Source organism: Cricetulus griseus, chromosome 2, assembly GCF_003668045.3.
Source record: "Cricetulus griseus strain 17A/GY chromosome 2, alternate assembly CriGri-PICRH-1.0, whole genome shotgun sequence".
In the NCBI taxonomy this organism is placed as follows: domain Eukaryota; kingdom Metazoa; phylum Chordata; class Mammalia; order Rodentia; family Cricetidae; genus Cricetulus; species Cricetulus griseus.
Window position 1 is genome coordinate 119,750,658 of NC_048595.1, and position 72,089 is coordinate 119,822,746.

Genomic DNA, 72,089 nt, shown 5'->3' on the forward strand with positions numbered 1-72,089 from the left:
CACAAACTTGTGCTCTGTAATTATAAGGTGGGCTATCCTAGGAAGAAAGGAAACTTTTAGTTCTGCTGAGTAATTGAAAAGGGAAAAAATGTCTCCACTCCTGGGAGCTCGTTCTTGTGTCACATGGTCATCTCTTACCCAGAATCTCCAACATAGTTGGAAAGCACCACTTTCCACTACAGTCTCTTCAGGGCTTGGGGATTCTGGATTTTGTGTGGTTAATAAGGCACCTGGAGTCAGCAGTTTGGGAGTCAAGTCTTGAGTAGGAATTTGTCATAGAAGCTGCTGGTTACTGTTTCCTCCAGAACCTTGCTTTTCTTTCCCTCTTGCACTCTCGAAGAGTCATCTTTAAGTCTTAATAAGAAGTTTTAATTGGAAATGTATTCTTGTATAGTCTTACTTTACCAAATCCTAACGGTACCCAAGAGGGTGTCTTGAGAAGTCTTCCTCTTATTCTGTGCCCTGACATCCCATCTCAGAGTCCTCTAAGAAACCAATGCTTCCAGGTGGAGTCAAACAACTCAGAAACCAAGAAAATGCCGAGAATGCCTGAAACCCTTATTATTGTTTAGTGTTTGCCTTATCCTTTAGGCTTCTCTGCTCCTGGGGTTGTCTAGGGTGGGGCTGAAGGAAGATACCATTGCTCTCTGTTTGGAAAAGGGTCTCAGCCTCAGCTCCATGCCAGTTCCCAGCTTTTAAAAGGTTTTGTCACCTCATCCCAAAACCTCTGGGCGCTCTTCTGGACTGAGATTTGCAGGTAGACCGTAGATCCAGACCCACAATTTGTCTTCATATGAAGATACATTTGTATTCATGTTTAGACACACTGTGCATATATTTAACACACTCATCAGGAAACTTTCCCAGAATTATTTGAGCACGACTTCTTCATTATGCAAAAGTTATTTTTATTTCCTATGTAACTCCTTGCTGTCCGTTTCAAGTCTATGAAATACTGTATGACTTCTTCCTGGAGAGGGTATTGCTCTGGAGTGAATGAAGAATGGCAGCAGAAAAAAGAGAAATAAAGGCAGGTTCTTAGGGGAAAGAAAAAAGGAAGGGACGTTTGGGAGTCTCGAGAACATCTTCATTTTGCCTTTTAACTCTCCGCCTTTCAGATTAGAGTTCCGACCTGCTCCCCCCCCCGCCGCCCCGCCCGCCCGCTCTCAATTATCTGTAGTTTCTTTTCTGCGAAGCTGCCACCTCCACTAGCTGAACTGCAGCTCCATCCTGAGCTCTTTTCCTTTCGTCTTTTTTTCCCCTCAGTTTCTCCCCGCAATCTTTATAAATCTCCCTTGGAGGAGGAGCGTCCGAGCGGGTGGAAGTCTGAAGACAATGCAACCTGAGAATTTCTGTCAGTCTCTGCATATGCTCCTAAGTGCTTTAATCCCAATTAGGGGCGGCTGACACACGGTCCTATTCATTCCCATCAGCTCTTGAATACATTTGCCTAGAAATGAACTTCACAAATAGAGGCGCTCCTAAATGTGCCCAATAGCAAGGAAAATCGAATTGAGCGCGGGCTCCTCGGGCAGAGGCCGGCAGAGAAGCGTGAATGTGGAGGTGCCCCAAGACATTGCAATTCAGCAGCACGCTCGCTGACTTTTCTTTGCACCATGTCAACCGAAAGAACCAAGAAATAAGTTGGGGAACTCCGGTTAAAAGGCAACTTGAGAGGGACTCTGAATACTTTTATTGAGTCGTTTCCAATGGCAGACTTAAAAAAATACCCCCTTCCCCAAAAACCCAAAACAAAACAAAATAAAAAAGCACCACAAAACCCACCAGCGGTGTCCGGGCTGCGTCCTTGGCTACAAGTTTGAAGACTCCCGGCCTCCGCGCACCCACCGTCGGCGCAATTAAGAGGGAAAAAGCCCTGATGCGGGCGCGTCATCTGGTGGCTTTCCCAGAGCCCGTCGCAGCCTCCCTATTCAGAGCCGGCCTTAATGTCCCACCCGCGCCTCGGGGGCAGAGCAGCTGGTCTACCCTGACCTGGCCGCCCGGCCGCCACAGACACCCGCAGGGGGCGCATCCCGGGCCAGCGCAGTCCCGAAGGCGGCCGCTGAACCCGCGGCTTCCGCCGGCCTGCGGCCTCCCGGGCTCTGCCGGTCTCAGGTAGGGGCTGTGCAGCGCAGTAACAAGGACCTGGCAGTTGTTCTGTGACTCCTGAGCCCGTGCGGGCCAGACAGCTCAGCCTCCTACGGGACCCCGAGACCGAGGCCTTTGCCTAGCGGAGAACGATCGCCTCCTAAAACGTGATCCGAGACGAACCACCGCGAACCACCGCGCTCGGCCCGGAAGGCTTAGGGAGGCTCTTTACTGCATGGAGGAGCACGGCAGGTCGTGCGAGCTAAGCGGCTAGAGCCGGGCGGGGCTGCGGGCCAGGCGGAGGCGCTCGCTTTTCCCGCCCGCTGAGGCTCTCTGTGAGCCAGCCTCCCTAGGCAACCTGTTACCGCCGCGGGAGCCGAGTGCCATTCGTACTGGGCAGGCTGCAGGACCGCCCCAAACCACGCTCTTCTTGCACCTCCGTGTAGGAGGGATTTCGCTTTAACAGGGCCTCTGGACGCCCATTTTAAGTCGATAAAAAAGCCGAGTGGAATGTTTTGATTGAGTCTCGACATTGTCTTTGAATAAGGCTGAGACCATGTAATTAATGTGTCTTTTTAATAAGGGACAATACGGCCGTTCAAGCTATTTAATTTCATTTAATTTTCCATCCCATTTGCTGCACAGCCCGCTTTTACTTTTAACACCCAGCCTTTCACGGCCCATCTTGCTCCACTGGGCACATTAGATTGGTTTCACCCTTGCTTTTTAGGGGAGGAAAAATAAAAGAAAATGTGTTCCTTTTCTCCTTTGTGGACAATTTATTTCACTTGGGGAACTGCAACTCTGAGCCACAGGACAGAATAAAACTCGGCGAGCTGGTGTGAATGCCTCTGGCGCAGCGTCTTTCTTCTCGCAGAGCTGGGAACCAGTCACAATTGGCTATATTAATAAATAACTTTCCTCACAGTCGGCCTTTACATGGTCCTATTGATAAAATTGTTCGCGTGTCGTTCACGCTTTTTCACTGGTTAAGAAGGGCTAGGGAGGCGCCCCGAACCCAGGCCTTGAGCTCACCCCCTTCTCGCTCGCTCTCAGTGCTGGTAAGTTAAACTGGGTGTCATTCGGAGTCGCCAGGCCAGAGGTTAGAGGGACATGTTCATGGCTTAAAATTTATTGCCCTGGACTCATCGGAGAGACTTCCTCAGTCCCCTCCTCCCCCCTCCCCCGGTTTTGCCATTCATAGGCCCTGGGATCAAAGGCTCCCTTCTATCTCTAGAGGGTAGCCTTTTTACCCCCAGAGAAGCCATTGGAAGGTTGAGCGTGAAACTGAGAGTTTGCCATCTTAGAAAACAGTTCTGGACAAGCGCACAGTCACATAGTTATGGCTGCTCAAAGCCCATCAAGAGAGAGGCTCTCCGGTGTCCCAAGCAGGTGAAATTCCATAGGCCATAGAGGGGACAGACACCAAGTCTGCCTTCTTTGTTTGCTTAGACTTGAGACCTTTGACCTGGACTGGCTTTCTCATTGCTGCAGTTTTGTGACTTTCTTAGTGCCACTTTGCCAACAAACTGGGGTGAATAGCGAAAAGAGGCAAGGGTCCGGTTACACCCAGCAGTCCCACTTTACAGATCTGAAGATCGAGGCAACAAGTAATTCACGGAAGGGAAGGTGTTTTGGGTCTTGAGTTAGTTTTCTGGTACTGTCTACGGTTGTGAATACAAGTTTCCAACAGAGAGCAGCTTAGGAAGTCACTTTTAGGGCCCTCCCTCTTCGAGTACCTGAACACCCTGCTAGCCAGAGCCACTCCTGATCCGGGAGGCACAACTGCCTCTTCTTGGCCAAAGCTACATGAAGGAACCAGTGAGCGTGTTGCCCAGGGTCCTCTGTTCTGTTTTCTGTGATGGGCTGGGGGTGGGAGTGAGGACACAACATCATTGGAGTCACTGCAGGAGTTTCCTGGTGGCTTCAGTGGTGGCAACGTGGGATTTGGGAAAAGGTGCCTGGAGTCGACCCAAATGCCTGCTATTGACTTGCCTCGGGACCTTGTTGAGAGACTGCGATGTTTTTATTGTTGGTTTGTTTGCTTTGATAAAATAAGCAAAAATCCAGTCTTTTGGTTCTGGAGAAGTTAGTGTCAGGACTTCCTCTTCGTTTTAAACTTAAAAGCAAAACAAGGTTTGAATTGATGAGTTGCCTGTGTGTGTGTGTGTGTGTGTGTGTGTGTGTGTGTGTGTGTGTGTGTGTGATTAACAACCCTGCAGAGAACTCCCTTCTCTTCATTGCTGTAGCTTGATCCACACAGCACATCTACGAAGATCTTGGCTCTGTAGCTGCTCCCTACCCTCAGAGAAAGTGTGGGGCCTGAGTGCGACCCGATCCGGAGCAGTGATGACCAGCTGGCTTCGCTCTCTCAAATTGTTCCGGTGGTTTCATATTTTGGGGGCAAATCGGGATAGAGGGAACAACTAAAGCGGTTCTAAATGGTGGACTGGCCTGAACCCAATCGCTGAAATGGTACTATGGTCGTTAGTTAAAAAGTGTAGGTATTTTCTGGTGTTTCCCCATCAAGTACCTGCCTAACTTCTGTATGGCACACGCCAGAAATCAATAGAAGTTAACAAGTCCTCCAAACAGTCTCCAACTCTTTGTTTAATCTCCTTTACAATAAAGCCAAGGGGAGAGAATTAAGAATCTTTGAAGTAGACCAAGGCTCAAAGGAATCAGCCAAGTAGACTTAAAGTAGTCACTTATTTCCCAAAACTGGTTTGTCGGCGAACAATAAAAGGAAGTAAAATTTATGGAGAAATTATACAGTGGATTTGTCACTTAAAATATCGTAACTGTCTCGGGGACAATACCCCATGCTGAGGATTAATGGTCCCGCCGGACCTTTGATTCCCCAGCGTCTTTTCTTCGCCCTTGACAAATTGGATTTTTAGGAATGGGAAGGTCGCCTGGACCATTGTGTGCTAGCCATTCAGAGGCCTCGATTATGCAGGGGGCTGAGGGAACCACTCCATGTGACCCTCTCGGGTGGGACTCTGCAGCTGCTTCACAGCGCAACTCTCTCACCAAACTCCGCGCCCTTGCGCTGGTGGTGCCAAAAGGCGCCCGCCCGGATTGAAAAGGCGCAGTGCATGCCCGCCTGCGTCACTCGGCGGGCAGAAGACGCACGTCGGGGTGCGGCTCCTTCATCGCATGAGGCTGCTCCTGGTTCTGCCACTCGCTCCTCCTCGTGGAGGACCCCGCGAGCCCCAGCGCCTGCCTGGCGGCGGTGGCAACAATGCACGGAACTTCCCGCACTCCGGCCACCAGCGTGAACGCTGACTGCTGCATCCCTGCTGGCTTGCGCCTGGGGCCCGTGCCTGGCACCTTCAAGCTGGGCAAGTACCTGTCAGATCGCAGGGAACCAGGGCCCAAGAAAAAGGTACTGGGCCATTCTGGATCTCCGTCCCTTGCCGTTCTCCTACCATTGCCGGGATCCAGGAAAGGGATGGAAAAAAAAAGCGGAGAAAAGGGGTACCTGTTAATTCTGCAGAGTAGAATTATCCGACTATCCTTAGAATGTCTCATAACTGAGCCGTGGGGAGGGCTGAAGGGAGGGCAGAGCTGAGCCGCCACAGACTCTAGTTCGTTGCGCCAGGGTCTGTAGGTTTGGAGGCCTGTGGGAACTGATAGTTTCCCCAGCTCTCTGCGGGTGTCCTCGGCGAGGTGATGACGGTTCCTAAGTCCCACATCGACCCTTGCTTCTCTTGGCAAATGTATCCCTTTCCCTGGAGGTATAAGATGGAAAGGACCCCCCCTCCCCGCCTCCCGCGGTTCTGTTTACTAGTTTGAGGCTTACATTTTGTTTTAAACAAGTTAATCCCATTTCACATAGTGGATAATTCTTGTTGAGGCTCTTAGTTGTTGGACTATACCAAGCCCCCATTTGCTTGTAGGTTTGGGTAGGAAATGGGGAGCGGATGAGCCAGGTGGTGAATAATTTTGATGCCATTTGAGAGGTAGTGGAGCCCCACCCTCGAGGGGACACCCAGTTGGGACCCTCAGAGTCTGAGATCCCAGCCGAGAGGTGCCAGGGAAAACTCTCCAGCGGTAATACGCACCCCCCCCCCCGCTGTCTTGATTCTTTACTAGAGAGGGGTTTTAAAGGCTCTTGCCAGGGGAGGGTGGGGGATGCCTTAGCAGTCAAGGACTGGCAGACAGCAACCGGGAAATTAAGTCAAAGACTTGTTTAAAAAGGGAAGACCTTGGTTTTAGCAGCCGCCTAGAGCTTTCTTGTAAGAAGTGCTATCTTCCGAGTCTAAGGAACAGGACCTGCACCTTCCTTCTGGTGCTGGCAAACCTCCCGCCTCTCCTTCTGGTCACCCGGTTTTGTAGCTAACCACGCCTCTCTCTTTAAAAGCGATTTAATTGCTTTTAAATGGTCTGCTAGCTGCAGGCAAAATTTCTCTGTGCTGGCTTTGTTCTGAGCATTTCACCGCGGAGTTCACTTGCACCTAGGAGCAGCAGTACTAGAAAATGAAAGGTTGAGAAACAGGGTAGGAGCACTGCACCGGGCTTCACAGGCCGGGCTTGGACCCCAGAATTGCACGTGGGGAGAGGTGGGGAGTGTTTTGCAGCCGGATGCATCTCGGAGCTCAGAAAAAATGCCTTTTCTGGGTGGTGTTTCTCAGGTGTGTGGTGGTGGCCACGGTCGATGATGGGCCAGTTTATCACTCAGTGTCCCTTATTTCCCCATCCTCTAAACTGAGTCCCTAAGGAATTATTCTCCCAGAAGCTCATAGAGGTTGGGTCAAAGAGGATACAATCATTTTCCTGAGTTGCGTGGGATGGAGGGTAATCTTTCCTCTGGGCTGTGAGACTGGCTGTGGCATGTGGGGGAAATGACCACTGCTTGTATTGCAGGTGCGCATGGTGAGAGGGGAGCTGGTGGACGAGTCGGGGGACTCCCCTCTGGAGTGGATAGGGTTAATCCGGGCAGCCAGGAACGCCCAGGAACAGACTCTGGAAGCTATTGCAGACTTGCCAGGAGGACAGGTACTGTCAGTGCCCTCATCCTAGTCAATTCCAGTTCCCTCCGCGAATGAGCCTCCCTAAGGCAGCCAGACATTTTATAAGCAAAGAACTTTGAAAGGCAAGAGTTCTCTCTTTAAACATGCCAATGAGCCTGCAAGGAAGATACTTTTGTGTCATTTGAAGAATGAAAGATGAGATTCAAAGTTATCTAGTAGCTTCTCCAGGGCCACAATGTCAGCATTTGAACCTTTATTCTCAAGCACCAGGAAATAGCAGAGAATATTGTTGTTGTTGTTGCTATTATTGTTGTTGTTATTATTATTATTGCATCCTAGATCTTCTATAGAGCATTGCGAGATGTCCAGCCAGGGGAAGAGCTGACTGTGTGGTATTCTAACTCCTTGGCTCAGTGGTTTGACATCCCCACAACAGCGACCCCAACTCATGATGAGAAAGGTACTACCTCTGAGATGGTCTCCCCAACAGTGAGGGTGAGCAAGAGTAGAGTCCAACTCTTCTCTTGGGTAGTGGGAGGTGATGCTAGACCCAGTGAGCCTTTCTGCTCAGCTCTGTGGAAACTGAATTCATGCTCTTTACACAGAGACAGAGGGAACTGCTTCGTTAAAACCATTAGCAAATGGTAACAAAACTGGGTAATAGCCTGGTCCTCTATGGCAGAGGACTACTCCTCATGAACTTCATGGTTTCTTTCTTTCCCATTGCACGGCCCAAATGACAAGTATTTACTTAATGAAGAACCAGTAAAGAAGACTTAATATGCTACAACAGTTTCATCTTGAGTGCTAGACACCAAGGCTTAAATCTAGAATACTTTTTAAAAGGTTCCAAGGTGCTCTTTCTCTGTTAGTTTTTCAGGAGAGCAATGTCTTTGGCAGCATTTTAGAAGCATAATGGTACTTACAGCTGGTCCCTTGGCAGGTATTAAAGTCCTTCCTTAAAATGTTATTTCTTCATTTCCCCTTACTAAATCTACTTAAAACGAATCTGGGATGTATCCCAGTTTCTTCTCAGATTTATTTGATTCCTTCCAAGCCAACAGCCAATTCATGCAAATTAAGGGGCAGCAACTAAAGAGGAACACATTTCAAACCCTCCACACAGCGCTGAAGGTCATTTCCTGTGGGAAGAAGGCTGGGAGGTGCTAAAATAGTAAAGGTCTTGAGAGTCCCTCTCATCCTTCATAAAGCTTCCCCTGGCCTTTCCCCCTCCCCTTCTAATTGTTTTGGCTTGTTCATAATTTCTCCCAAGAAGCTATTTATTTATGGACTACAAAAAAGTGTTCCAAAATAGTTTAACACAATCTCCTCCGGAAACAGGTAAATATTGATAAAAGTGTGGTAATTAGGACATACTTCATGAGCTGGACTAGTTATTTAGAGAAATGAGTCATTTCACTTCAAAGTACTGCTGCCTTCCATAAATCAATCAATCTGTTTTAAAATAGATTTGCATGACCAGTATTCATAGGAATTATCCTATCTTAGTTTGTTCCTTGAGCCACGTTTTTAGAATCTTTTGTTAAGTTCTTCCAGTAAGAAGTAGAGCTAGCTGTTTCCTAGGGGAACTCTCAAAGTAGCCACTCTATAATAAATCGTGCCAGCCACTTCTGCACAGAACATTTTTCCATAGGGACAACCAAACAGAGAAAAGCTACTTGTTTAACCCATGTATTTTATTACAGCCAACTGGTTTTCATAAATGCCGTATGGCAACTGATAACAAAAAAATCCATCATTTTACTGCTGGGGAAGCCTACTTTGAACCTGACATTTCTAGAGGGGGCATGTCTAAAATCTTTAAAGTTACATGAGGGGGAGGAGCAAAGTCATTTATGAAAGGTGTTTGACTCACTTGGCAACAGTTGAACCTTAGGGTCTGCAGAACCTGTTGATAAAGATAAGCGGGGAAAATCGATGTGTGGAATAACACACACACACACACACACACACACACACACACACGCACGCACGCACGCACGCACACACACACACACACACACACACACACACACACGTGTCTTAACTTTTGGGAAGAGAAAGAAATATGTAGGGGGTCACATCTCTTTTACAATATGGCTAGCTTCGGTTATTTTCAATTTTATAGAAAGATTGAGCTACTGCCCCTTCATTTAAGAACCAAGAGTACTTGGCTTTGCATTGGCAGAGTCATTCTGGAACAGATTGAAATCTCTTGAAGAGCTGCTGTAGCAAAGGACTTTAGAAACTCCAAGAAAACCAAGGGGTCACCTTCCTCTTTTTCCAGGAGTTGTTTTACATAGATGTTTCACACGACAGCAGGAATATTGATGGTCTTGTGTAGGTCTTCGATAAACAACTGGAATAGAGTATTATAACCAAATTCTCTGTCCCCGATTTCTCCCAGCTCTCCTTTGCCCTCTATTGGAATAAACTGCTCCCCTCCTTTGAGACAGTCTTGCTATATAGTCCTGACTGGCCTGGAACTATGTTGACCAAGCTGGCCTCAAACTCACAAAGATCTGAGTTCTGCTTTCCAAGTACCGGGATTAAAGGTGTGTGGCACCATGACAAGCTCTGTAGTAATGTTTTAAAGTGGGAGAGGGGTGCACATAAAGAGGGAGAATATAACTTTTTTAGTGAATCCCCCTCCCCCAAGACAGGGTTTCTTTGTGTAGCTTTGGAGCCTGTCCTGGAACTAGCTCTTGTAGATCAGACTGGTCTAGAACTCACGGAAATCTGCCTGCCTCTGCCTCCCAAGTGCTGGGATTAAAGGCTTGGCTTTCTAGTGAACCTTAAGAGACCTACAGTGTACTCTGTTATTTCCTTGAGGCCCAATCAACTTCTTTCTCACATATTTAGTATTATCAGTCAATCAGTTAAAAACATTTTGCATTTATATGCACAGCAGTACATAGAAATTAGTTCCAAGCACCTTGTTAGTAGGTATCTCATGCAGCCCTCTCTGGATTGTGTTCAAAGACTCTAGCAAGTCAAGACAATTACAATATAAGAGACACAAAGAATTGAAACCATGCAAGCACACCACTTGAGGCAGGGAACTCTGCACTTTTAAATGCAGAGTACCTTTCTCGTTTTTCTTTATTTATTAAATGAACTATATCTCTCCCAAGTACTTTTCCAAGCTTGTATCTGCGCACCTATCTAGGAGTTAATTAACTTCCAGGTAGAACTGATATGACAATGCTATACCATCCTTCTCAGAATATAATCACTGGTCATAGAATATTAGGAGGTAGGGCTTTTTTTTTTTTCTTCAGTCCAATTCGACGAAGTTAAAAAGGGAAATAAGGATGCAAATAGTTTTGAAGGATAACAAGTCACAATCCTTATGTGGGGATTCATTTGGTCACGCTCCAGGAAAACCTCGGGCAAGTGTTTAAGTCTGGGAGGAGCAGAAAGGGCGGAGAGCCCACACAAAAGACATTGTTATATGAAAAGGAATGATTACATATGGCCCATACATACAGGATATTGTCTCGCCTGGTAATGAGGCGCTCACGACTATTAGATTGGCCTTTGTTCAGTTTATCCAAACTCCTTGACATACGCCACCTATTCTGTAAACGCCAACAGATGGGCGCAGGCAAAGCACAGCCTCAACACTTGATTTAAGGCAACAGCTGCTCTCTGCTCTTCCCGGTCAGCCCTCCTGAGCCGTGCTCTTCCAAAGGAGATTTACTACGAGGGCTAGCAGGAAGTCTTCATTGGAAAGGCTCAGGTCACCTGTCCTGCTGTTTGAGTAGGATGGAGGTGACAAGGGTTGGCCATTTACACGCTTTGGGAGGGTCTACACATCTTGACAGGGTTTCCCGAACTTTATCTCTCGGCCCTAAGACCTTTACTCGCGCCCCCGCCCCTCGATTGTGCCACATTGTGGGTCAAAACCTGGGCTTTGCCCGGTGCCCTGGCGCTTTCCTCCTGTCGCCTTTTCTTCTCACAGCGTTACTGTCCCATTCTCTTGCCCAGGGGAGGAGCGCTACATCTGCTGGTACTGCTGGAGGACATTTAGATACCCCAACAGTCTCAAGGCACACCTGCGTTTCCACTGCGTGCTCAGCGGCGGCGGGGGCCGCGCATTTCTGCATCAGGAGCACTCGGCCAGGTCCGGCGGTGGCCCGGCGGCAGAAGGCCTTGGCCTCCCTCCGAAACCCACTGCTCCGGACTTGACCTTACCGGTCCAGGCAGGCGCTTTGCGGCCCCAAGCACAGGCCACTCAACTCGCCCAGGCCTTCGGGGCGCGGGAGAACATCAAGCGCGAGGTTTCCTTGGCACCCTCGGCCACTTCACCGTCCCCGGGCAAGTGGGGAACTCCAAGGAAGGGCAAGGAGCAGCCAGATCGCGCCCTGGATGCGAGCGGGGTGCCCCGCGCACACAGTCACTTCCTGGGCATCGTGGGCGGCTCCGGAGCTGGCGGCGGCGGCGGCAGCGGCGGCAGTGGCGGCCTGGCTTTCTATCCCGGCGTACGATCCGCTTTCAAACCCGCTGGCCTGGCCCGGGCAGCTTCACAGGGCGACCCCTATCGGGATGAGGGCGGCGGCAAGGGACCCGGGCTGGCATTGGGTCGGCTGCTGGGCGGGGCCGGGCGGCGGGCGCCCCGGCAGTGGGGAGAGCCCAGCTGGCCACCACCACCATCACCACCACGCTCATCACCACCATCACCATCCCAAGTGCCTGCTCGCGGGGGACCCGCCGCCACCGGGTCTGGCGTGTCCCGGGGCCCTGCGAGCCTTTCCCCTGCTGGCAGGCCACACGGAGGAGGTGTCCGCCTTCAAGCACGTGGAGCGCGCCCCGCCCGCCGCTGCCGCGCTGCCTGCTGCGCGCTACGCTGCTCTCCCCGCACCCGGGCTCCCCCTGGAGCGTTGCGCTCTGCCGCCCCTCGACGCCGCCAGCGGGCTCAAAGCCTACTCCAGCGGCGAGTGCAGTCCCCTGCCCGCTGTCATGCCGGCCTTCACGGTGTACAGCGGTGATCTGCTCTACGGCCCCCCTGCCGCCTACTACCCGCTCAAGCTGCACTTGGGCGGGCTGCTCAAATACCCGGAGTCCATCTCCTATTTGAGCGGGTCCGCGGCGGCGGCGGCAGCGGCGATCGGCCCGGCCGAGCTGGGCTCCCTGGCCAGTATCGACCGCGAGATCGCCATGCACACGCAGCAGCTGTCCGAGATGGCGGTCGGGAAAGGTCGCGCCCGCCTGGAATCGGGGACTCTGCCTCCGGCCGTAGTGGCTGCGGCTGGCAGCGGCGGCGGGGGCGCAGTGGGCAAGCCCAAGACGGGACACTTGTGCCTCTACTGCGGCAAATTGTACTCGCGCAAGTACGGGCTGAAGATCCACATGCGGACGCACACCGGCTACAAGCCGCTCAAGTGCAAAGTGTGCTTGCGGCCCTTTGGCGACCCCAGCAATCTCAACAAGCACATCCGACTGCACGCGGAGGGCAACACACCCTATCGCTGCGAATTCTGCGGCAAGGTGTTGGTGCGCCGCCGGGACCTGGAGCGTCACGTCAAGTCCCGCCACCCAGGCCAGAGCCTGATCGCCAAGGCGGGCGACGGTCCGGGCGCCGAGCCGGGCTATGCCCTGGAGCCTGGGGATCCCAAGAGCGAGGACAGTGATGTGGACGTCTGCTTCACCGACGACCAGAGCGACCCCGAGGCTGGGGGCCAAAGCCAGCGCGACTCCTAACGCTTCCGAGCAAGGGGGAGGGGCGTGGGCAGAGTTGAATAAAGTGGTGACAAGGACTTGGTTGGTTATTTTGCGGAGGGTGTCGGAGTGAGCCCCTGCAGTTCTTCAGTGGGGCAACGTTTAAGGGTGGGTTGAAAAGCAGCCACCGAGCAACCCATAGGATGTGGGTCTCCACAATTCAGACCTCTAGACTGTGGCACGGCCTCTCTCCCTGCAGGCACTATGGCATTAGGGTTCAGCATCACGTCAATTCAAATATCTCACTGCCCTCAAAGGTGATGATTTTGGCCGCCACGCATTCTTAAAACGTTCTTTTCTGTGGAGGAAATCGTGCCTTTTGAAAAGATGTTTCTCGTGAATCTTCTGTTAACGTTTCGCTGAGTAGGCAAAAACAGTAGAGGTGACACCCGCATACTTGTTTCCGTTTATTATATCCGTTCTCCGGTCAAAGGCCACTTCTTGCCACGTTGAGTATACTGTGGTAGTGGATGTACAAATTGGTCAAGTTGCAATTATTTATGAGAGCATAATGATGTAAATGTAAAATAACGCATGAATCTAAGAGCACGCAATATATAAAATTTTAAAGAATATCCTACTTGGTAGAGTCCACAAATGTGTATGTTGTTCTATAATGAGTGATGTACAGTGGCTACAGTACTTTGCTCTTGTTTCCATTTTGTGCAATCTTTAAGAATAATAAAGATACAAATGAGAGTTCAATTGCTTGACAACTTCAGGGGACCCTTCCAAGAAGTAGTCTAGTTCAAAGACCACCTTTGGGGAGTCTTCACAACAAGAGAAGTCACAGAAGATTTGTATTATTCACAGAATTAATGTTACTCAGGGCTGTGCAGAGATCAGGAAAACCCCACCGACTTCTAAAACCATTGTTCATCATGCTACATGTTTTTATGTTCATTTCGAGGACCTTTAAGGATAAGCAAACAACACCAAAAAGAAAAAAATTCCTTACCTATATTTCCTTGTCACAAAGAATCATGGGCCTAGAGTCAGCATTTCTTGTTGTCTACCATTTTGACAGAGCTTACCTTGGGGATATAAGAGGATATTTGCTCCACATCTTTTATGAGTCGTGCATTTTAGTATTAATTCAGCAAACACCAGAGGTTGCTGGAGGTGAGACAGTCTCCCTCCGCTTTGTACTTCTCCCAGTGAAGTAGTGTTGTCAGTTTTGGTCCCATTTTATGGAGGAGAAAATGTAATTGATCACAGTGTATAGACAATAATAAAGACAGCAAAATTGTTAGCAGTGACTGTATTTGCTATTCTTAAAAGCTGATATTAGATATACATTCTAGGATGCCCCCCCCCCAAAAGGCAGGAACACTGAAGGCCCAGGTCTGCAACAGAGATTTTCTCAGAGGTTAATTTTGTAGGTCAGCTGACTCTCTGGATAGGTCCCCATGGCCACATACACCTAATCTTGTTCTTTGAATCCTTGATCCTAAAGGCTTTGCAAGTTCACAATGGTGTCTCCCGATTGGAAACACTAGGAGGTTGTCAGGAACTCATTTTTTTTGGGGGGGAGGGCACATCACAACCAAGAACATTTTGTTTCTATTTATGGTGATCTTCAGAAAGATTCCTTCTATAAGTAGATGTGAAGATGTGTGCTGGGAATTACAGGCTTTTAGAGTTAGATGGCTAGAGATTGTCTTGTGTGTAAGAGAAAGCATAAAGTGGGTTGGGGAGATGGAGACAGAAATACACACACACACACACACACACACACACACACACACACACACACACACAGCGAGACACAGAGAAAAACAGAAAGACGCAGAGACAGAGACAAACAGGCAGGCAGACAGGCATATTGTGGCCATAATGGTAAACATGTGTTTGTTGAGGAACTATTTTGTGCCAGATTCATAGGCTACTTGCATTTCTTTCCTCTCCACTAAGGAAACTGAGGGATGGTCTTGATTCCAGTGATTGGAAGTGAACGCAAGCATTTGCTTGCTAAACTTAGATTCTATAATCCAGTTTTCCACCACCTGCTTAGTCATCATGTTTTTGTCCTTTGTAGTCTTGTCCTTTGTAACAATTGCAGAGGCAATTGTAACACTTGAAAGCAGAGGCATCCTTGGGTAGAGGATTGAAAAGAATTTTGCTTTTTTCTTCTGAGGTCAGATCGTCTAAGTCCTCAAGGGAAAGTTAGAAATCCAGATTTGAAACACAGGAAATATTCTATTGCTAGAGAAGTATAGCCTGCACGTCATGCCTAGATCATTACTAATTGCTGTAACTTTTGTTTTGTGGGAAAATAGTCAATAAACAAACAAGAATTGTTTGGTTAAAGGAAATACATGGATAATTGATAGTGATTTAATAAAACAAAACTCCAGCCACCTGTTTCTCCCCATTAGACTAGAATATAACATTAAAAATAAAAATTAAACATAAATTTACAAAGCTCTTAATTGCAGATTGTTTATAATTCTCCATAGCTTGACTGAGACAATCCTGCTATTTGTTCATGAATGAATTCTAACTACAGAGATAATTAATGCCACTATTTATCTCTACATTGAAGTCAAATCAGCAAACACAGTCATCTGAGACCTTCTCAGCTTTTTTTTTTTTTTTTTTTTTTTTTTTTTTTTTTTTTTTTTTTTGAGACAGGGTTTCTTTGTGGCTTTGGAGGGTGTCCTGGAACTAGTTCTTGTAGAACAGGCTCCTCTGAAGTCACAGAGATCCTCCTGCCTCTGCCTCTGCCTCCCGAGTGCTGGGATTACAGGTGCCCACCACCACCCCACCACCACCGCTTGGCTAGCTTTTTTTTTTGCCTTTTTTTTTTTTTTTTTGCTTTTTTAAAATTTTTTTGAGGCAAGGTTTTGCTATGTACCCTAGGCTGGCCTTGAATTCAGGGAATCCTCCTGCCTCAGTCTCTCTAGTCATGAATCCCTTTCTCCTTACTCTCTTTTTACTCAATAGTTCTTATCTTGGTAACCATAACTAATTCAGAGAGCAATGCTAAAGTTACTGAATATTTCCTAGATTTTAACAGAATATTCTGTGCAACGATATGAAATATAAATAAAAAAAGAGGAGGACAGTTCACGCCTCCCCGATTTATTTAGCTTTAGTTAATTGGTATGTTGAAAAGTTTTGCTAACTTAAATACATCAGATACATCTGAATTTTGATTTTGCTGTTGGCACTAATTAGCGTTGCGTTCTGGGCCAGACCCTCTTATTGCTATGTTTCTTCATTTGCAACACAGTGTAAAATAAAGCAATAGGGTAGTTTTGAAGATTATAAGGTGATGCCAGTGAGTGGCTTAGAATCATGCCTGGTGCTCAGAAAACCTTCACTTCTTTGCTTTCATCTAAGACTTCATAAGAAGGGCTGATGCAGCGTTTTCTAAACACTAACAGCTTGTGCAGGACACCGGCTTTGTTCTTTTAGCTCTGGGTAAAGTCACATCAATTTCCAAACTTCGAGACACTTCTTCGGACTTCTTGTTTGGTTTCCATGTTAAGCCCAGAAACCAGTTCCAAAGACCGGGGGCGTAGAGAGAACGCTGTTTTCGTTTCCAGTCACTAATTTTGGAAAAGCTTGGCTGGGCTGTGAGCTTACACACAAGCACTGGGAAAAGACGAGCACGGGCACACTTTAGTCCAGAGGAAAGCCAAGACTTCGAGAATTGCAGAAGGTCTGGCAGTGGTGGGGAAAGTGCGTTTAGTGTTTCTAATCTGTAAGCAAGGGCGCTGTTAGCGCCTTGGCCAGCGGAGTTGAGCCGAATGGGCGGTCATTGTCATTACTCCTAGAGCTCCCATTGGCTCATCCCTTTCAGACCGGGCTGCTGTTGGTGGCGGACCAGCAGTGCGCTGGAGCCTGGGCGGCAGCCGCGGGACTTCTGGAACCTAGCGGTGGTGTCTTGACGACCGGGGCACCGGGTGCCAGCCGGGCTTCTCTGTGCGGCTTCAGCGACTCAGCTTCGCTTTCCAAGTACAGGGGTTTCCAGGTTGGGCAATGGAATGGGAGTTTCACCTCCTTTGAGAGCACAGCCCAGGACCCTCTGGAGCAAAAGAGCGCGAAAAACCGCTGCGACCCCCAGCAGGCGAGGGGTAGCAGCCCGGCTTGTCTCGTTCCCGGCCCTGCCCGGCTGCAGCGGGGAGCTGAGCACCAGCGCCCTACGCCCTCGCCATCTGTCCCCTCCCCAAAGAGAAGAAGGCAGAGGCACCCGCATGCACGGTCGAGGTCATATGTGACCCTTGGCCACCCAGGTGTGAGCAGCACAGAGAGGACAAGTGTTTAGTTCCAGAAGGAGCTAGAAGCTGGGCGACTTTCCTATAAAAGATGAGAGGCGAGCTTCTGTCACGTGCAACTACAGTTTAATTCAAATTAGGAGAAAATGTGCTACAGACAACTTGTTAATGCCTTTGACTTGGAAACCATCCAATGGTCCTACAAAATAGGACCAAGATTGGGTGGATAGCCCCTTTAAAGATATTGATTTCATTACCAGTAGAATATGTTATTTAAACATAAGCGTTTTATGTAAATAGATAAAACCCTAAAAGACAAGTTTGCTGAAAAATGTAAAAGTCATACCATCAAGGGGAGATTTGGTTATTTGAGTTAAACACAAAGACAAAGGTTTTCATATAGCGTGAATACATTTAAATTTCGTTTAAAATGAGATTATATAAGCCATCACATCTTCACCTTTTTCCTGTTCATGTGCACATTTTTATAGTTTGTTATTGTAGACATCGATGCAAATGCACACTTCCTATTTTTAATGCTGTCAGTGTAATAATGTTCCTAAAGTAACTTTAAGTAGTGGATTGCTTAAAATCTAAGGTTCTATGAGAAGTTGTATCCAAACAGGAGGCACTCAGATATAGACAAGAAAGCTGTGGGTGGAAATGACTTATGTGACAGGAGACACATCCAGAAGAGATGTAACAGCAGAAGTCTTTATATATGACAGTGAAGGCCAAAGGCTTCTTTAATTTTTTTTTATCCACTGAGAAAGAAGCAGGAAGATAAGACTCTATATCTGACAGTGAGAAGTTCTTTCCTGAATTATTATCACTGTAAGGAAAATAAGAGACATGACCAGGTCAGATTCAAATTAACTTGGGGGCATTGGGCCACAGAAAAACACATCTGTGATCAGTAAGATGCTTTCAGGTATGCTAACAGTCACTCTGATGAGAAGTGAGTCAATGCGGGCTGTCACATTTTATAAGCACGTCTCTGATTTTCAGAAAGCAGGAGAAAGAAATGTCTTAGCAATCAAGATGACGTAGAAAATGAACGGGAAGATGATAGGATAGGCTTTCTAAATTATTTAAGGCTAACAGGATGAAATCTGGTCCCAGGGTGTAGGCTTTGGCATCTATAGGTATTTGTACACATATTGCTCCCTCTGTTTGGAAAATCAGTTTGTGTGCCAAACTGAATTGGTGATTTGGGATGCTATAATTTTTATGTTGGTCAGTATTCTCATATGAAAGAGAGAGAGAGAATCAACTTTGCCACTGATTTCACTAAATCTTTATTATCTCATTTCATCCTTGTAACAATTTATGTCTCAAATGAGGGAAATGAATCACATGCTTTACCACCAGTGAGGCATTCCCCCAAGGCACTCCTTTTCCTACCGAACCCACAGGCTCACTCTTAATGTACTACATACACATGGTTTCTAAACACCATTGCTGTACAAATGGCAAAAAAATATTTGAAAAAGTGTTCAATGTCCTTCAGAGGACTATAACATCTTTGGGGTTCCATCTCACAGGAGTGGAAATAACTTATCAAGAAAATGACATCAAATGCTGGTAAGAATGTGGAGGGACCCTTACACACAACTGGGGGGATGTAAGCTAGTGAAGTCATTATGGAAGTCAGTGTGAAGGTTTCTCCAAAATCTAAAAAAAGGAGCCAGACTACTTCTCAGTATGTAATCCAAAAGACTCTTCAGACAACACTGCAGGGATATATTTACAAATCTTTTTTATCATGTGTTATGCATAATAACTAAGAAATGGGGCCAGCCTACATATTTGTCAACAGATGAATAAGGAAATGTGGTGCATATACATAATAGAATTTTATTTAGTCACGAGGAAGTTATATCATGACATTTGCAGGAAAATGTATATAACTGGATACCATTACATTAAGCGAAATAAGCTAGACACAAAGACATGTTTTCTCTCATATATGGAACACAGATAGATTCAAGTTTGTATGTTTATATGGACACCCATGCGTGTGTGAAGGTCATGAAAATAGAAAGGCAGCCATGGTAGAGGATAGGGAGGGAAGAGAGTGACTGAGTGCTCATGATGAGAAAGCATGGGGAGTGATTGTTGGGGAAGAGGGCGGTGAGCACAGAGTTGGGGGCATGGAGGACAGAGCAAGAGGGAGCTGAATCAGAGCAAAGTATACTGATGTATATGCTGAAGGTGTCACAATGAAACTAATTTCTTTTTATGTTAATTAGAAGTATTATAAGAATATGATGCCATAAAACATTACTGTCTGATAAAGGAGGTGACCAGAAATTCCGTTTGCCTAGATTTAGCAAGTTGGGAGGAACGGTGATGAAGTATTAATGCTGAAAGATGAGTGAGTTCCCAGACTTCACAGCAGAGTTAAATTCAGGGTCAACCACAGAAACAGCTGACCTGAGCAAGTGGGAGCTCACAGACTGACAGCTGAAGAACCAGCATGGGACTGAACCAGGCCTTCCGAGTACGGGTGTCAGTTAGGACGTCTGGGAAGTCTATGGGGCCTCTGACAGTGGAACCAGTATTAGAGGGCTGAACCTAGGCCCTCTAAAAGGAGTAGCAATGGCCCTTGGCCATTGAGTCATCTCTCCAGCACAAGGATTTATGTAAAAGTTAATTTTGTGTTTTAATTTGGTACTGACTGATTTTTAAAGGTCAAGCTATAAATAAGCATAAGCTTAGAAGTCTTAATTCCACCTAATTTCTTTTTGTTCTTTCTGTCATCCTATGGGTTACCACATGCTGCTAATTGCACGTATTAGGAATCTTGCTGTCAAGAGATTTTAGAGGATTTGTACATTTTATGCTGTGTTCACTTTTAAAGTGGAACCCTAGATTCTGTGAGTTTCAGAATCAACACTGTGTGGATATTCATTTTGAAAACAACTTATTATCACTTGTGTGTATATGTACATGCGTGTGTGTGTGTGTGTGTGTGTGTGTGTGTGTGTGTGTGTGTGTGTGTGTGCATGGGTGAAGCCAGAATTTGAGGTCATGTTTCTTCCTTAAATGCTTTCCATCTTATTTTTGGCAACAAGGTGTCTCACTGATCCTGGAGCTCCCGGCTGAGCTTGGCTGCATGTCTAGGGAACCCCAAGCATCCTTTTGTCTCTGCCTTCCTGGTGCTGGGGTTTCAGGCATGGGCTCTGTACCCACAGGTTTACATGGGTTCTGGGAGATGGAAGTCAGGTCCTTATGCTTGTGTGGGAAGCATTTTCTTTCATTCTTTAGCAGACTTAATTCACTTTGCTTTTGTGATATAAAAAAATCCAATATGGTAGCCACAACTGGAGCCTGGGTCCTCTGAATGGAGACTCTGGTGTGAGTTTTCACAAGATAGTTAGCGAATTCCTGGTAGAGGCTTGGTGAACAGTCTCCTAGAGATTGAGGGTCTGGTAGCTGTAGGTCTTGAAGCCAGCATCAAAGCTAGTCTTGGCCAAGTTGCCTAAGGTGGTAGTGTTGCCCCTGGCTGCTGTGTAGCAGTCATCTTTGGCCATAGCATCAGCTTCTTGGCCGCAGGAGTGGGGGTCATATCAGTTCTTCTGGTGGCAGGGAAGAGGCACCTCAGTGCCAAGCCACAGCAACACTTTATCATTATTATTTTAAAAGGCTTATTATTTGTATGAACATTTTGTCTGCACGTGTATGTATATCATTGTATATGTTGGAAGAAGTCAGAAGAGGGTGTTAGATCCACTGGAAGTGGAGTTGCATATAGTTGTCAGCCACTGTGTGGGTTCTGGGAAACGAACCCAGGTCCTCTGAGAGAGCAGCCAATGTTCTTAACCACTGAGCCATCTCTTCAGACCCAACACTTTATTAGTATTTATCTATTTATCTATTTATCTATTTATTTATTTATTTATTTATTTATTTATTTGTGTGTGTGTGTGTGTGTGTGTGTGTGTGTGTGTGTGTAGGTACTTGTATGTCATGGCATATATGTGTAAGTCAGAAGACAACTTGAAGGAATCAGTTCTCCTTCTGACACTGGGTCTTGAACTCAGGTCATCAGGATTTACTGGGAGGCACCTTTACTTACTTAGCCATCTTGCCTGCGTACCAATTACACTATGACTGAGCCATCACTCTGGTCCTTATTATTTCTTATGTATTCCAGTTTTCCTTTTGTTTTATTTATTGTTATTATTGTTACTATTATTGCATATGTATGGTGCATGTGAGTGTCCGCATGTTCTTGAATGCATATGGAGGTTAGAGAACAGATTCCAGTGGTTGACTCTTTCCTTCCACAGTAGGTCCTAGGGATCAACCTCAGGTTGTCATGTTTGTGTGGTAAGTGCTTTTATCCACCCAACCATGTTACCAGTCCTAGTCTTTGATTTTGAAGTACAAATAACCAACAGTGTTATACTCGTCTCCTCCTCCTTGTTATAAAGAGAACTTCCTCATTCCTCTCTTTCTTTTGTTCTTGTACAGCACCCCATTGTGTAGGTGTACAAAGATTATCTAGCTAGTTCTCCTATTGACGGACATTCAGCTTGTTTGAATGTTTCAATGGATAATTAATGCTAAGTAATTTTGTAGAAAGGCTGCAGGTGTGTTTTAGAAGGTATTATTGCCACCAGGACAGTGGGAAAACCCACTGAGAACAATGAATCAGAGGAGTGTCAGAGTGGATGAAGCCCTCACAGAAGGATGCTGGGATAGCTGTTTAACTCTGCCATGCTCTCTATACTTGGAAGATACAGATTTTCAGTCTTAACTATACAACAGTGTGACACCAGTAGGCAGTAAAACCTCCACTCCATTTTTGTTTTCTTTTCTTTTTAGGATTTGCCAAGAAACTGTGAGACTCCTTGATTATAGAACTGTACCTTTCTAGGTCAGACAATACTTTCGTTTGTTTGTTTTTGAGGCATGGTTTCTATAGCCCATGTTGGCCTCAAACTCGATTTGTAGCTGAGGATAGCCTTAATCCCCATGACTCTGCCTCTCATGTTGTGGGATTACAGGGTTATGCCACCACATCTGGCCATCATGGGGATTTCAAGCTAGGCTAACCTGGAGAAGAAATGTTGTTTGCATGCACATGCATTTAAACATTTCAAGCTTCCTCTCCCCCAGTGAATACTATTATTGAGCTATTTTCCTCTGATGTAACCATTGGAACTTAACATGTAAAAATGCCACTGGAATTATTGTGCAGGCCTGTAACTGAATGACTACAGTATGGGTGTGTGGTAAGTAGCAGGTACCAAGCACAACCCCCACCAGCTGTAGAATAGCACTCCAGTAGGGAAACAAACGAATGCAAATGAGATGTACTTGGCCATGGAACAAAGATGAAAATGACATTCACTTGTAAATGAGTTTTCTGTGTTTGATGTAAACAGAATGACATGCATTCTGTAGGAAGACCTCCACGACCTTAGGAAAGCAATTGAATATGTTACACGAGGCTGCACATGTTTCTTACAGTTTGGTCATTATTAATGTATCTTATGACATAACAGTCTCTAGGTTTTTAATTTATATACACCACTTTGCATGATTTTCTATTGCAGGAGGTGACCCAAGGGACACCATGAGAAGTTTCTCTTTGGACATCCCTGGAATAAAATTTAAATCTGACACCTTGATCTTAGAATAAGGAAGGGTCAATCTGATAGAGTCAGGATGAAGAGGAGCGGGACCAAGCCCTTAGCTTGGCCACTTATTGCTAACCATGGTCCTAACTTACACATTTCTTCAAATAATGGGATGATTGATGACTTTGCTTTCTGAACAGTATTCATCTTTCAACAACAGTTTTAAGTCTCCCTCATTTCTCCTAATTCCCCTGGAGAATGCTAGACCTGAAGGCATTTTATAAGTAAATGACAGTTTATGCCCAATACATGTATTTGACAACATAAAGTAACTGAATATAAAAGACCACCTGCTGTGGACACAGGGTAGGGGGGGTTGGAGTTGGGGGTTTCCTGAATGTATGTATGTGCAAAAAAACTACCTTGAGCTCAAGGTTTAGTGAGAGATCCCTTGTCAAATAAGGTGAAGAGGAAATATGAAAGACAATCAAGGTTGAGCTCTGCCCTTATGATCCATCTTAGAAGATGGGTCTTCTGAGTCTTAAAAGATGGACAAGTTGCCTAGGTCAAAGATGAAGGGACATGGAAGGATATTTCTAAGAGACAGAATCACATGAGTGGGGAATCAATATGAATGAACTTTAGGAAGTGCAAACATAGCAGTGCCTTTTGCAAGCAGCAACAGATAGGCAGGCAAGTATTGTTCACAGATGAGTGTCCTACTTTGAGGAAGTGTGTTGGTGTGTGTTTTAGATTAGGACAGAGGCAAGTCTGTGTCCTAGCTGTGTATTTTCCAAGTTGGAAGAACCTGGCAAAATAACTTAAAATTTTTATGCTTCCATTTACTCATCTGCAAAATAGACAGAAAAATGACCTTGTATAGAGGCCTCTTGTGACGATAAATCAAATGAATTTTTGGAAAGAGTTTAAAAGCATCTTGGTGAATTATTTTTGAGAATATGAATAATTATGTGTAAGTCCATAAAGGAAGAGGCTTCTGGAAGGTTTAACCTGGCATGGGCAGCTTCCTGCAGCAAAAGGATGGTTTTGGAGGTAGGGAGAGGAATTGGGAGGCAGCTGCATTCTGCAGTTCTGGAGACAGCTGCAAGAAGATAGTGGGCATCAGAATGTTTAGGTGAGAGTAGAGTCTTCTCTTTAGGAGGCGAAATTGGTAGTGCCTGTGACTGCAGTGTAGAACATGAGAGGGAGTAAGGAGCCTTACTCAGGAGAGGCAGTGTAGCAAGGTACTGCCCGTGGAGAGTGTGGGCAGAAATCTTAAGGAAGTAAGCAAAATGAACAAAGCAAATGGACACTAAAGCAGCTTTAGTATTAAAAGCCATCTAGGATTATGTAAAACACTAACATTATAGTGTAGTGTGAAGTGATGTTAACTCCAGTACGACAGTGGGAAGTGATGAAAGCTTTAGATGAGGAAATCTGGCTAAAGAAGGTTGTCCAGTGGGCTAATAAAAGATGGCTCAGTGGATAAAGTATGTGCTGTGCCAGCATGGGGACCCCAGTTTAGATCACAGACACTGATGACAAAAGCCAGATGTAGTGGTCCACACCTGTAATCCCAGCACTGGGGAGGCAGAAACAGGTGGATCCCTGGACTCCTTGTCTAGTAAGCTTAATTGAACTGGTAAAATCAGTTCAGTGAGAGACCTCATCTTTAAGAGCTATTGTCGAAGACACTAAGGCTGTCACACAAATACTCATGCATGAGAATGTGTACTTTTTGGGGAATATGCAAACAAACGTGCAACTCCCCCTCAGAAAGAGTGTTATAAATGAAGACTGGAAAATTAAATACAAAACATTGACACCGTATGTGCAAGGCATATACACTTCTTATTGTGCTTGCTACCTTTTGGTTTTCCTGTAGCAGGTCGAGTTTTACTGCTTTTACTTAGTAATTGCTAACAAATTTCAAAGTACACTATTGTTCTTATAACAAGTTTAACCCTTGGTATTTTAGCATGCATAGTACACCATCAACCACAATTACATAACAGCATCTGATACACAGGCCACAGATTAATTTTGTATTTTCTTGCCAAAATGAAATAACTTGATAAAACTGCCCAGCCCAGTGAGGTTGTTTTCTGCTGGGTAGAGAGCCCTGGAGCCACCAGGGAGAGAGTCTTCAGGCTGCTGGCTGGGTAGGATTGTCCATCAGCAGCCCCTCCCCCTCCGTGTGGAGGATCGAGGAGGAGGGCAGCTGGCTCAGCGACATGGGGAGGGGTGTACAGGCTCTCAGTCTCTTGGAGCCAGCTGGCAGCAAGCAGCGGGAAAGCAGCCAGTAGGTCTGTGCTTGGGGTGAGGAACTTTGCCACATTGTCTTTGTCAAGCCAGTTGTTCGGATCCTGTGTTTTCTCACAGAGCTCCCCACTTGCTTGGTGACAGCCCCTAAGCATCTCCCTGAGCTGCTGACTCACCTTCTCTGTGGTTTATATAAAGCACTGTCTCCCTTAATTAGCTGGACCGTTTGAATTAAATCAGGCCTTTAAAAAAAGTCTGGTAAGGAAGGATGTGCCTACTTAATTAAGTTGTCAAGAATATCCGGTAACCTTTATGAAACAAAAAGCAAAGCACACCAAACCAAAACAAACCATCAATAGCAAAACAAGACAGTCAAGCAACCAAAAATTTAATGCGAATTTCCCCAGATATCACAAATTAGAGAAAAAAAAAGGTTAAAAAGACTTCTTCCTTGATGTCTTACTAATCTGGTTTCATTTATTTCTGTGTAAATATTTTAAAGTTCAAGCACCCAACGATGCTTTCTAACTGACTGAACTGACAAATATTCCCTGATGCCATCTAATCCCCAGCCCATAATGAATTGTTTATCTTGACTCCTTCTTTTTATAGCTGAATTTGGTATTTAAATGAAGTCTACACATAGCATTTTTTTAAGGTTTTTTTTTTTTTTCAACACGTTCTTCTATAAATGGTAGTTAACAACTAGAGGACTGTTTAGATTAGCATTTCATTTGGGGAAACAAGAAAATATAGTTAGGGCTATGAAGTTCCTGTGCTTCCTTCATCCTGGGAGGTTTTAGAAATAATTAGCTCTTAAATTCAAGGGAAGCTGTCTTTCTCTCTCTTGCTTCTCTGTAGTGTTAGGTAATGAAACTCAAGTTCTCAAACATGTTAGATTTGACCACTGAGAGCTACATTTTTATAGTGTGTGTGTGTGTGTGTGTGTGTGTGTGTGTGTGTGTGTGTGTGTATGTGTTGGCATATTTGTTGAGGTTAGAGGACAACCTGAAGTGTTGGTCCTCATCCTTCACCTTGTCCGAGTAGGATCTCTTGCTGCTGAGTATGAGTGTCCGAGACTATCTAGTCTGAGAACTTTCAGAGATTCTCCTGTGTTCATCTCACTGAGACATTTCTGGATTACAGATATCTGCCACGAAGGCTTCATGTGGCTTACAGGGATTCAAACTCAGGTCCTCCCGCCTACACAGCAAGGACTTCACCCCATGAGCCATCTTCCCATTGTGAAAGCATCTTTTTACTTAATGTTTCTTGACATTTCTTGATGAAATTTACTTAGATCCATTCTTTTATTTGAGTGCAAAAATAGTAGTTTCCTAGTTCTACTTTTCTTTACTCATTTGTTATTTTTTGACTCTCTTTTGTATGCAAGTGTCTGTATTATTGCCGTCATCCACTTTACTCTTCCTCCCCCCAGAGTCGGTTCTGGTCAATGTTCTGGCTCTGTCAGAACTTAGCTGCTCTCATTATAGCTCTGCTTTGAGGAATGGCCTGGTACCAGGGTTTTTGTGGAAGCTTTCTTTTCCCATCTACTCCAAAGTGTTGAAAAGCAATGTTGTATGCAGGGCAGCATTTTGATGTCTCTGTGATCTGAGCTGAGAGTTGCTGAAAAGTGAACACCTAGGCATACTCTGCTCTTCTTCAACTGTGGTATCTGATGATGCCCAACATGCTATATCTCCCCTGAGGGGCTTAAAACTGCAGCCAGGTCACAGAATGATATTACCAAGATACCAAGAGCAGAGAGGAGAAAAATCAAACATTATTATATTAGCAACAATGCACTTATTTTGTTGACTGGTTGCTGCCAGCTGTGTCCATGAAGTATGTTTTTGAAAATGAACATGGGATGGTTTATTTGTAAGCTAGAACTGGTTGCAACCTGAAAAGATAACGTGCTTACTCTGATTGTGCTTTTGGCTTTTATGTGAAAATCTCCAGGAATTAAGATGAGGAAGCAGAAGGCAGAGAAAGAAAACCTTGAAAGATGGGGGCAAACAAGTTACCTGCTTTATGCATTTGTTGGGAATGACATGCTCCCTTGTAACACAACAATTAAAAGACCCAGAGGCAGATACTGGGGTTCAAGCTTCAGTTGAAGATCAGAGGCGCAAAGTAGCCAGCCTCTAGCTCTTACCTCTGCCTCAGCTCAGACCAAAGGGGCAATCCTCAAACTGCTCCCGACTTCATTGCTCCTCAGATTCACTCAAACTGCTATGTTGTCCTCAGAGTGGCTAGAGACTAATCCTGAGACTGAATGCCAGCTCTGAGACCTTGCTCCTGTCTTATATACCTCCCTAATGCTGGTACTAAAGGCATGTGGTCCCAAGTGCTGAGACCATCTTTGTGTGAGCTATTTCCCTTTAGGACTGGATCAATTTTGTGCAGTCAGTGTGACCTTGAAGTATCAAAGATCCGCCTACCTCTGAGTTGTGGGATTAAAGGTGTGTGCCACCACTACATAATATCTATAGCTAGCTAATGTGGCTGGCTGTGCAAACTGATCTCCAGTGACTTTATTAGATCATAAACAATATATCACCATTCCTCAAAGGTTTCAGTTTTAAAGGCTTGGTCTTTAGGGTGGCACTACTGGGAGGTGCATTTAGGAGGTGGGACCTTATGGAAGGCCTCTAGGCCATTGGGAATGCTCCACAGAAGGGAATTGTGGGGGCCTTTCCAGCCCTTCTCTCCACTTTCTGGTTTATGAGGATTAAGTAGTTTTCTATGTCACATTAACATATTGCCATTATGCTAAGCTATAGTCAGCAGAGAACCAAAGCAATACTTGATCTATGATTAAATCCTCCAGAACCATTAGCTGAATCAAGCCGTGTGTGTGTGTGTGTGTGTGTGTGTGTGTGTGTGTGTGTGTGTGTGTGTGTGTATGTGTGTGGTATATATGCATGTGTGTGTGAGTGTGTTCGTGGTATTTGCTCATGCATGTGTGTGTGAGTGTGTTCGTGGTATTTGCTCATGCATGTGTTGTGAGTGTGCACCTGAAGACCAGAGGAGGGTGTCAGCTAACTTGCTCTATCATCCTTACTCCCTTGGGACCGGGCCTCTCACAGAACCTGGAGCTTGGGTGTGGCCAGCAAGCCCCAAAAATCTTGTCTGCACTCTGGGAAGAGCTGGGGTTATAGGTGCACATGGCCATGCCTGAATTACTGCTTGGTGCTAGGGACCAAACTTAGTTCTTCATGCTTGCTCAGCAAGTTCTCTACCCTTCTGAACCATCTTCTCAGTGCTGAATTTTTTTTTAGTAAGTTAACTGCCTCAGGTATTTCATTATAGAAACACAGAACCTCTAATGCATAAGCCCTGAAACCAGCATTGAGAGGAAGAACAAGAGTGCATTTTCTGTTTTCTTTTCCTTCACTAGTATGTTGGCCCAGGAGAGCTAAACAGTAGCTCCAGTTCCTAGCGGAGGTTTTGTGTGTGTGTGTGTGTGTGTGTGTGTGTGTGTGTGTGTGTGTGTATTTCACAGATGAGGAGTAATAGAGCACAAAAAGTTTGAAGAATCAGCTTAAGGTGGAGTGCTTACAAAGATAAGTAAAATATAGAAAGGATCACTTTTTTGGGGGGACAGCAGAATGAGAAATTGATCCCTTTGGGCATAGAAGAATGGTGAGATTGCTATTGTTGAAAGGGACCATTTTCTCTTTCCACCTACTCAGCAACTAGTCCTAATAAAGAGGTTTTAGTATTTGTATCTTCATGATAATTTCAGAAACAGTTGCCCATTTATTCCTAATAATGTTACCAAAAATACCAGCAATTATATAATGACCGAAAGAAATCACATTTTAAGCAAATGAAGAGGAAAATGATCCTTGTTATTACATGTCCCCAATTTATATGTAATTACCATCTGTGAAAGAACCTTCCTGGTATGCCTAATAACCTCCTTTTGTCCTTGCATAAAAAGTCCAGCCTTTATTTTTTTATTTTTATTTTTTATTTGAGGCTTTGTTCTGTTCAGCTTATTCCTGGCTGGCTGGGGAGATAGAGGTGGCTTTTATGACATGTCTCCCAGACCTTCCTCAGACTGGGACCAGTGGCTCGTCCTGAATCAACATGGCTTCTTTAAGCCACCAGTTTCTAATGACCCATAACTTCTCTGATTGGTAGATAATAACAAACTACAAAAACATAGTTTTTCCCCCTTTAACTGTGGCTTTGTTGGTTATTTCATCCTTATGAACCATCTTTCAGAAACAGAAAAAAACAAAATCAAACAGTTTACTTTTCTTACTTAATGGGTGAATGGTTGTTCACAACCTGCAACAGCAGGAGTAAGAATTTTCTTCTCAATTAAATATACACTTTTTAACCATTTTTCCTTTCATAGATTTGTCATCTACCCATAGTCAGAGAGCCAACATAACTGATTTTTGTAATTGGTATTATTGTGGCTAACCTTGGTTGTGGACTCAAAACTCCTGGCAAAAGAAAACCTCCACTGAAGAATTGCCTTGATTTCAATGGCTTGTGAGCATGACTGTGCAGCATTTTCTTGATGGTTATTGATGTAGGAACCCTCCTCTCCCAGGTCTCTGCTTCAGTTCTTGCCTTTAGGATCCTGCCTTGAGTTCCTGTCCTGGCTTCCCTCCAGGATGGCCTATAACCTTTAAGCCAAATAAACCCTTTCCAACCCAAGTTGTGTTTGGTCTTATGTTTTTTTTTCATAGTACCAGAAACCAAACTAGAAAAAAATATGTCCAGATGCTACACACCATAGTACTTTTATTAACTTGAAATATTTTCTGTTCAATACTTTAGCATATATAGGTACCATGTTGTTTTTAACGTTAAGATGAGTGAACATATTATAAATGTTTGTCTTCACTCATCTCTAAGGTTTTTCTTCATTTGTTCTTTCAATCCTTCACAAAACTTTTACTGGATGTTCAGTTAGTGCCAGATGCTGTGCTGTCATTAGAGTTATGGACACACAGATGCCCCAGAGATTGTTTGGCTGCTTGATAGGAAAGGTACTGTAGAGTAAAGCTAGACTCACTACCTGTGTGCTGTGAAAGAGTACATTCTTGGGATATAAAAAGGTCAAACATTCAAAGTCTCTTGGGGATGCAAAGGAAAACTAGTTATTCCTATGATATATATGCTCCTATTGTAATTAGTTTTCAACTTAGCGAAGATGTCAATTTATTACCAGAGTAAAATGATGGAATTTTTCCGGGGGACTGAACTAGGCCCTCCATATGTGGGAGACAGTTGTGAAGCTTGACTATCAGAGGGGCCCCTGGCAGTAGGACAACCATACAAACCTGGTACATGAGCTAGCTTGTTGGAGCCCACTCCCCAGGGTGGGATGCCTTGTTCAGTCTTAATGCAAGGGAGAAGTACCTGCCCCTGCCCCAACCTATTGTGCCTATGGTGACGCCTCACGGGAACACTTACTGGTGAGGAGGAGTAGACTGGGGGTGGACTGTGGGAGAGGTGAGGGGGGGGATGAGAGAGGTAAAGGGGTGGGAGGGAGAACTGTTGTTGAAATGTAAAATGAAATAAAAAGTAAAAAATGAGAAAAATGATGTTTTTAATGTGTTGTATCACAGACATCTACCATGCTTATTTTGATTGCATTGGGACCCATGGCACATGCGTACACCTAATTTAGTGTGAAGTGAGGGGGTGACTGGACAGCCTTATCTTTACTCAATCTCTTGTGGCTTTTGACATATCAGAATGTTATTGTGTGGGTGATGATTGGGGCTAACCAGGCTGCAGAGGGACTTGGCATGGACTACTAGTCACTTGTGATGTCCGTATAGAAGGAGGGTCCAGCTCAGATTCTACTTCTCTGGTCAAGAGTTTCTGCATTTTCCTTGTGACAGTAATTGCTCTTAGCGAATTTTGTGCACACTTACATTATATTTATCAACCTATCACCCTTGCTAAAATTTGAGCTCTTCTGGGATGAAAACGGCTGGGTACTGAACCCTAGGGTTATCATTGATTAGGTACAAACTCCACTACTCACCTACATTCCCAGATGTTTATTTTGAGATAGGGTCTTAGTTTCACTGTACTAATGAATTAATATATAGTAGTTCTGGAACTTTTCTTACTAGATACTGACCTTAATAATTTTTTTTTTTATGTTTGACTTTGAGACATGGTCACATGTAGCACACTGACTTTGAGCTCATGACGACTGGATTTGTCTCCCAATTCTCTTGCCCCCACTGCCCACGTGCTGGGTGTGTGTGCCATTATACCTGGATTGACCTTTAAATTACTTACTTATTTACTTAATTTAACAGGCAATAATAGCAAATTGAGTTTGAGAAAGTATTCTGTGCCTTTTATATACATTGACAGTTTTGATTGTTGTCATAACCCTATGAATTCATGCTCACTACTTAACTGACAAGGAACGCTAATAAGCTATAGCCCCACCCCCAGGCTGCATTTACAGTCATTCAAGAAATATCCAAGTGTCTGCTTTCTGTCAGGTGCCCCTCAGGTGTTAGCAGTCATGGTGGTCTCTCCTTTTATGTACTTTACAATTTAGTAACAGAAGAAAACAGGAACAAATAAATAGGGCAACAGATATGGGGGCAAACACATACAGGCAAAAAGTTCAACAGTGTGGCAGAAGGGGCCGGGAGCCTTTGTAAATCATTTTGTCAAAGGGCTGTTTATGGGGAAGTGACATTTAAGATGAGGACCAAATGACCAGAGGAACCAGGCATTGTGTTTCCAGGGGAGATTCATTAATGAAAAGGACAAGGCTAATGTCTTTTGCAGCTATAAATCTGGTACTTCCAAGAGGAAAGCCCAACACGCTGGGGGACAAACTTGATGGGATGTGCCTAGACACCCGAGGTTGTCAAAGGGGGAGGAAAGTCAGGGCTCTGGAAGTCACAACAAGGCTGCTGACTTTTATTTTGAGTGTAGTGGAAGTCATTAGAAAGCTTTAGTCAGGGAAGAGAAAATAGAAGATGATATTGACTCCTGGGTAAAGGAAGAGTTGTGTTAAGAGTGAATCAGAAAGGCTGTGTGGAGCATGATTGCAGTGTTTCAAGGGACAAGGGACAGCGAGGTGGGCATCAGGTTAACAGTAAAGGTTGAGACCTTCAATAAGATAGGATCTTAAGTACCAGTAAGTGAATTTTACATTGGAGAGAAATTAGTGTTACCTTCTGGTTTGGAAGCTTGCAGACAGCTTAAGGTGCAGTTTCTGAGGATCAGCAAGGCTGAGAGGAGGTGGTGGTGGGGACCAGTTATCATTACTGTGTGACATAACACACCTCATTTTACATCCCAAAAGTCATGAAAATGGACTATGATTGATGACAAATAGAGGAACAAATATTCAGTATTTAGGCAAGTCAATGCAAGCTGCTTAAGCCAAATGGTTCCTTCACTGAGGATGAAAGAGAAGTTTAGATGAGCCTTTTTCATTTATCCCCACACACTTCTACCTTCATGATATCTGTAGGGTTAAGAGTCAGCAGGCTTTGTGCTGAAACTGAGGCTACAGGGTGTGCCATACTGGGTGGGTCTTCATTTTTTTCTAACCTTGTCAATCATGACAGCTGTTAATTAAAAAAAAAAGGTGTGCTCTGATTTCTGTACAATGAATACATGCTAGCTAAAAAAAAAAAAAAAGTGTGTATGTTGCCTTCCTTCTCCTAATAGGGCAGTAGGGAGAGTTTCAGGAGCAACTGGTGGGATGGTATAAAACAAGTGTGTTAGACTCTCTCTGGAGAGTTCTTGGTACAGGGGCTCACCTTGCATTAAATCTAGAGGGTTTTAAAACAGTTCTTACTAACTGTTTTTATGTGTTTGGGTATTTTACTTGCATGCATGCCAACTGCCTGCAGAGGTCAGAAAAGAGCATCCGATGCCCTGGAATTGGAATTACACATGGTTGACAACTGTCATGTGGATGCTGGGAATTGAACCTGGGTTCCCTGAAAAAGCATCCAGTGTTCTTAACCCTTGAGCCCTCTCTCCAGCCTCTGCCTTGGAGGTTTTACTCTTAATTTTGGAATCCTCCCTTATATTAACTGAAAAGATTAGTCTATCTTTGAGATAGAATATATTTAAAAAAAAGCATGGCCCAATTTTATTGAGATTTTATAGAGGTAGGGTAAAGGAAAACATATTAAAGAACCTAGTTTAGTGCACGTACTTAGATCAGAAAACTGAAAGCCTGGAGTGATAGGGCATGCCTTTAATACTAGCACAGGAGGCAAAGCAGCCGGATCTCTGTGAGTTCAAGGCTAGTCTGGTTTACAGAGTGAATTCCAGGACAACCAGGGCTACACAGAGAAACCCTATCTTAAAAAACCAAACCAAACCAAACCAAACCAAACCAAACCAAACCAAACCAAACCAAACCAAACCAAACCAAACCAAACCAAACCACTACAATAACACAAAACAAGCAAGCAAATTCCTCCAAACTGGGCATCATTCTCTTCCCATCCTTCCCTCCCTGTCACCCTCCCTTTTTTCCTCTCGGAATTGACAAAAGCATGAAAACAGTGTTTTAGTCTATAATCTGTAAGGTTGTCTACCACTGTGTATGTAGATGTGTGGTCTTTACATAACTGAGACCCTAATGGGCAAATTTTATAATCTGATTTTAAAAACTTAACAATGAGTCATTAGGTTTTTGTCAGCCCTAGCAGTTCTTTAAGCATCATCAATGAATTGTCTTTCTTTTTCTTTTTCTTTTTTCTTTTTTTGGCTTTTTGAGACAGGGTTTCTTTGTGTAGCTTTGGAGCCTATCCTGGCACAGCGCTCCCGAGCGCTGGGATTAAAGGCGTGCGCCATTTATTGGGCTAGAGAGATGGCTCAGAGGTTGCGAGCACCGACTGCTCTTGCATGGGTCCTGAGTTCAATTCCCAGCAACCACACGGTGGCTCGCAACCATCCGTTATGAGATCTGGTGTCCTCTTCTGGTGTGCAGATTTACATGGAAGCAGAATGTTGCATACATAATAAATAAATAAAATCTTTTAAAAAAGATTTATTTATTATATAGTGTTCCGCCTGTATGTATGCCTGCAGGCCAGAAGAGGGCACCACTTCTCATTACAGATGGTTGTGAGCTACCATATGGCTTCTGGGAATTGAACTCAGGTTCTCTTGAAGAGTAGTCAGTGCTCATAACCTCTGAGCCATCTCTCAAGCCCCAGAAGAATTGTCTTTTCAAAGTAGCCATAATTGTTATGAGGAATCTTACATTGCTCTGTGGCCCAAACCCATTCACCAAAAACTCACCTTTAGTGGTGCATAATCTTTGAAAAGCTCTGTTAAGAATGAACAAGGTGTTGGTGGTTCTATAAGATACCCAGTGCCCCTAGAAAGCGAATTTGGTTCTATGAAGGAATTCCCTGAGAAGTTGAGCAGTTTGGCTGCTCAATGCCAATCCTGTATCTCATCAGATTGCACTACATTGTACTCCCTGGGGCAAAGGATGGCAGGGCAGGAGCAAAAGGGCCAGACTAAAAGAGAAAAGCACTAAATAGCTTTACAGAGATTACAGTTCATCACACATGTGGGGGCGTCAGGCAATGGAAGTGACATTCCAAACAGTGTGTTTTTTTCTCTGCATACTAAAAATGCTTGTGCTAATTGACAGGAGATAAAATGTGAGGGAACACAATGCACACTGACTCATTTTAAAGCCTACAGGTAAAAGACTGAATTCTTATGTGAAATAAATGGCTTTCCACTTAATAAACTGGAGTTGTTCCAAGGACATCTTTTCATTAATAGAGCAGGTGCAGATGAAGTTTTGAGAAACTTGTACAGTATTTTAAAAAATAAAACATTTAATTAACAAGCTTGAAAACAGTGGCACACTTGAAGTGGGAATAAAACAATTGTTTTATATCAAACAGTGCAAATCCAATTTGTGAATGCAACTGCATTGAAAAGCTTCAAAATATTAATAAACCACTGTGGGCTTTAAGAAAGAAGTTTTCATTTTCTTTCAAGGTTTTCTCTTGAGACAAGTTCTAAACCAGAAGAGATGATGAAAAGAATGCAAAAAAGTACATTCTTCTTGAAGGTCCAAAAATATTATCTATAAGAAACAAAGATGAAAAGGAGTTAGAATATTTATAAGCATTAAAAAAGAAATTGTGTGTGGACTATTTTTTGCTAGAGTTACTTGGAATTACAGTCTCTCTACTACTTTTCAATATCTTGTTCTTAGGATTTAAATATTACAGATTTGGTTAAAAATAATGTCAAAGATGTGTGCTGTTTTCCAACTGATTGAATAATGGAGATACATAAAATGCTTCAATAAAAAAAAGACAGATACCATTTTAAGACAAGCAAACTTCAGTTAAAGGTTTACATTTTATTTGTATTAAAATTTCCACTCAGTAATCCTCGCTGAGTCTAGCCTTTTCTATCAAAGGGTCTTGATGGGGAATGCCCTTCTGTATATATTTCTCTTATTGGTTGATGAATAAAATACTGTTTGGCCAATGAGGCAGGAAGATAAATGGGACTAGGAGACAAGGAGAATTCTGGGAAAGGTAGGCAGAGACAGCCCACAGAATCTTCATGTAGCCACCAAAAGGAGTAACAGGTCCGGACATTTCTCCAGTAAGCCAAGACCATGTGGAAATACATAGATTACTAGAAATTGGTTCATAATTAAGACAGAGCTAGCCAGTAAGAAGCCCTAGTCATCGGCCAACACTTTTATATTGAATATAGCATCTGTGTGTTTATTTGGGGTTGAGGCTGCTGCAGGACCAGGCTGGTGGGAAAGAACCTACAGCAACAGGTCTCGTAGCAGAACATACTGTTCATCAGTTCAGGCTTCAGGGATGACACAGCTCTTAGGCTATTTCTTCCCCAGTGACCTGGTTAAAATCCCTGAGTTAAATCTCAGGTTAGGTGACTGATTTGCAAAACAAACTGGGTAAACCCTCCTGAGGACAGCCAGGCTTCCTGCCAGAGCCTCCACTCAGATACTACCACCAGGCTTCCTTTCCTCTGCATCTTCTATCTGGGAAAACAAGACAGCAATTACAAGGCATAGGCAAGCAGGCAGGAAGGCTGGCTTGCACTCGACTGAAAAGATTTGACTATTTGCTTCTATTTCTATTTTCAGATCTTGAGCGTTTTGTTCATTTCCATCCACTGGTTTTTCTTTGTTTTGTTAACATTCTTTGGGAGATGTATTGATTTTCTCAAATTTCTTTATTGTCTTTAAGGGATTTATTAATTTCCTCATTAAGGACCTCTATTATCATCAGAAAGTTGGTTTTAAGGATATTTTCTTCTGCTTCAGCAATGTTGGAATATTCAGAGCCTGCTGTAGTGAAATTGTTGGGCTCTGGTTGGGAAATATTGCCCTGGCTGTTGTTGTTTGTGTTTTTACACTTAACGTTTAGACATCTGGATTTGCAGTGATTATAGATTTTAAGAGTCAATTTCTGGATTTGTCTTTGTTGGACAGGTGTTTTCTTCCTTGGTTTTTGTTTCCTCTCTGGTTTTCCACTTACTGTGGCCTGTGGTTGAGTAGAGGGTCTTTGTCCACATAGGGGGCTGGACTTCTGATGGCTTGGATGGCCTCTATTTCAGCAGGGGGTTGCTGTCCAAGTTTGGGGCTGGAGTTCTGGCTATATGTGTGGTCTCTGATCTGGCCAGGTGTCCTCCAGGTTTCAGCTTCTGGTGGGGTAGGAGGCTTCTGCCTGGTTTTCAGGGAGTTGGCTTGGTCTCTGGAGTTCAGGATACTGGTCTGGCCTCTGACGGGTGGAAGACTTCAGCTGGAGGTATGGACCAGGATATGGTGATGAGGAGAAGAGGGCAAGTTGGAGTTGTGCTGGGCAAGTGAGGATGGTGCAGGGGGTGTCTTAACTAGCGTTCAGGATGCTGACCTAGTCTCTGGTGGAGTACGAGGCAGCTGCCAGAGGTGTGGGTCTGGATATGGTGGCCTTGGTAGAACTTTTATTCCAGGACTGACACGGCCAAATAACTCTAAACTAAACTTAAGGCTTTATGGAATAGAATGACATTCAAATTGGAGAGAAGAGTCATGTTTTTAACTACATACATATGCCGATACTAGAAAATATTTTTAGTAGGGTTGTTAGGCACTAGAGTAAATGTATGTAACTTGACAGAATACTGAACTGCCTCAGTTTCCTTACCTTTGAAATAGGAAAGTCAGAGATGATTTCTATCTCATAAAGTTGTTGGAAAAACTGAGTTGTGGCATATGATAAAATAATTAGGTAAGCACAACTTGTCATTTAATGTTAAAAACGGACAAGATGCACCACCATGTCTTCTTTTTACAAGTGTTTGACTTGTAATACACACACACACACACACACATGAAATTAGTATGTTGAAGAGACATCTGTATTCTATTTTCACTACTGTATAATTCAGAATAGCTATGATGTCAATCTAAATATGCAACAACAGATTAATGGATAAGAAAATGCAGTATATATGCACAGCAGGATACTAGTAAGCCTTGAAAAATGAAATTTTGTAATATGCTTCAACTTGGATGAACCTGGAAAATATTTATTATTGATTTTATTAACTTCTCTCTCTGTCTCTTTCTCTCTCTGTGTGCAACTCAGAGTTTGACACTAAGTTTCTTCCTCTAGTATTCACCTTATTTTTATTTATTCATTCATTTTTAGATTTATTTTTTATTATGTTTACAACATTCTGCTCCATGTATGTATGCACACCAGAAGAGGGCACCAGATCTCATTATAGATGGTTGTGAGCCACCATGTGGTTGCTGGGAATTGAACTCAGGACCTCTGGAAGAGTAGTTAGTGTTCTTAAACTCTGAGCCATCTCTTCAGCCCTATTTATTCATTTTTTTATACAGGGTCCTACAATGTAGTTCATGCTGGCCTGGAACTCACTATGTGGAGCAGACTAGCCCCCAATTCAAAGAGATCCACCTTCCTCTGCCTCCTGAGTGCTGGGATTACACAGCTTCACCTTGCTTCTGCAGATAAGGTCTTAAACAGGACTCTGGGGCTACTTTGGCCAGCCTGGAGGACCAGTGAGCTTCTGGAGTCCTCCTGTCTGCCTCCCACTGCTGGGATTACAGGTTTGTGCTACCACACCCGAGTTTAAAATGTGAGCACAGGGTTTTTGATCTCAAGTCTTCAGGGTTGTACAGCAATCACTACCCACTGAACCATCTCCGGCACCTGGAGGATATTATATTAAATGAACAAACCAGACAAATATTGCATTCTCTCACTTATATGTAGGATAAAAAAGTGGCGATTTCATGAAAACCAAGTTATAATGGTGGTTGCAAGAGGATGGGAATGTAAGTAAGGAGAATGGGAAGATATTTTGAGTTAGCTAGAGGTAATTCATTCAAGAGAGAATGGACTTGAAATGGCCCAAGTCTTTAAACTCTCAAAACCCACACCCAGTGGTGGTCTTCCTCCAGCAAGGCTCACCTCCTAAGCCTGCCCTAGAAGACCATCAACTGGGGAAGTATTCAAATGCCCAAGAATACGGGGGACGTCTCATTCACATCACCATGTTATATTAGGTTTTGTTTGTTTGTTTGTTGTTGCTGTGGCAAAATGCATGAAACAACTTAAGTGAGGCAAAATGTCATGGCACTGGGGCCAGGGCCAGAGGCTACTCACATGTGGTGAACAGGAGGCAGAGAAGGAAAAGGACTGTGACTTGGTTAATTTTTATTGTCAACTCAGCATAAACTAGAGTCTTATATTCAAAAGAAAAAAAATGCTTTGATCAGATTGGCCAGTGGGCATGACTGTGGGACATTGGCTTGACTGAAAACTGATGAAGAAGATAGGACCACTACTAGGTAGGTAGGTAGTCCTGTTAGACCAAAATGTAACATGAGTTCTAATAGGTCTTAATAATAAAAGCCCAGAGTCAGATATAGGGGTAAATGCTGAAAGATAAGAGAGATGAAGGAGCAAACCACAGCCACACCTCACCTCACCAACTTCCCAGCTAAAAGAGAACGAGTCCTGTTTCCTTCTACCTATAATTCTTCTGCCCATGCATCTCACTTCTTGTTTCCACCCAGCCATCTCACTTCTTGTCTGTCTGTACAGACCTCCACATCAGCAGCCATTTCTTCAGTCCCCATTTTAATGGCTTTAATAACATTCAGAAGTCTAAGTTTAAAAATCTCTTCTTAGACTCAAGGTATCCTTTTAGATGCAGCCACCTGAGAAATCAAGAGATAAGTATACCATTATAAGAAACAATTCTTACTCTAAAAGGCAGGAATAGGAGAATAGGAAGAAAGATTCTACGGAGAAGGACTGAAACCCTGTAGACCAAACACTAAACCCTGAAGCTCCATGCCTGGCATCTGGCCTCGCTTGTGGGCTAGCTAAACTTACCTTATGTGCATTCTCACTGAACATTTAATGTTTCCTAATACCCTGTGGTCTCCATGTTACCATGAAGACTTCACCTTCCTATCCTTACACATTGTACCTTTAGGGGCTGCCTGCAGGGTCTCTGACCCTGTCACATATTTTCTGGTCTTACAGGCCCTCTTTGGAATCTGGGAGTAAGCCTCCATTAATCTTGAATTCTGAATACATGCAAAACTAGCATCCCATGTACATTGCTAAAGCCTGCTGTAAGTCTGAACTTTTGCCTCATTGGTTTCTGAGCATCTGGGTTGCTGAACCTGGTAAAATGAGTCCTGGAGACACAACTTCCTGGGTGGTCCTGTGTAAGCATAATGAACACGAGAAATTACTCAGACATGTTCTTTTCTCAAAGGAGAGTCTGTAATGGGTGGGGTCAGGCATTTCCTAAAATGCCTTTGAGGTGCCATTCCTGTTGTCACAATACAAAATATTTTGGGCTTCTTTTTAATAGCACTAATCTCTTCAGAAATCATGACTTTCTCGATCTCAAGTTTACATTAAAGTTTTCAACCAAACTGCACGTTTTTCTGCTCTGCTTCCCCCTTATAACTTTTTAAAATTGATTCTTTGTGAATATCACATCATGTGCCTCAATCTTCCCAGTCCTTCCATATCCATCCTCTATCCTTGTAACCACCCCCCCAAAAGAAAATTTGAAAAAAAAAGCCTCTCCATGGAAGCCGTGGCGTCACACAGTATACCCTTTTGTCCAGCCAGCTGTACTTGCAAATGTTCATTGCAATGAGCCATTGGTTTGGTTTGAGGTCTCTGGCTCCTGCTACACCATCAATACTGGCCCCTCATCGAGTCCCCTCTTGGATATCCTGCTGCTGCCCTGAGTCATGGAGATCCCACAGCTTTGGTTCTGCAGGGCTGGCCGTTTCATGTGCTCCAGTGGCTCCTAGGTGGCATACACGTTGAGGTGGGCCAGCTCTAAGTACTGGATCTGGGCCTGAGTGGCAGCTGAGTTGGTCAGCCCACCATCTTTTCTGAGACCACTGGGGCCAGCTCTCCCCACTGCGGAGGTGAGGAGCTGAGCCAGCTGTCTGGCACCCTTGTGATGGGGGACAGCTCTCCTGAACCTGCATCACCAGGGCTAGCTTTCCTGTACTACCCAGACAAGGTTCAGGGCCAGCTCTCCTGAGTGCTAAGGCCAGTGGGGAACAGGGCCAGCTCTCCCACCCCCATGCCCATGACCGAAACTGCCCAGGTGATGTGTGGGACCATCTACTCTACTTTCCTAACCCAAGTCTCACTGTACCTTAATAGCAATAGGAGTTGACTCTAGGTTGTGTCAAGTTGACAATAAATACCTCAGGTAGTAATAATCATGCCTTATCCTAAATACTGGACTGCTCTGAAATTTGTTTTGCCAGATCAGATAGACAATCATTTTTAAGTCAGCACCAAGTGACAACACAGATAAAATGTAGGCAAGTTCTTTGTCAGAATGTAACAGGAATAGCTTCCGGTCCAATCCCACCGAAGTCCTTGCTTTCACTTGAAACCTCATGACAGTCTTTGCTGCCAGCCTTCTTACTGCATTCTGCTCTCCCAAGCTCCGGCCAGATCACCCATAATGCCCTACTCAGAGCATTTCAGGCTTTCTCTACCCCGTTTCTCCACCTCACCCAATTCCTCCCACAAATATGTTCCATAGGCTTCACAACAAACCATCAGGTTTAATCATAGCAACAGCCATACCAACAGTAACACATTTCTATCAGTTCTTCCAACATTGAAACAATATCCTCTAGAGACAACTTCAGGAGAGATGAAAAGAAACTGGCTCATAATTTCAGAGCTTTTGTTTGATAGCCCTTGGTTCTCCTGAGCAAATACAGAAGCAGTTATCACGGAGGCAGGGCCATGCCACAGAGGCTGTTCATTTGCAGATGGGAAGAATGAGAAAGGAGAAAATTGCTCAAAGAGTAGATTTTAAATGATCTCATCGCAAAAAATTGATAAGTACGTAAAGTAATGCATATTTTAATCATTAATAATTTAGTCATTAATAATTTTAATCATTAATAATTTAGTGATTACAGATTGAACATATATTTTAAGCTTGTGGTAGGTATGTGATAAATACATATTTAAGGAATGATAGCACACAACAGATTGGGTAAAGTTGACATAAAGCTACCCAGCATACTTATGAAACACCTCTGATTTGTGACATAGCTCGAGGAGACACGGTGCCTTGTCCATTGGATAGTGGGGGAGCTGAGAGGACTACAAAACACAATAGTGCGAGGGACCCCATCTTTTTCTCTTCCTATGAAATTACTTTATGTCTGAAAGGACTTTTTTGTGGTTCTTTTTGTGTGAGCATTCAAGATGTGTGATGTTGTTGACAGTCTGACTTCTCTACAAATGAGCTATTATTTTGTATTTTGTGTTTGTACATGTGCAGCACTGTGCTCATTGATGTGGGAGTAGCTGGTTTTCCCGAGCAAACAAAACACCTTCAATTTAAGTGTGGCTTTGATCGCATGGCCTCATAATTCCTAATGTTCATTTGTTTTTTTGCTAAAATGTGTACATTCGCCAGTTTTTAGTTCTCCATACTGTTGTTAGCTTCAGATTTCTGTTTCATCTCATCCCTCCGAATATGCTAGCCTATTTCTCATTATTTTTTCTGCTATTGAGCCCAATGTTCCACAGAAAAGTTGATTTGTTAATTAGTTTAATCGCCTCTTCTCATAATGGCGGGGTAAGATTGGTGAGGAAGCTTGTTATCAATCCGTGCTACTGGTAAGCAGTAATTACGGATAATGACGCCTTTGTCTTGCTGCATTCTGAAGATTGTCTTGAACTCCTCACTGAATTAGCAAATAGACTGTCAGTTGAATTCTCCCCTGGTTTCTTCTCCAACTTGTCCTCTACTCTCCCTGCAATGAAACAAAATTGCAGCTTGTTAGGTGGAAGCTCATTTGAAGTCTCAATTTTCTTGAGTATTCAGCTCTGCCACAAAGTACCAGGTGCTCAGCCTCGGCCACGGCACTTGCCTTTGGCTTCAGATTCCTACTCAACTGGCATCCTACAAGTCTTTGATTTTGCCTTTGCTTGAAGAGGCATCGGTTGTCTTGACAGCAGCGCTAAAGCTTTGCCCTTGTACTTTGATACACATTGTGGTACAATCTAATAATTAAAGTCATTTGTCAAGAAACAGGGCATTCACACTTTCCTCTGAAGAGATTGGAACAAACAGCAGATTTCATGTGGATAGAAGCCAGAAGGACAGCCACTATCACTTGAAAAATATGCCTGGAATGCTGAGCCCTGCGGAGTTTATAATCTAACTTGTATTTTTATGTTTGGTTTTCAAGTAGGGAAATGTTTCACTCCCAGTAGGGTGTTCTGCAATGTCTGGTGATGTTTTTGATTCTATAACTGGGAAGGGAAGGTGGTACTGGCCTTTAGTAACCAGAGGGCAGGATTCTGCTAACAGCCTGCAATGGGTAGGGAAGTCTTTCACAGTAAAGAATTCTCTAGATTGACCATACAGTGCATATTTGATCCTGTTCCCAACAGTCAGTAATATACAGTAGTCTAGAGAGTGATTTGTTTTGTAGGAAACTTGGAACTAACTGCATAGAAGATGCATTTTTCCCATGCCCATCTATGGGGAATCCTTATGAACAAACAACAAGGATCACTACTAATAAAAAAATCATTATAATTATAGTAGAAACTTGCTTTGATTTTTAAATGTAGGAAATATGCTAAACACTGACATGCTTCAGTTAAGAACAAATTACCTGAGACAACTACGTCCTTTTACCAGGTAAGAATGCTGTAACTGTGTATGTTTTGACTAAAGTCTGCTTGTATGTTTCACCTTGTAAAGCCAGGTTCTGTTCTGGAAGAAAAGTAATGTCAAATCTTGATGTCAATTCTAATCTTATTGACAGCAATTTGGAGAATATTTTTATTTTATTCATCCAAGTAAAGTGTTTGTTTGAACAGACTCACTTTCTAGGGGGTCTGTGTATGTGATAATCTTGCAGATGATGACTACCCACTTTTCTGACTATTAGTGACATAAACACCAGGCTATCCTGGGCCCTTAGGCCTGACGTGAGGAGGGATGGCTTCTTAGCTTCTTTAAATATCTCTGGGGTCAATCATAGAACAGTGATGTGTTTACAAACAGGACACTTTGAATCAGAGATTCAAGAGATTCACCAAGAGATGGTGAATTTTCATTCTCTTGCTGGAAAATTCCTGGCTAAGCCTGTAGGGAACAAATGAGTTGTTTTTGTTGCCTAGGATGTCAGAAGATTTCTTTTTTAATAATCAGAATTTCTGGTTCAATGCTTTTGGAGTTTGTGCAGCCTCACATTCCACAACTCCCTCTTCATGTGTTTTCACCAACTTGGTTACATCCATTGCTTACTTCATCACCGCATCTAGAGCACCACACAGAGCAGCATCTTCTCTACACCCCGCACACAGTACTGCCTTTCAGTCTCTCACTCTAGAATGTCCTGTGCAAACTTAACTCAGAGTCAACCTTTCATGAAACTCTTTCCTGTTTTTCCATAGTAAACACTGACTGAACCTGGAGTTCATTGATTTGGCAAGACTAAATGGCCAGTGAACCCCAGGGATTCTCCATTTGCAGGGGTCATCCAGGGAACCCTCAGCCTCCCCCAGGATGGGTTTACAGACATGCATCCCATTCTTTTTTTTTTTTTTCCATGGTGCCATTTACCTGGACTCAGGTCCTCATGCTTGCACAGTAGGTACTTTACCTACTGAGGTATCTCTACAGCCCTCCATTGTCTTTTAAGGGCTGAATAGTACAGAAGAGATACAGTTAAAATGACTTAGAAAAAAATGAAGAAGGGCTACGAATCTTTCAAAAAGGATTTCTGAGATATAACAACAGCCCCCTCATTTCTTTGTGGGAAAGAGGAAGCAATCTCAAAATGTTAGTAGATACTCCATTGTCTTTCTCTGCTGTTTAATGTGGCCACAGTTGGAGCCACTGCTGCTGTTCACTGTTACATGGACTCTTCACCACCTGAGCCCACTCTTCCAGGAGAAAGCTGCTGTGTGAACTTGTGCACACTAGAATGGGGTTACTTTTCTGGATTTGGGTGCAGCGGCTCTTTTGCTGATACGTATTATTCTTCCATAGTCAGCTTTTGCTTTTTTTTTCATCAACTTGGTGTTCTAGGCACAACTTACAAGTACCAATGTTGCTTCTTAGGTGAAGTTCTTTCCTATTTTTGTTTTGTCGTGTTTTCTAAGGAGTGGTTTGGTTTCTTTTGTGGGCTTGTAATTCAGTCCTTAACTGTGGCCTAATAACAAGAGCCTTATCCATCTGTCCTCTAGACACCACTTGTCCTTTAGACCTGGATGCTTTCTTTCGATTACTATTGTTCTGTATGAAGGAAGAGTCAATGGAAGTATCAGATATTCCCATTTCTCTTCGCACCACACATGGAGTCTAGATCTCCTTCTACTTTTCAGATTTGGACATGGGATTGTCATTGACCCAACCAGTAGTTAATTTCTGTGAGTACCTAGGTCATGTGCTTAAGTTTTGAGGTAGATTTGTGATCTTACCATGGCTCAAAATGTATGGTATATTGTACCTGGCTCGAATTGTGCTTTACAAACTTGAGTGACCTGAATAGCCAATGAAATTAACTAGATAAAGAGAAATGAATTAGCCTGAAGTGCCCAAGGTTTCATGAAATGTTTAAAAGATGTTAGACGTTTGTAGAATTAATTTAGGTAAAGAGGGTTAAGCTTTATTATTATTATTATTATTATTATTATTATTATTATTTGGTTTTTTGAGACAAGGTTTCTCTGTGTAGCTTTGGAGCCTATTCTGGCACTCGCTCTGTAGACTTGGTTGGCCTCTGCTTCCCAAGTGTTGGGATTAAATTTGGTTTGTAGACCAAGCTGACCTTGAGCTCACAGAGATCTGCCTGTCTTTGCCTCCTCAGTGCTGGGATTAAAGGCATGCGCCACTACCACCCGGACTAATTTTTAAAGACAGGATTTCACTGCGTAGCTCTCAGGTACACACTGTGTAGACTGGACTAGCCTCAGACTCACAGAGATTCACCTGCCTTTGCTTCTCAAGTTCTGAGATTAAAGATGTGGTTCACCATGCATGGCCTGGAAAGTTAAAAATATTTATTTTCTCATATATTACACCCTGACTGCAGTTTCCCTTCCCTTCCCAGCCTCCCCCTGTCCACTCCTCCTCAGTTTCCCTTCAGAAAAGGGCAGGCCTCCTAGGAATATCCACCAAATATGGCATATGAAATTGCAAAAAGACTAGGCACCTCCCCTCATATTAAGGCTGGATTAGTGTAGTAGTTTGAATATAATTTTTCCCATAATCCTATAAACTCATAGGGAGTGGCACTTTGGAGGTTTGGCCTTGTTGTAGGAAGTGTGTGCCTTTACTCCAGACCTTGAGGCTGGAAGGCACACTTTTAATCCAGGCCACATCTGCTGTTGGAAGTGTGTCACTGTAGGGGTGGGCTTTGATGTCTTTTTCTCAAATTTCACTCAGTGTGACTGTCAGTGGACTTCCTGTTGTCTCTGAGTCAAGGACTCTCAGCTCCAGCACCACATCTGCCTGAATGCTTCCAAGCTCTCCACCAGATGGACTGAACCTCTGAACTGTAAGTAAACTCCCTCAATTAAATTTTTTTTAGAGTTTCCATGGTCATGGTGTCTCTTCAAAGCAGTAGAAACCTAACTAATGACTAAGCAAACCAGTAGGAGGAAAAGGGTCCCCAAAGCAGGCAAAAGCATCAGAGATACCTTTTGTTCCCAGTGTTAGGAGTCCCATAGGAACACCAACATATATGCAAAGGGCTTACTTAGGCCAGACCCAGCAGATCCCTGATTGTTGGTTCAGTCTCTGTGAGCCCCTATAGGTGAGTTGATTCAGCAAGTTTTCTTGTGGGGTCTGTGCTTGTTTAAATAGGTATGGTCTCTGTAGACTCATGTGTTTGAATGTTTGTTCCATAGGGAGTGGTACTATTAGGAGGGATAGCCTTATTGGAGAAAGGGTGCCACTGTGCAGGAGGTCTTTGAGGTCTCATATATGCTCGTTATACCCAGTGTGGCATATAGTCTTCACTTATGCTGCCTGCAGACCAAGATATAAAACTCTCAGCTTCTTCTCTAGCACCATGTCTGCCTGCATGCTGCCATGTCTGCCATGATAACAGACTAAATCTCTGAAACCGTAAGCCAGCCCCAGTGAAATGTTTTCTTTTATAGGAGTTGCTGTGGACATGGTGTCTCCTACAAAATCCTTTGTTCACATCTTCCATAGGATAGCTCTGTGTAGTGTTTTGCTGCATCTGAGCAAGCTCTACTTTTAAAAGAGACCTTTGAGGGCTTCCTTATCTTCTTCCTACCAACCCGAAAATGTAATGAGAAGTCTGCAGTTCTGCAAGACAGAAAATGGCTCTTCAGAACCAGCCTAATGGACACCTGCCTTTAACCTCTCATTTTCAGAGTTGTGAGAAGCATCCCTGTTGGCCACAAGCCACATAGTCTATGCACTTCAGATAAGTCCAAAAGGATCAGGATGCTGATCATATGAAAAAATATTTCTTTGTCCAGATAATTTTGTGCAGAATGAGTTAAACATAGTTAAACACTGTCCTTAACTCAAAAGTCCTTAGGAGAAAGGGTGATGGGTGATGTCCTTCTGTATATATGTTTCTCTTACTGGTTGATGAATAAAACACTGATTGGCCAGGAGCCAGGCAGGAAGCATAGGCAGGGCTACCAGACAAGGAAAATTCTGGGGAGAGGAAGGCAAACAGAGGTGGCCAAGAGACACCATGCTGCCAAAGGAGTAACATGCTGGATTACAGGTAAGCCACAGCCTTGTGACAATGCATAGATTAATAGTGTTGTGCCCAAATTCTGAATCCCAAAATCTCCAAGAGGTCCATTTTGATTCAAAAGCAATGAATCTTTTATTGCAGTTGTTTAATGAGCTAACCCCATTAGCTTGGGCCTTCCATCCATCCACCACAGTGGATGGCTGGGGAAAGACTCCGAGAAACCACGGGACAGAGATCTTACAGGACAGCATAAGGGGAGTGTCTAGGGGTACGCACAGGCTCAGGATTGGTGTGCCTCCAGGCTTGCAGGACCTGCCATGTGTTGATTGGTCAACTGGTTGTTATGGCCCATAGGCCCTCCCAGGATGGTTGCTATGCTCTGCATGTCATTGCTGTGTGCTTGTCCATAAAGCATGTCCAGAGCCATAAAGCATAGCCCTGCTTGCTAACTTCTGATTGGTCCCTCCAATAGAAATGGGTTAATAATTAAGAAGGAGCTAGCCAATAAAAAGCCTGAGGTATAGGCCAACCATTTTATACTTAACATAGGTCTTTGTGTGTTTACTTGGGGACAAAGTGGCTGTGGGATCAGGCAGGACAGAAACCTTCATCTACAGAAGGGTAGAGTAACAGCATTTTTCATTGTTTATTTATTTTTTGACCTAGAGATAATTTGTTTCAGAGCCGTCTTCAGTGAAGGGACCAGCTCCCCATTTTGGCAGCCATAACAGCCGAACACGTACTTGCCTGACCTTGTCTTGGTCACTAGGAGGTCAGATGCCTGCCCCTTTCAGCAGCCATGACAGTAACACATGCTTGCCCTGACCTTGCCTTGGTCACTAGGAGGTCAGATGCCTGCCTCGTGGCAAGGAACCAATCAGAAGTTAGCTGGTGGTGCTATGCTTTATGGCTCTGGGTGTGCTTTATGGAGAAGTGCACAGCAATGATGCGCAGAGCATAGCAACCACCCTGGGAGGGCCTATGGGCCATAACAACCAGTTGACCAATCAACACAGGGCAAACCCTCCAAATCTGGAGACACACCAATCCTGAACCTGTGCATACCCCTAGACACTCCCTTTATGCTGTCCTATAAGCTCTCTATGCAGACACTTCGCAGGTTCTTTCCTAGCCATCCGCCATGGCGGGTGGATGAAAGGCCCAAGCTAACATGGAGTTAGCTCATTAAACAACTACAATAAAGCAGTTTGCATCAAGCTTTTGACTCCGCCTGGTGATTGGGGTGACTGTGGTCCTGGGCTGAGATCCTGGGGGCCTGAGCCTCCGAGGGTCTTTCATTCAGCTGGTCATGAAAGACTAGTGACAACCACCACTACTTCAATTTGTAATATTTCTTTAGGAAGTGGAATGAACCTAAGTCCTGTGTTCAAGGAAATATATGGGTTAATATATTGAATAAAAGGACTAATGACCTCAGGGCAAGATCCCACCCAGCTGAGTTTCCAACTTATGAAAAAGAGCTAAAGAAAATCTTAGAGCTTTGTATGGTGCACACCGTTAGTTCCAGCACTGGGAAGGCAGAGGCTGGCAGATTTCTCAGTCTGAGGTCAGCCTGGTCTACAGACAAGTTCCATAACAACCAAGCTTAGTCAGTGAAGGGTATCATCCTAAGTGTCAGGGCCTGTAAATATAGCTCCACTCCATCTTGACTAAAGGTCAGGGACTTCAAAACTGTCTTTTTTGCCTATAAGACTAAGCTTGGTGGCTGCAGGATCTTTTTGGCCTTGGTCTTTATCTAAATAACAACAGACTTGGGCTCAGATGTGTTTACTCTTGATCCTGAAGGCTAGATGGCAGGTGTGGCTATCAAATACCTGGAGGATTAAGGGAAGTAAGTCTGTTTACCCCTTATACATGATAATAGAAGTCTTATGCCATTTTCCCCACTTTCAATGGGGGTACTTTCAGTATGGATGAATGGCCCTTCTGACATCTATCCAGTGTCTTAGTCTCCTCTCTTTAACTCCTTTATCTAGCCCTTCTTTACCCATACTTCCTCTCTCAGGTATGAACCGAACTGTGGGCTTGTTGCTTGGCTCCAACTGCAGCCCCACAAAGACAGCTTCCCACACATAAGAAAGCTGGTGAGGATATAATAGAATGAGGGGCCATGTTCCAGCCCCAGCAAACAGCAGAACTTGGTAGCTTCAGCTGTATGGTTCTGGCTTTGGGGTTTATGATATAAAGGGTTATGGAATTTGCCCCTGAGACTAAGAAACTCGTTCAGGTCAGGCATGTGTCAGAGATGATCCTGAACAAAGGCCTAGAGAGGCCATTGTGTGACACTGTGAAGTTGAAGCCTTAATTTCCTTGGAGAGGCCATGATGTTAGAGATGCCAGAGCCATGGAATACCTGATAAGGAAAGCTGCTTAAATAGGGAGTAGAACCAGCCCAAGAGAAAGAAGTGTTTTATAGTCAACAAAGCTGAACACAGTTGGAGCTCTGAAGAGCTTTTTGACATCAGGCACGGAGATACACAGTTTGGAGTTTTCCCAGCTGGTTTTTGGTCTTACTCTAGTTCAGTATTTCCTTACTATCCTTCCTTCCCTACATTTTGGAATGGTAATGTATATCCTGTGTCATTATATTGAAAAACCCCTGGAGGCTCAGGCCCCCAGGATCTCAGCCCAGGACCACGGTCACCTCAATAATCATGCTGAGGCAAAAGCTTGATGCAAACTGCACGAGGCTTTATTGTAGTTGTTTAACGAGCTAACCCCATGTTAGCTTGGGCCTTTCATCCATCCGCCATGGTGGATGGCTAGGAAAGACCCTGCGAAGTGTCTGCATAGAGAGCTTATAGGACAGCATAAGGGGAGTGTCTAGGGGTATGCACAGGTTCAGGATTGGTGTGTCTCCAGATTTGGAGGGTTTGCCCTGTGTTGATTGGTCAACTGGTTGTTATGGCCCATAAGCCCTCCCAGGGTGGTTGCTATGCTCTGCGCATCATTGCTGTGCACTTCTCCGTAAAGCACACCTAGAGCCGTAAAGCATAGCATCACCAGCTAACTTCTGATTGGTTCCTTGCCACGAGGCAGGCATCTGACCTCCTAGTGACCAAGGCAAGGTCAGGGCAAGCATGTGTTACTGTCATGGCTGCTGAAAGGGGCAGGCATCTGACCTCCTAGTGACCAAGACAAGGCCAGGCAAATACATGTTCAGCTGTTATGGCTGCCAAAATGGGGAGGTGGTCCCTTCAATATGTCTGAAGTATCTGGTCTGCTTTTTGGCTTTAATTAAGAAGAGACTATGGACTTTGAAACAAGTTTGAGACTGTTATAGACTGTGGGGATGTTTGAAGTTTGACTGAATGCATTTTTGCAATATGATATGGCTGCTATCTTTTGGGGAGCAGGGAGTGGAATGTGGTGATTTGAAAGAAAATGTCCCCCAAAGGTAGTGACCCTATTAGGAGGTGTACTTTGTTGGAGTAGGGATGGCCTTGTTGGAGGTCGTGTGTCACTGTGGTGGTGGGCTTTGAGTTCTCCTACGCTGAAGATACTGCCCAGTGTCATAGTCCATTTCTTATTGCCTACAAGATGGAGGATGCTCAGCTACTTCTCCAGCACCATGTCTGCCTACAGACTGTCATGCTCCCTCCCATGATGACAATGGACTGAGCCTCTGTAATGTAAGTGAGCCACCCCAATTGCATGTTTTCCTTTCTTTCTTTCTTTCTTTCTTTCTTTCTTTCTTTCTTTCTTTCTTTCTTTCTTTCTTTTTTATAAGAGTTGCCATGGTCATGGTGTCTCTTCACAGCAATAGAAACCCTAACTAAAACAGTCACCCTCATAGATTCCAGGAAGTTTCCACTGAACTAGGTATCCACACCATCCCATAAATGTCCACCAATCCCAGCTGTCCCTTCCCACATTCCATCCATTCCTTTTTCCCAGACCTAATTGTTAGGTTTTCCCTTAAATTAGAAATCGAGAGATGGACACGAACTATAGAGATCACATTAACCAGTTTATTATAGGGTGGGAGAGTGAGAGGGAGAGAGAGAGAAATGGAAGAACAGAGCAGGGCAGAGAGTAAGAGAGAAGAGAGAGAGAAAGAGAGTAAGAGACAGCATAAGTGAAGAGAGAGTAAATGGGCAGGGGTCTGTCTTTTAAAGGGGTCCTCTACACCTGTGTGCAGACTTAGTTCCCATGGAACCCTGGGATGACCAGGGTATTACCTGAGTGGATTCTGCCAGGTAACAGGGGCAGGCCTGCATAATGCCTGAACCTTTCACTAATCCCTGCTGATTCCATCCTCACCTGCTCCCAGGCTACCTCCAATATCTATTTCCTCCATTTCCCCTTTCCAGGGAAATCCATGTGTTCCCTCAGAGTTCTCCTCTCTGGGTCCGTGGATTGTTGCTTGATTATCATTTACTTAACAGTTAATATCCATTTAAAAGTGAGTAATATATTTGTTTTTCTGGGTCTGAGTTACATCATTCAGGGTGATTTTTTTTCTATTTGCATCCATTTGTCTGCAAATTTCATGATGTCATTTTAAAAACAGCTGAATAATAATAATAATAATAATAATAATGTATTATATAAATGTACCACATTTTCTTTATCCATTCTTTGGTGGAGGGACATCTAAGTTGTTTCTAGTTTCTGGCTATTATGAATAAAGCTTCAATGAACATAGTTGAGCAAATGTCCTTGTGGTTGAACGGTGTGTCCTTTGGGTATATGCCCAAGATTTAATATATCTGTGTATTGAGGGAGACAGATTTCCAGATTTCTGAGGTGCTACCAAATTGATTACCATAGTGGCTGTAAATTGAAGTGTCTTCCATTTGTTTCACATCCTCTCTAGCATGAACTGTCACTTGCACTATTGATCTTAGCCAATCTAATAGGTGTAAGACAGAATCTCAAAGTAGTTTTGATTTACATTTTCCCTGGTGGCTAGGGTTGCTAAACACTTCTTGATGTGGTTCTCAGCCATTTGAGATTCCTCCACTGAGAATTTTCTGTTTAAAACTGTATCCCATTTTTAATTGGATTATTTGGCTTTTTGATATCTAGTTTCTTGAGTTCTTTATATATTTTGGATATTATTCCTCTATCAGATGTGAAGCTGATAAAAGTCTTTGCCCATTCTGTAAGCTGCCTCTTTGTTCAATTGTTGATGTTATTTGCCTTACAGAAGCATTTCAGTTTCATGAGGTCCCATTTACTAATGGTTGATCTTAGTGCTCATGCTATTACTGTTCTGTTCACAAAGTTGTCTCCTACCCAATGGGTTCAAAGCCATGTCCCACTCTCTTCTTTTAGATTCAGTGTATCTAGTTTCAGCAGTAAACTTGGTTGAACATGAACAAGTGTCCTTGTGGAAGAATGAAGTGTCCTTTGGTAAATTTCAAGAGTGGTATAGCTGGATCTTGAAGCTGCTGGATTTTCATGTTTCAAAGGAACCACCATATAGATTTCCACAATTGCTGTACAGCTTTGCATTCCTACCAGCAACGGATGAATGTTCACCTTATTCCAGCATGAGCACTCACTTGTGTTACTGATCTTAACCTTTAGTTTTGATTTGCATTTCGCTGGTGGCTAGGGATGCTGAACATTTTTTATGGGCTTCTCAGCCATTTGAGATTCCTCTACTGAAAATTCCATCTTTAGATCTGTACCCCAGGTTAAAATTGGATTATTTGGCTTTTTTTGATATCTAGTTTCACATATATATATTCATATATATATATATTCCTCTATTGAATGGGTGTTGCTAAAAAAATCTCTTCCCATTCTGTAGGCTGTTGCTTTGTTTGAATGATGGTATCCTTTGTTGTGCAGAAGCTTTTCAGTTTCATGAGGTCCCATTTATTAATTATTGATATTAGTACCTGTGCTCATGAGATTCTGTTCAGAAAGTCTTCTCCTGTGCCAATGAATTCAAGGCTATCCCCTACTTCCTCTTCTTTCAGGTTCAGTGTATTTTGTTTTATGTTGAGGTCTTTGATCCATTTGTTGTTGCTTGGATCTATTTTTCTTCTTTTTTAATTACATTTTTAAATGTTCAGCCTAAGGGTAAGCTGTGTTCAAAACTTTCTGTGGAGTCCTTATTTACTGTTTGGATTCTTCTTCTATTTGCAGTATTCAGTTTGACCACCACTATTTGTTGAGGGTGCTGTCTTTCTGTTTTTGATTTTTGAGTGTGTGTGTTTGCTTCTTTTTAAAAAATCAGCTTTGCATAGGTGTGTGGATTTATGTATGGGTCTTCTATTTGATTCCATTGATAAGTGTGTCTATTCTTGTGCCAATACCATACAATGATAATTTTGTAGTACAACTTGAGATTGGGGATGGTGAGACATGTGTAGTTCTCCTATTTTTCAGGACTTTTAAAAATATTCTGAGTTTTTTCTATTTCCATGTGAAGCTGGGAATTTTCCTTTCAAGATCTGTGATGAATTGTGTTGGAATTTTGATGGGGATTGCATTGAATATGTAAATTGCTTTTGGTAGTAGGGCCATTTTTATTGTGTTAACCCTACTTATCTATGAGCATGGGAGATCTTTCCATCTTCTGACATCTTCAGTTTTTTTCCTTAAATTCTTGGAGTTTTTAATCAATCAAGTCTTTCACTTACTGGGTTAGAGTTGTCCTAAGCTGTTTGTATTATTTGAGGCTATTGTGAAGGGTATTGTTTCCTTGTTTTCTTTCCCAGTCTGTCACTTGTATATTGGAGAGGAACTTATATTTGTGAGTTAATTTTGTGTCTAGTCACTTTTCTGAATGTGTTTCTCAGCTGTAGGAGTTCTCTGGTGGAACTTTTAAGGTCACTTATGTATACTCTCATATCATGTGCAGATAGAGACTTTGACTTCTTTTCCTATTGTATCTCCTTGATTTCCTTTAGCTGTTCTATTGCTATAGCTAACACTTCAAGTACTAAATTGAATAGTTATGGAAAGAGTGGACAGCCTTGTGTTGTTCCTGATTTTAGCAGAAATGCTTAGTGTTTTTCTCCATTTAAGTTTATATCAGCTATGGGCTTGCTGTAAACTGCTTTTATTATGAAGTATGTCCCTTGTATCCATAATCTCTCCAGGACTTTTATCATGAAGGGATCTTGGATTTTGTCAACATTTTCTGTGTCTAATGAAATGATTATGTGGTTTCTGTCATCCAGTTTGTTTATATGGTGGATTACATTTATCAATTTACATATGTTGAATCATAAACATCTCTGAATCTTTGGAATGAAGCCTACTTAATAATGGTGGATGATCTTTTTAATATGCTTTTTGATCCAATTTACAAGTACTTTATTGAGTATTTTTGCATCCATGTTCATAAGGAAAATTGGTGTGAAATTCTCTTTTTTTGGTGGATCTTTGTGTGGTTTGGGTGTCAGGGTAACTGTTGCTTTATAAAATGAACTGGGCAATGACCCTTTTGTTTCCATTTTGTGGAACAATTTAAGGGGTATTTACATGAAGTCTTCTTTGAAATTCTTGTAAAATTCTGCAGCAATACCCTATGGTAGACATTTTTTTTTTTTTTTTTTTTTTTTGGTTTGGGAGACTTTTAACGACTGCTTTTATTTCACTAACGTTTATAGGTCTGTTTAATTTGCTTATCTGTCATGATTTAACATTGCTAAGTGGTATCTAACATGAAAATTATTCATTTCTTTTAGATTCTCCAATTTGGTAATATAGGTTTTAAAGTATGTCGTTATGATTCTCTGGACTTTCTTGGTATCTATTTTTAGGTCCTGCTTTTCATTTCCTATGTTGTTAATTTGGACATTATCTTTGCCTTTTAGGTAATTTGGATGAGGGTTTGTCAATCTTACTGATTTCCTCAAAGAACCAACTCTTTGTTTCATTCATTCATTCATCTTTTTTTGGTTGTTGTTGGTTCTATTTTAATGATTTCAGCCTTCAGTTCATTTATTTCTTGCTATCTACTCCTTTTGGGTATGGTTTATCTTTTTGTTCTAGAGAGCTTTCAGGTTTTTTCTTTTGTTGCTAGTATGAGATCTCTCCTTTTTTTTTCCCCCAAGACAGAGATTCTCTGTGTAGCTTTTAGAATCTATCCTGGCGCTTGCTCTGAAGACCAGGCTTGCCTCGAACTCACAGAGATCTGCCTGCCTCTGCCTCCCGAGTGTTGGGATTAAAGGCGTGCACCACCAATGCTCGGTTCTCTCTTTTTTTTTGTGTGTAGGCATTTAGTGCCTTCATAAAACTCCCCCTTCATTTTGTCACATTAGTTTGTGTGTATTGTGCATTTGTTTTATTCAATTCTGTTTTAAAGATTTTATTTATTTATTATGTATACAACATTCTGCTTCCATGTATATCTGCACACCAGAAGAGGGCACCGGATCTCATAATGGATGGTTGTGAACCACCATGTGGTTGCTGGGAATTGAACTCAGGACCTCTGGAAGAGCAGTCAGTGTTCTTAACCTCTGAGCCATCTCTCCAGCACCTGTTTTATTCAATTCTATACAGTATTTTTTTTCTTTATTTCTGTCTTGACCCATTTCTCATTCAGTGGAGAGTTGTTCAGTTCCCATGAGTTTCTAAGCTTTTTGTGGTTTCTGTTGTTGATATCCAGCTCTAATCTGTGGTGGTCTGATAGTATGAAGGGTGTTATTTCAATTTTCTTGTATCTACTGTCAATTTGTGATCGTGTAGTATTGAAGTCTTCCACTGTCAGTGTATAGGGTCAATAAGTGATTTTAGCTGAACACTTGGGTGTTCGGGACATAGATGTTAAGAATTGAAATCTTCTATTGATGGATTTTTCCTTTGACGTGTTTGTAGGTTTTTCTCCTGGATCTTGTTTTCTCCTAACTCTTTGGATTAGTTTTAGTTTGAAGCCTTTCTTTTTTTCTTTTTGGCCAGATATTAAAATGACTACACCAGCCATGTCTTATGTCCATTTGCATGGGATATCGTTTCCAACCATTTACCCAGAGGTGATGTCTATCCTCAATGTTAGTGTGTGATTCTTGGATGCAGCCGAAAGATGATCCTATTTTCACATCCATTGTTGAGACCATTGATGTAGACTGATATCAATAACCAATGACTGTTGATTCCTGTGGTGTGAATGCGTATGTGTGTGCTCAGACACACGCATGTGTCTTCTTTTGACTTTACTGATCTGAGATTATTTATTCCCTGTGCTTTCTTGTATGTAGTTAACCTGCATCTTCTACAATATTCTGTAGGCCCATATTTGTACATAAATTTTGGTTAAACTTGGTATTATAATGGAATATCTTTTTTTCTCCCTCTATGGTGATTAAAAATTTTGCTCAGTATAGTAGTCTGAGCTGGCATTTGTGGTTTCTTAGAGTCTGCAGCACATCTGTCTAGGAGATTTTGACTTTTAGAGTCTCCATTGAGAATTCACATGCAATTCTAGTAGGCTTGCCTTTATATGTTACTTTTTTTTGTTGTTGTTGTTCCTAATTTCTTTGGCTATCTGATGTCTTTTGTATTTCCATATGAATTTTAAGATTGTGGAATGTCTTTTGTGAGTGATTTTTAAACATTCCTACCTTATCTAGGTGTCAGTAAAGAGTTAGACAGAATGATGCTCTAAAGTTCTTAGACACATATGAGGAAAAGAAAAAGTGTTAGAGGGGCCTACTGACAATAACATGAGATGGACAAACTGATCTTCATGATCATCCTATCATGATTCTAGGCCATTGGCTTTTCTTAATACAGTATTTTCTAATTTTCATTCATTTTTCTGAAATTTTCACACTTTTATTTTTCTTTGTGCCTGAATATAATTCTACTGTGTATTTATTTGTGCTGCATTTGTATTATCCATTCATCTGTTGATGGACATGTTTAATTGTTCAACAAAGGCATAAGAGATGCTTGTATTTTGGGCCCTTTTAGACTTCGACATGGAAATAAAATTCCACATATTAAGTATATCTTTGTCAGAAGGTGCTAAAGTCAATTACCAGTTTCTCAATGGATTTATTTGAGAACCCCAGATACTGACATTTTAATCTTTACTTTGCCATCATGTCCAACTCTCTTAGCTCTCTTGGCTTTGTTCAGAACTCTATTAGTTTGCTATTATCCTAGAAGTTTTTCTTTCATTTCTCTAGACCACAGCTTCTTAAACATTTTATCTCACAACCCATTATTTTGTACAATAAGTATTTTTTAAACAGATCACAATGGCAATAAAACCTTTAAAAATTAATTAACTATAATTACGTTATTTCCCTTCTCCTTTGCTACTCTTCAATCCTCCCATATATACATACCCCTCTCTCAACCTGTTCCCTCTCAAGATCATAGCTCCCTCTTCTTTAACTGTGGGATCTGTTGGCTGCAAAATAAACTTTGGTGAGGTGGGAGAGACATTTGTGGCTGTAAGGATACATAGAGTGCAGTTAGGAATTAGACTGGCTAAGGAAAGTAGCAGCAGTAGGTTCTCTAGGGTCCACGAGCTCACTTAATCCCTGGTAGTTGGCTATGTTTCCCATACCATAATTTCCCGCTTGAAAAGATGGTCTTGAATTCAATTAGATAACTACTGTTAACTGCCAAGATATGAGTGCCACAACTGCATCTTTAATAACATCTTGCTATCATGGTAAACTGCAGTTCATAGGTATTACAGTGGTAAAACTATGGATTATTTCTTATCTTAGCAGCTTGCATATTAACTGCTGGTACTATGAAAGCTAGTCCTCAGGGGAAAAGCTTCTAGCTCAAATCTTTTAAGCCCTGGGCAGGAAGTTTGTGGTGTTTTCATCAACGGGCACTTCCTTCAACTTCTGGCTTTCCTTCTCTCAATTATTTCCTTTACTGTGCAGAAGCTTTTGAGTTTTATGAAGTCCCACTTACCAATTGTTGTCCTTAGTTCTTGGGCAAAGGGTGTCTTATTCAGGAAGTCCTTTCTTAAACCTGAATCTTGTCAGGTACGTTTTCATTCTACTGTAGTAGATAGTTTTGCTCAGTGCAATGGTATAGGTTGGCATCTGTCTTAGCGTTTCTAGTGCTGTCAGAAAACACAATGACCAAAAGCAACTTAGGGGAAGAAAGGGTTTATTACAGTTCCACAGTATAGTCTATCCTTGAGGGAAGTCAGACGAGACTCATACAGGGCAGGAACCTGAAGGCAGGAGTTAATGCCAGACAGAGGCCATGGAGGGTGCTGCTTACTAGTCTGCTTCCCATGACTCAGCCTGCTACCCCATCCTGCCCCCGAGACAGGGTAGTCCTGGAAGTCATGGAACTCAACAGAGATCCACCTGCCTCTGCCTCCTGAGTAGTGGCATTAATGGTGTGTGCCACCTATGCCCAGCTCAGCTTGCTTTCTTATGTCTCCCAGGACTACCAGCCTAGGTATGGCACTTCCCACAGTGAGCTGGAACCTCCAACATTAACTGCCAGTCAAGAGGATGTACTGCAGGCCAGTCCTCTCTTCCCAAAGGACGATGTCTTGTGTTAACATAAAAACTGGCCTGCACAGCATCATGGTCTTTTAAAATGTAATATATATTGCTTATGGCTTTTAAAGTTTCCACTGAGAAATCTGCAGTTATTCTGATGGGTTTTTCCATTCTTTTTATGATGTCTTAAAATTTCTGAATGTTGCTTTCTTGTGTTTGCATTTATGAAAAATTTCATATTCTTTGCTTGTTTGGACTAGTTCCTTAACTTTATCTTCAAGTCTTAATAATTTATCTTTTTGCTTTTGTTTTTTGAGACAGCATTTTTCTGTGTAACAGGCCTGGTTATTCCCGGAACTCTGTAGACCAGGCTTACCTGGAACTCACAGAGATCTGCCTGTCTCCACCTCCTGAGTGGTGGGGCCAAAGGTGTTAGCTACCACTCCTGGCCATAGTTTATCTTTTATTTCATCCATTCTGCTCCTAAGGATTTCTCCTGAGTTTTCCAATTGGGGTATTGAGTTTTTCAGTTCCATTTTCACTTCATTTTGAGTTCTCTTCAATATTGGTATCTCCTTCTGGATTGTCTTCATTACATTTATATTTTCTTGGTCAATCTTCAGGCATATATTACTATTCTTCTTTTAAGTTCATTGAGGTTTTTTTGTGCCTTCTTTAAAAAGGAAGTTATTTTATTTTACGTGTACAGGTGTTTTGTCTGCATGTATATCTCTTTACCATGCTTATACCTGAGGAGGCCAGAAGAATCCCATTGGTTTCCCATGTAACTTAAGTTACAGTGATGACAAAACAAGGACTGAGCATTGGCTATGTATGGTGCAGGTAAGGAAGGGTCCAAAAAATCAGCAGATTGGGTCTAACCCCCGATATATGTGCTGGACTACTGCGTATTGCAATAGTGCAGGTGGACTAGAGTCTAGGTGAGTTACCAGACTGGACAAATATATAGGATTGTTGCAGGAGTTTCTTCCTGCCAGGTCCCACTGTCCTTGAGCCCCAAATAAACACGCTGATGCTATACTAATTATTAAGCTGTTGGCCGATGGCTAGGGCTTCTAATTGGCTAGCTCCGTCTTAATTATTAACCCATTTCTATAAATCTATGTATCTATGTATTTCCATGTGGTCTTGGCTTACCGGAGAATGCCTGGACCTGTTTCTCCTTTGGTGGCTTCATGGCATCTCTCTCACAGCTTCTCTCTTTCTACCTTTCCCAGAATTCTCTTCGTCTCCTAGCCCTGCCTATCTTTCTGCCTCTATTGTCCAAACAGTATTTTATTCATCAACCAATAAGACAGACATATATACAGAAGGATATCCCCCATTATAGAATATATAGCCAGGGTCTGGGATTCATACAGATGTGGCTGACAGCACTGAACCAACTCACTGGATGTGCAATTGAGACTGATACTGATGTAGGAAAGGTGATGTAGAAAAGGCTGGGCACTTAGGATGTATAATGAGAACAGCACCTGGCAAGGACAATGCAGTAGCCCAATGTCCATTAAGTGCATCCCAGAATGGGACTGGGGTTGGGGTAGTGGATAGCAGGTGAGCTGATCAGACTGGGTTGGCACACAGACTGTGTAACTAGGACCAAGCTTGGGAGAAAGGGAGAAGCTGGACTAACTTGCTGGGCCAGCTCAGAGGGTCTGCCTTAGAAGTCTTGATTCCCCCTCACCCCCTTTTTTATTTTTAGCTTTCTGAGTGCTCCAATTACAGGTTCATATTACTATGCCTCACAAGTTTTTTCTTATATCAATTGTACAAAATAATGGACTTCATTTTGACATTTTCATGTATCTATGTAATATGCTTTCATACTTGTGTTTTTAAAAAGTCTTGTTTCATTTGTATTTTTATTTTTTCTTGGTTGTTTAGTTGAGTAGATGAGTGTTTTTAAATTAAAAGTATTTTCCTTTTTGTTTTGGTGTGTGCGTATGGGTGCTTTGCTTGTATGTATGTCTGTGTACCACTTATATACCTGGAGCCTGTAGAAGCTGGAAGAGGGCATTGGATCCCTTGGAATGTAGTTGCATGTGGTTGTGAGCTGCCAGGTGAGTGTTGGGAATCAAAGCTGGTTCTTTTGGAAGAGCAGCCAGTACTCTTAACTGCTCAGCCATCACTCTAGCCTGTTTAATTTTATTTATTTAGTATTTATTTACTTTTTGGTTTTTTAAAGACAGGGTTTCTCTAAGTAGCCTTGGTTGTCTTGGGATTCCCTCTGTAGAGTGGGCTGGCCTCAAACTCAGAGGTCCATTTGCTGCTGCCTCCTGAGGGCTGGGATTAAAGACATGTGCCATTATGTCCAACTCTTTATTTTTATTTTTACTTATGTGTAGTGACTATGTACATGTGTGCTCATGCCCAATGAAGTCAGAGACATCAGATTTGCTGGAGCTGGACAGTTGTGAGCTTCATGATGTGGGTTTTGGGAATTGAACTTGGGTCATCTGATAATCCAGTTGTGCTCTTAACCACGGTGCCGTCTCTCTAGCTCCCTTTATTGTGTGTTAGTTGCTGTACTAAGAGTTGACACAGTACAGAGTCTGTCCTTGAAAATACTTTGCTTATTTCCATATGTTCAGGTGAAATCATTGCAGTTGTTTCTCTGAAATACTATGTATTTTACTCCAAATGTTACTTTCAGATTTAATTTTGAATTTTGTATCATTAGCCTTCTACACAGCCATGTTATTTTGGTAGTTGGTCCGAAGATATTATCATATTTTACAACATCAAGTTCTCAAAAACTTTCTTCAATTTAATGATATGAACTGGCTTGAAACAGGCTTTAGAATTAGTTACTTTCACCATAATGATACTGGTGGAAAGACCATATACTACATTTACAATGTGTATATGTATATAAATAGGCTGGAAGAGAAGGTAAAAGGTGGAAGGTTTTCCTTAGGATTAAACATATTCTGAGAATAGACTGAAACTGTACTGAAATGCATTTGGTTCTCACTTTACAATAGTGGACCTCTCCAAAAGCAGGGTTTTTTGTTAGGGTTTCTATTGCTTCGAAGAGACACAATGACCATGGTAACCCCTCTAAAAGAAAACATTTAATTGGGGCAGGATTACAGTTACAGAGGGTTAGTCCATTATTATCATGGCATGTGGTGTGCAGGCAGACATGGTGCTGAAGAAGGAGCTGAGAGTTCTACATCTGGATCCACAGGCAGCAGGAAGTGGTCTGAGACACTGAGCGTGGTTTGAGCATCTAAGACCTCTAGAGTTACACACTCCCTCCAGCAAGGCCATATCTCTTTGTAGTGCCACTCCCTATGGGACAAGCATTCAAACACATGACTCTATGGGGGCTATAACTATTCAAACCACCACACAGGGGATATTCTTGGAATGTTTGCCTTTGACAGCAGTGGGTAAGAATGGAATGATTCTTTGTTTTTCCACCACAAAAACTTTGACTCTAATTCATATTGCTAAAAATACCCAGAATTTTGCTACAGCAAACTTCCCTGAATTCCTTTGCAAACTTTTCTGAAAGAGTAATGAACTAACATTACTCCTCAGATGTCTGTTGACAACTTGTTTTATAACAATCATAAGGAACAGTTTCATGTTTGTTTATTTGCTTTGGTTTTTTAAGGCATAGTTTCTCAATGTAGTTCTGGCTGTCCTGGAACTCACTCTGTAGACCAAGCTAGTCTTGAATTCACAGAGATCACCTGCCTTTACCTTCAGAGAGCTGGGATTGAAGGCATGCACTTCTACAGCCCAGATGACAGGTTCTTGTTTTAATCAGATTATTTTTCCTTCCTTCCTTCCTTCCTTCCTTCCTTCCTTCCTTCCTTCCTTCCTTTCTTTTTCTTCTTTCTTTCTCTTTCTTTTTCCTTCCTCCCTCTCTCCCTCCCTCCCCCTCCTCCCTCCCTCCCTCCCTCCCTCCTCCTCCCTCCCTCCCTGTCTCTGTCTCTCTTTCTCCATAGCCCCTCCCTCATTTTCTATCCTGTCTTTCTCTTTCTGTGTACTTCAAGATGGCCTCTTCCTCTTGATGCTCCAGCCGCCACCTCTCAAGTACTGAGATTATAGCTGTATACTACCATATTCAGCCATGAGATATATTTCTAAGGTTAGAAGAAAGGTTTAAGATGCACATTGTTCATATGTCATTTAAAGGAATGCTATAATTCTTTGAAAAATGATACAATATAAAAATAACTAAAATGTTTGTTACAGAGTATTTTATAAATATAGTGGGCAAAGTAAGGTGTCAGCAACCAGTGACCGCATTCACCCCCCAGTTCCAACAACAGTGAGGTCACGACTAAGCTTATTTCCTGTATGTAAGTCATTTTGAGAAAAATCTCTTCTATGCTTACCATTCATTGATTTTTTCCCCCCAGGATCATAACTCTGGTGTGCATGTATGCACATGAGTGTGTGTACACAAAAGTGTGTGTAATACACACAGATGAGTATACATGAGCCCACCCTTTGAATGTCTGTGTGCAGGTCAGAGATCATTGTCCTCCTCCATCTCTCACTGAATCTGTTTCAGCTGGGTTGGCAGGTCAAAAGTCATCTGAGATCTGCCTGTCTCTCTCTGCCTCCTGGCTTTCAGGCACACACATCCAAAGCCCAGCCTTTACAATGATGCTTGGAATTCAGACTCAGGTCATAGGGCTCCAAGAGTAAGCACTTGCTAATTGAGCTTTCTCTTGAGCACCCATGATGACAATTTAATGATTAACAACTTTTCTTTGCTGAAAATTACTTCCAAAAACTTTCTCTCCTTTATGTTTGTGTTTATGTGGAGTTGACAGGAGCTGCTTGCCCGGTAGACGAGAACAGAGCTGGTCTGCTCAGATGGAAACCATCCCTGAGGCCCCTTCAGTGCTCTGTTTTAGCTGTCTGTATCCAGTGGCCGCTACCGGTTGTCTTCCAAAGGAAAAGAGAGATGTGTGCTTTTAGGTGGTGCCAGCAGAGACACAGCTTTAAAAAAGTCTCGGCTGTCATTTATCCAGCTGCCTGTTTTTGCACAGAGGGTGAAGACTGGTAGCCAGCCACAGTGCAAGTCTGACCCCTAGAAATACTTTACACCAATCCCCCACCCCACTGGTTTTGAGGAAAATAATGAACAGCAGAGGGCTTTGCTCTTTAGGAGACTCTTCTTCCCTAAGTACCGTCTCTTTGTGCTTTTACTGTCTCAGTTGTGTGGGTACAATGGAGAGAATAACCCTGGAGACCCTTTGGCCAAGCTGCTATTCCATCTGTCTGTGGCAAACCAGGAAAATCTGTGTTAGGTCTTGCCTTATGGCAAATTCAGATCTGCAGTTGCTGTTTTCCCACACTTACTTAAGCATCTTTGCATATATCTATGGGCACAAAGGCCTGCAGGCCTCCTTCTGAGTGTGAGATATTTTTATATATTGAGGTCCTCTGGCCTTGCCTCTAGCAGATACAAACAAACAAACACAAAAGGCCTCTTGAGCTGACTTCAGAAGAAGAAACTGGTTCATGGCCAGGAGACAAGAAGGCATATCAGAATGGCAAGTGTGTGCTGTCAGAGATGGGTGATAGCTTGTAATTCCAGGGGGGTGGGAGGTTGGTGTATCCACTTCTTATATAATCTTTCAGAATTAATTGTTAAAAAAGGACTGAAATTAGGGTGAAGTGACTGGTTTTATATGAAGACCAGTTTAAAACTGTAATGTGATTGAAAAGGAGTTGAGTAGTTCTGATAAATTTGGAGGAGTTACTTAAAAGATAAATGTTGCCTTAGATCTTAGGATAGTACTTGTAGAATTTGGAAAGTATAGATTAGTGTCTTAGTATCACGTGTTGTAACATGGTATCTAACTTGGGCATGTTCTGATGTAGTTTTGTAACCTTCTCACTTCACATATCAACAATCAGGTTTGGTCTGGGTGCTTCATGGAAAATTAAAGATTTAAGTAAAATGGTACATGTTTGTTGTTCTCAGTGATCCATGGCTTTTGTTTCTTTCAGCTACTAGTCTTCTACCCAAACAGGATGATCTGAAAGCAGTGGCAATGAGGAGCCATAGTCCAATACTGACATCTGTAACCTGTGGAGTCCCCCTCACTACCAACCCCAATCCTAGAGACTTCTAGTCAAGAAAAGCAAGGTTCTTGGCTGGGTCTGCTGACATAGGACTGTAATGCCCCCAATTAATGGAAACTGATGCAAGGTTGAAAGGTGAAGACCAGCCTGGGTAATTGTAGTAGTTTTAGGAGGAATGACCCCCATAGGCTCATATGTTTGAATGCTTAGTCATCAGGGAGTGGCACTACTTGAGAAGGATTAGGAGGTGTGGCCTTGTTGGAGGAAAGGTGTCACTGGGGGTGGGCTTTGAGGTCTCAAGAGCCCAAACCAGGCCAGTGTCTCTTTCTTCCTGCTGTCTACAGAGCCAGGTGTAGAACTCTCAGCTACCTCTCCAAAACCATGTCTGCCTGCATGTTGCCATGCTCCCTGCCATGAAGATAATGGACTAAACCTCTGAACCTGTAAGCCAGCCCCAATTAAAATCTTTCCTTCATAAGAGTTGCTGTCGTCATGGCATTCTTCACAACAATAGAACACTGACTAAGATGGTAATTTAGTGTGATCCCATCCTTTAAACTTTTTCATTAATTTTTAGAATTTCATAAATTTATATGATATATTTTGATCATTTTCACCCTCACTTCCCACCCCCGGCTCCTTGAGGACCTGTTTTAAAGTGAAACATAGGAAACGGGTTCAGTGGGAGTTGGAACAGAGAAAACTTAGTAAACTTATTAAGCAGAGGTGAGAGCTACTTCACATTCTAGATTTAAGTAGAGGAAGTCAGAGAGGCAGACACCCTTGAGCAAAGGACTATAGTGTGAATCTAATGCATGTACGCAGGCTTCTTAAGAAAGACAATCACAACAAAGTGTTTTAGCAATAATATATACACATACACACTTGCACACGTATACAAAAATGTGTATACATACAAAACCCATATACCTGCATGCATGTGCGTATGGGTGCACACGATTCTGTGGCTTTTAGAATTATATTGCTCAAAAGATGTAATATGCAACCAGGTTTAAAGATTAAGCAAAGTTTAAAACTTAAAGCAAACTTTATAACTTAAATGAAGCTGGGCCATGGTGTTGCACGTCTTTAATCCCAGCACTCAGGAGGCAGAGGAAGGCAGATCTCTGTGAGTTTGAGGCCAGCATAGTCTACAGAGTGAGTCTCAGGACAGCCAGGGATACATAGAGAAATTCTGTCATGAGAAACCAAAAGAAAATACCTTAAATACATATTGCTATTATCTTAAGTAATTGCCTATTCAGGCACGGTGGTGTATGCCTATAATCTGAGCCCTTAGAAGTAGAGGTGAGGGCTAGAGACATGGCTCAGCAGTTAGGAGCACAGGCTTCCTCCAGAGGTCCTATGTTTAAGACCTAGCACCCGTTTGGTAGTTCATTAACCATCTGTAACTTCGGTTCCTAGGGACCAATGCCTTCTTCTTGCCTCCACAGTCACCAGACATACATGTGATGCACAAATGTACATAACTTTCACAAATATGAAACAAAAATTAAAAAAAAGAATAAAAAGGATGGAGGAAGAAGGAAGAGGAGAAGGAGAAGAGGAGGATCAGGAGTTTAAGGATGTCTTAGACTGTCTGACTCCTTGGTGAATTCCCACCCAGCCTGGGCTACATGAAAGTCTGTCAGTCAAACAAGCAAACAACCCTCCTCTTCAAACAAAAAAGAAACAAAACCACAACAAATTTTCTTCTCATAAACAAAGTTGTAAGGCTTATTTTTCAGATGTAGGGGTGAGAGGGATGTTAGTTACCATGGTTACATTTAAGTACACAAACATTCTGGTGCCTAATGCAATATATTTGATGACTTTAGCATACATTTTTGAGACAAGAAAAAGCTATGCTGTCCCTGCATTTGTCATTTGTATGGATGTCCTGGACTGTTAGTGGCAAACACAACCTGGATTATGGGGTGAATTTCCCTTCCCATATCTCCCTAGTTTTCCCTGTCTTTCTTCCGGGCCCCCAGAACAACTTTCTACTTTGAAAGTTGACACAGGTTACAACGTTGAAGGCAATGGTTGCATCTGAGATTTTGCAGAAATGGAATTTGAAAATTTTCTGAATTTTTAGAATGAATGAGAGTCCCCAATATACTGCCTCTCATGTTGGGATCTGAACTCTCTTTAGAGTCCTGCCACGATGTTTTTTTTTACCTGTCTGTCCATGGCAGTAATAACCCTTCAAAGAAACTGTTTTCTCTAACATTCTGTCTCAATATCTGTCTTGCACTTCCAATTTGAGGCCTTTCATATATAAGCTTGCCCACCATATCTGCTTCCTTGGGAATTTTGATGCATAGTGTGTTGACAGGCACTAGCTAATTTTTCATTTCTCTCATCCAAGGATGCTACTGAAACAGCTATTGAGTGCAGCTGTTTCACCTTGGCACGTGCTCCTCCCATATGAAGATTTGAGGAAGTTGAGAGCATACCATGCCTGCATTACTGTGTGACATTAAAGGCACAGAGAACTGGGAACCCAGTTGCTGTTTATTTTCCAGGTCTAGTGTCTACCTCCTCTGCAATGAACTACTAGCAGCAACCAGCTGGTTCAGGGGATTTAGCTTGTTCTTGCCGAAGTGTATGCCATCAAAGGGGGTTTATAATTAAATATGTTGGTAAAATGTCAGATACCATCCTCTTAGAATTAATTCATGGTGAATATTAATGTCAAATACTATCCTCTTAGAATTCATAGCCCATATTAATGTAATAAAGTCTTTGAGAAATCCTGCCCCTCTGTATTTGATTCAGTGTTTACAAGACTTATTTAATTTTGGAAGCTGCAAGTTGTCCTTGTTTATCAATACCTTTTGGGATTTTTCATTCAAAAGAGTGCTGTTGTTTATCATTTTGATGTAGGCTTTTCTTTTTTCGACATAAGAGATGATTTAATGTAAAGTGCATTTTATAAATGCCATAATGAAACCAATTGCTGTGCATACTAATTTAGGAATAAAATGCGTTTTAACAAAGTAAACATGTTCTCTTGTGATGACCTTCATGCCAGTCAGGTACCAATTAGTTAACAAAAGAATCTGTAGTTATGGAGACTGAAAAGAAATGTAAATTTATGGCATTCTGGATTTTTAGGACACCTCATAGTGTTTGGTGTTGAATTCTTTGAGCTCTTTTGAAACTATACTGTGAGCATGGAATGAATACAGGCTGTGGTAGAAAAGCCAACACTGAGACATCATTTACTCCTCTTAGTAACTTAAGTCTTTTAGATGGAAAAACAACCAGTTAGAAACAAACACAAAAAATGTGGTTGCTAGTATCATTGTTTAAGATTCTATTCTCACAGCTTAGCTCATAGGGTTTTATTTTGGTCCATTCAGTTCAGAGATTTCCTTCCTTCCTTCCTTCCTTCCTTCCTTCCTTCCTTCCTTCCTTCCTTCCTTCCTTTGCAAGACTCTATCTTTTCTCATAACACAATCATGTGATAATCTGTGCCATCAATTGTCCTGTATAGATCTCTCATTAACCCCCTGTTGTCCATGGATTTCTCTGATATGGCTTTAGATTTAGTTTCTGCTGGATGGAATTTAAAACTTTAGTCAGACAAGAATGTCAGGGCCAGTGTCCTCTGTCCCTTGTGTGCCTTCTGACTACATGAGGCCCAGCTCTGGCTCACCATATCCTCACTGTTGTGTCTGCCATGCAGGTTTATTGTCCACAGTGAGACCCATTCTTACTATCTTTGTCCTTTCCTAAAGGCTGTTTGCTCTGATTAAGTTTATCACATGTTTATAAACAACTTCTCTTTTTCCAACATCAGGTTAAGAGTGAGGGAATGATGATGACACACTTCCCTGATCTTTTAAGGCTTAAAGGGAAACAGGGAAACAAATGGATCATTTAAATATAACGGGGTTGCAAGTTTCACATTTTATTAGAGATAAAGACACCAGGGGAGGAAAGTCAGGGAACTTTTCTGGGGACAATGACCTGAGCCTGGGATGACAAGTGAGATATATGCAACCCCACCCACCTCAGGGCTCAGGAAACATCACAGAGTAGGGGACAGAAAGGATGTAGGAGCAGGAGGGTGGGGAGGAGGAGGGCTGTGCTGTGAAATGGCCATCACACTCATAAGTCAGTCAGCATGGGGACTGTATAGGGGAGGGTTTGTGCCATACCAGCCCTAGCTGAGGAGTTACTGTTAATTGATAGCTATTGGGGAGAAGAGAGTCATTTTTCTTCCTGAGTGTGGCCACTGGTATGGTGTCATGTCCTAGTGAGTGTCCTCACACTCATGTGCATACTAGCAGCATTAGCTAATCTTGGTGGGCTATACAAATATATAAGAGGACATGAAGATAGGAGCAGGAAGTGTTGGGGGCCTCAAGGGGAATTCAGGGGAGGAGTTGGGGTGGATATGATAAATATACATTGAAAACATATATGAAATTGTCAAAGAATAAATTAAAAGTATTCTAAGAAATAAGAAAGAAATAAGCAAATTTACTGTGGCCTTGTATCAGAGTACATTTTTCTAGGCAGAGGAAAGAGTAAGCCATGGATATTTTGGTGCTGCAGAAGTATGGCCTTGCAGGAACAGCACCCTTGGATCCTGTGTGTGGACTGACTTGGTTCAAATGAGTAACTTCCTGAAGAGTGGCATCCTTTACTTATGCTAGGACCTAACTGCAGCTAAGAAGAAAGAATCCCATCACCTGAAAATATCACACTGCACAAGCTGAAGTGGGGATGGATGGCAGAGGTTCCCAGTCCCCTGGGGTATTTCTCCATTTTCCTCTGCACTTGAATAAGCTATACTTTGTGTGAAAACTGTTCTTACTAGATAGCAAGCCGTGTCATGCTTAGAAAGTAAGCATGTATCCACGTGCTGTACACAGATATCCTGACGATGGCACTGACACATCATTTGCACAGTTTAACTACTGATTCACAGGTGTCTTTCTCATGGGCAGACACTCCCTTAGGTTCTGGATGTATGCTGTTGAAGAGCACAGTGCAGCTTCTTGTTGCCTTGTGCCCAGTGGCAAAGAGCGAATTGACAAAATGATTGCAATGATGTCACAAACAGGAGGGAACCCGGCTATGTGAGCAAAGTCTGATTAATAATGCGATTTTCAAGTATAAGTGGCAGTGTGAGCATATAGGCAAGGGGATGGCTACTGGGCTAGATGCTAATAACTCTGCAGTTACGCTCATTAGTGTTGGGATTTCCTATCACAAGGAAAGGCCAGAGCTGAGCAAAGGCTAGCTTAGAAATGATCACTTTTTATTTGTGAAAGCAACTTCTAGTATTAAAATATAACTTTATAAAAGATTAATTTCTTTACCAAAAGCCTGGGAATATTTTAACCAAGGGCTCCATCTGTCAGTAGGGAAGCTGCAGTGTTTTGCCAGAAGCTCTCCAACTGCAGCTTGTGACAAATGACTGACCCCTAAGGCCACCAACCCTGGCTGCCTGGTGTTCTGCTCAGCCCCTGCCTAGTAGTTCCTATTCTTTCACCTCGGACTAGACCACTCTTCTAGCCGCAGGCAGGTATTTTCATTATGATCCATAATTAAGTTGAATAGACTCTGTAATTGAACAAGCAGCATACACCGGGGACTTTGGATGGGCTTAGCTCATCAGGATTTAAGAGGGCTGTGTGAGGGGAAGGGACAGTGGGGGCTGGCATCAAGGGAAGGGACAGTGGGGGCTGGCATCACTTGCTGACTTTTCCAGGCATTTGTTGACACAGAACAAACACAGGTCTGTTTCAGAGACTAGAAATTCAGTTCTCTGTAGAATGAATCATGAGCAATGGTGGCTAAAACCAAACCAAAACCAAAGTTCCCAAATTGTAAGATGAGCATCCTTGCACATTGTTTATGAGGCAAGCTGTTCTTGCCTCAGGACCCATGTCTCTGGATATGTCAATAGGCACCAGGACTTAAGCGAAATGAGGTTGTCTCTGTCTGGGCAGGGGGCATATGGTGAGAGCAGGAAAGAGGCAAAGCTACACATCTTTGCCCTCTTCCCCCGTCTAATTATTGCTTAAGTTCTCCATCAATCAAACTCTTAGTTTGTTCACTAGTGACTACTGAGACACTTTCCAGTGAGGCTGCTACTCAAAATATTGTGAACAATGAATACAGTTTAATGAATTGCACAGTCAAGGGAGAAAGAGAGGAAGGATGTATAGGAGTGAGGGGAAAGGATTTGCTATTGCTAGATCAATGTGATTACCTTTATAATGCACAAGAGCCAGCACGGGTCATCCCAATAGAGGAAGATACATCTAGGATGTGGGTTAATTTATATTTCAAACTTGCATATTTGTACTACAGGAAGTGATAGCACCATACTTTATTCATTTAGAGACCTTAATACATGTTTCTTAAATTACTTGAGTGCTAGCAGATATTATTCTCTCTGCAATATAGTTTGATGCCAGGACACAAAAACAGTACGAGAAAAGATACATGGCTGAACCAGGCCTCATGCAAGAGGCAGAGGGTAGCTGAGGAGACTTGAGCTTGTTGGCTACTGTGCTATTCATCTTTCTGTTGCTGTAGTATAAAACCCGAGACAATAGATTTAAATGTAGGGAAGATACATCTTGTTTCACAGTTTTGTTCTTGAATTCTTAGTCCTGTTGCGTAAGGCCTGAGGCAGCACAGTACATCATGGTGGAAGTTTATGTTGGAGAACACTGCTTATATCATGGCAGCTGGGAAGCAAAAGAGAGAGAAAAAGGAGGGACCACTGTCATAATAGCACCTTTCAAATGCTTGCCCCAAATGATCTAACCTCCTTCCACATGGCCCTACCTCCTAAAATTTCCATCACCTCTCAAGTCAAGCCTGTGACACAGGACTTTTGGGAAGATTTAAAAAACAAATGTAGCAGCCATAACAGGATGGGGACTTCAGACAAGTGTGAAGTCTAGGATGGCTGGGAACTGAGTTACCTTATAGCTGAAGGAATCATGACAAGTCACTGCCCAAAGAATGTTGTAGTAGTGAGTTCCAAGTGTGAGGAATTGGGGAATGAACACTATCCAAAAGATGGAGATGCCAGACAGGTGCTATTATTTCAGAAGTGACCCAGAGCTGAGGTATCCCAGGCTGACTAGGAATATGGCTACAGAAGAGATGCATGTTTTCTATGCAGGTCTGGAAAATCATGATTGAAAAATTAGAAGTTGATTTGGAGTTTGGGGAAAAATGTAAGAAGTATCTTCATATAAATAATGGAACTAAAATTAAGGTGACTCAAAAATTTCAATAGATAACAAAGCCTTTGGAGAAGATGCTGAGGGGTTTCCTCCAAAAGAGTGGTTTTTATTATCACAAAACAATAAATGAAACACATGTGTCCTCTGACATGGGCTTCTAGGACTGGGTCTTTTTGAAAACCTGGAGTCTGTAATGGTTCAAGAAGTTCCCCTCTTTCACTT

The 72,089-nt window shown here is 42.8% G+C and overlaps 1 protein-coding gene across 1 annotated transcript; it reads left to right on the forward strand.

Annotated features, from left to right (window-relative positions):
* Nucleotides 1–5,186: 5,186 nt before the first annotated feature.
* Nucleotides 5,187–12,767, forward strand: LOC113834444 (PR domain zinc finger protein 13-like). The gene is given in 6 exon segments (XM_027403631.1): nucleotides 5,187–5,247; nucleotides 5,250–5,476; nucleotides 6,958–7,089; nucleotides 7,404–7,524; nucleotides 11,055–11,667; nucleotides 11,669–12,767. Coding segments are annotated over 6 exon segments (2,253 nt in total).
* Nucleotides 12,768–72,089: the final 59,322 nt, after the last annotated feature.